The sequence below is a fragment of the Canis lupus genome, chromosome 27, assembly GCF_003254725.2.
Source record: "Canis lupus dingo isolate Sandy chromosome 27, ASM325472v2, whole genome shotgun sequence".
NCBI classification, from domain to species: Eukaryota; Metazoa; Chordata; class Mammalia; order Carnivora; family Canidae; genus Canis; species Canis lupus.
This window is the reverse complement of record NC_064269.1, coordinates 35972689-36044777: the sequence shown is the minus strand read 5'-3', so window position 1 is coordinate 36044777 and position 72089 is coordinate 35972689. Positions and strand designations below refer to the sequence as shown.

Genomic DNA, 72089 nt, shown 5'->3' with positions numbered 1-72089 from the left:
AGGGTTTCTATTGTTTTTTTGAGTTCCCTTTCTGACTCCTGGGAAGTTTTTTCTGCCTGCTGCTGTGCTAAGATTTGTCCCTCCAGTATAATTTCCTGGTGAGTAAGGTTTGCTTGTTGTTGCTTTAGGAGATTAGACACCTGTGATACTAAATCATAGCTGAAATAAGAACTCCATTACCAATCCCGAACAAAAATCCCTCCACTGGATTTTGAGGAAATTGAAGAATTAAATCAAGTAAGCTCTTTTGACAACAGATAAACTACTGGAACATGACCCACATTTACTCAGAAATTATGCATTTAAAAGTTATTTGATATTCCTGCAGTATTTTTTTAAATGTCAGAAACTGTCACACTTTTGATTAAAAATAAAACAAAACAGGATTTTACTTGTTATTGATAATTACAGACAAGTTTAAGAGCAATCATAAGATAAGTAGTATATCAATGGCATCACTGATGTCAGCCAGACTCAGTGAGTATTAATAGGAGTTGTCTTTAATGATTTACTCTATTTCTCTCTTTATTCCTCTGCTCTCTATCCTTCCAGACTTCCTATTTTTATTTAAAAACTGTGACACCCCTTTTGTGAGACACCTCCCACAGAATTATTTTAAGTTGCTATGTCACAACAATTTCAAGCATTTTTTTTTAGGTGGTTTTTTTTTTTTTTTTTTTTTTTTGGTTTGGTTTTGTTTTGTTTTGTTTTTCCCCACAGCACATTTTAGGAAAGGTGGAGATGAAATAAAGTTTGTGAAATCCAACAGGCAACTAAAGTTAAAGGTCAAATGTCTCAGTTCTAGAAGCTTGATGATTCAGTACAAAACAGTCCCCTCGGCTTGAAGGCCAGATCTGAGCCAGTTGTAAAGTGATTCTTCTCACAGGAAGACTCATCCAGTCATTGAGTCAAGGGTACTTCTCCTAGTCATTAGGGAAGACCCTAAGTGTTGACAGATTGAGAAAATAAGTGGTTGTTGATCTTAACCAATAACTGAGAAACCAATAGCACTTCAAAGGCCTTAACCATCTAGATTCTAGATAGACAACATAACTCAAATCTACAACCTAAATACATGGGCAGATTAGATGGATGATCAATACTATTTTCATTCTTTCTTGGCCACTTACATCCTTCTTATCACTTCTTTTTCTCTTAACATTCTTTTCTAAATGGCTATATTATAAATTTGAATTACAGTTACTTTAAATGTTCTATTTATTAAGATGCTGTTTTTGATTCTCAACTCTAAATTGGTATTTAATCATCTCTATTAAAACTCGATGTGAACTATATAACGTTTCTTTTCCTTTTGGGTTTCTCAGGGGACCTTGTGGCTTAGTAGCTTCAAATTATTTTCTTTCTCATCATTCTAGGATTTCAACAGACTTTTCCATGAAGTTATAACAACAAAACAAAACAAAAACTCATCATTACTAAATTTAATTCCATGTCCCAGTCAACTTGAGGGACAAACACAATATACTTATTCATCTTCTCACTCATTCCAAAAAGTTTGCCTAAAATGCATCTAAATCAAGGTTGTTGGTAGTTGTTATTAAACCAATTAATAAGCCATGTTTGTAAGTTCTCACTTTTTCCTTCATCATGTCCCTGTTCCAGTACTTACATTGCATTGCCAGTAATATAAGAGTCACCAGTAATCCCAAGCAAAGGATCCCTAGTGTCACAGCAGCAGGGCACCACCACCGAGAAGAAAGAAAATGAAGACCTAGAGTGACAGAGAATGGAATCAGAAAGACATAAAAGATGTAAGCAGGTCATCAAACAATTCTTTAGAAACTTGTACTTTGCATTTCTTACCTCTAGTCCTGCTAAGGGCTCTGTAAATAATTCATTGTCCGTATTTATAGATGAAAAATACAAAGAAGTTAAATAATTTACCCATGGCCATACGACTGACATGATTTAAGAGCCAGGATTCACTCCCAGATATGTGATGTTAAGTTTCTGATTTTAAAGCTTATACTTTATCTACTCTCCCCATAATGACTCTCCAAGAAACTCTCAGTCCAGCTTGGTTGGACCAACTTCATCCACAGAGGACAGAGCCTGATACTTTTAATATAGCCTATGTGTATGCATGTATATATATATATACACACACACACACACACACACACACAGTCTCACACAGTGTGTTTTATAAGTATCATACCATAAAAGAATGTTGGCCACCAAGCAAATAAGCTTTAATCAGTTAATTAACAGATTGCCTCAAAGAATTATAATTTTGTGCTTTTAATTTTAATTCCGCTAAAATTATATATCTTGGAACTGAAATTATTACCAAAGAAAAATAGGGATGAAACTTCAATATTCATTGGTCTCATATTAATGTCATGTCCTATACTCATACCAGCTGTGGCCATTGTTGTTACAGGAGTAAAATTCACCATTATTATAGAAACAAATAAGTCATGTAGCTCACAGCTTTCCCACTACAAAAGCACAGATATTTTGGTTCAATAGGAAAATATCTCTATAATCTATGTGGACTCCTCACCCTGTACAATAAACAAATAAGGCACTGGTAGTATTATCCTCCATATGCAGATAAAGAAACCCAAAGTCTCAGTGAATAGTATAAGATCACATAGATGTTAAGATCCAAACATAGGTCTTTAACCCAACTGTCAGTAACTGCATGGCTTGGAGCATTATATCACAAAATTTCCAGTGAAAATGTGTAATGATCCAAATCAATCAACAGTCAAATATATTCACAGAGTTCTCATTATGTCAAAAGAACTTCTGTTAGTCTCTAAAGATCGACAGAATAGAAATTTTAACAGGAAGAAATACAGCTCATTCACAAATTCAAAAGTTATTAAGCTCCTAGAGTGTATGTGGCAAGTTGACAGAGAAGTAGAAGATAGTTGTGTCTCTTGCAAATAATTGCCTAATCCTAGCTCGGGGGTAGATACCTGTGTAAGTCTGTCAACAAGTATTTTCTTCCATTCTATACCATGAATGTATATCTGCCGCTCTTGAGTGAAGAAATTCCTGATTTTTTAGAAGAAAAAACACAGTATCTGCACTTATGAAAGAAAGGCATATGCTCCCATTTTCTATAGGACACCTTTGGTCCCATTTCTTTGGTAGGTAGAGACCATTAATCCAACCTCTGCTCCCATTAGTGATTTTCTGATCAGTAAGCAATTGAATTGGATTGGCTGGGTGGCTCAGTTGGTTGAGTGTCTGCTTTTGGCTCAGGTCAGGATATCAGAATCAAGCCCTTTGTCAGGCTCCCTACTCAATGGGGAGCTTGCTTCTCCCTCTCTTTCCCATTCCTGCTCTCTACTGATCTTTGTCACTGTCTTGGTCTCTCTCTCTCTCTCTCTCTCTCTCAAATAAATAAGAAATTTAAAAATACATATATATAATTATTTTTAAAACAGCAGTTGGATTCTTTGCAGTAGTAGACTGATCTAATCAGATTCTGAGAGATTTAGCTTCATAATTGCAGTAAAATTCAGGCACTCAATATTTACAACATGAATAAGGCATGAATGAATGAATGAATGAATGAACAAAAACTACTATGAATTTGGATGTCTATCTATAGATGGCAGTACTGTTTCATACCAAGTTCAGTTTAACAGCTCAAATGTTAAATTATTCCATGTTCACACTTATTTTCCCTACCAAGAGAAATTCTATCTTGTTTATGGAAATATGACCTGGGATTTTTTTCTTTTAAGTCTTATTTAGTTAAGTAATCTCTACACCCCACGTTGGGCTTGAACTCATGATCCTGAAATGCAAGAGTCACATGCTCCTCTGACTGAGCAGGTCGAGCACCCCTGACCTGTAATTTCTTTATTCACATTCCTGAGAATACTTGTTTGACTTTCGCTATTTATATTTTGTTCCTTTCTCTCAGAATGAATATAAGATAAAGGACAATTTATTTAGACTGTCTGCAGAATTGGGATTATGAATTAATTTATATTTAATTAGTTTAACTTACTGCATATATCAAACAAACATAATAGATTTTAAAATGCTATTAAATGAACAACATTTAGTCTGCTTGGGATAATTCACAAAATATATCCAGTTTTTGCGATGCCTAAGAACACTATTATAAAAATTAGCATCGTATATACTGGGTGAATTCAACATTTCTTTAACCTTCTGATGGATTGGATTTTTAATAAATGGGAGGTTGTGATACAATTCTAGCTCTCCTACTCACTAGCTGCATAGAAATTAATGGTTTTGTTAATTCTCCTGATCCCCCAATTAGTCTCTATAAAAGGGAGATTATAATAGTCCTAATCTCAAGGTGTAAAGATTCAGAGAAATAATGCATATAAAGTGAATAGCATAGAATGTAGCCTATGATAAATGCTCAATAAAAGTTATCCGAATCTACTATGTCATCATTCATACCAAGTTAGTTCAATCAGGGCATCATCATCATCACATCACCATTATATCTGAATTGTTTTTTTTTTTAAAGTAAATGTTATTAATTCTACAATATTTTTCCATCCCCTGGTGTTTCAGCTTTCTAATCCTATATTCAGTTAATTTACATTTTTTAGCTAATCCTAGAAATCTGTCCCTGTGCACGTTCACCCCCTCCTAGTACCTTTAGCTTTCTTTCCATTTGGCTTCTGATCAGGTTTATCCTTCATAGTCTTGCTCTTGAAGTCATCAAAAGTCATTTCCAAATTCATTCCAAGAATGAGAAAGTGAAGCAGTCAAGCACTTCTCCAAAGTAAAATTTTGTGAGCTCCTACTGGAGTGTTTAAATAGCTACACTTATCTAATAGAAGAATGACTCAATCAGTAGGAGGAAGAAGAGGCTTTGCTTCATACTGGAAAGTTGTCTGACGCAAATTCTTGGGTTATGTCTATTGTAGGTGGGGAAAGTGGTGATTCTGCTAGTATTTCAGAATGTTTCACTAGATACTTTATGAAAGGGAAAACTATTTTCTGTGAGCATTAGAGGAGAGGCTTTGTAGCCTCTCTTCAGATAAGGAAACAAACTCAAAAGAATAAGTCACACTAAATTTATACAAGACTATGCATTTTTAAACCATATTACTTAATTCCAGTGTCCATATTTCTTTATTTCATTCGCTGTAGCAGACTGTCTCTATACTGTGGCTTTCATAAATCTCATATTTTCCTTTTAATTTTGACTGTTTAAATTGACAATAGATTAGAAATTTTGGAGTTAGTCTTATATGACTCATCTCCAGCCATTGTGACATGGGTAATTTTAGAACTTAATTAGTACTTTTTCACACAGTGTCAGTATAACATAGCAGGAAAGAGAAATTTGGAGCCAGGTGGAGCTAGTTTCAAATCTTTCCTTTGCTAGTACACTTAGTCTATAATCTTGGGGAATACTTAATATGCTGCACCTACTTCTTTGTCTATAAATTGGGACATTGGAATGTCCACTGGATACTGTTGATAACATTGCTATAGGGATTCATTTGAAATATTGAGTGAAAATGCTCAGTGTTCTACTTCAAACATAAGAACTAAATAAATGATGGTTATTAATATTAGTAGTAGTAATATTCAGCACAATTGTATTACCCATCAAAGGATACATTTTACACATAATTGACTGGAGTCTCAAAGAGTCTTTGGGGAGCTCCTCATAAGGATGCCTATATGAATTCATTGATAGACTTCTCACCTATTCCCACCCCCCCACACACACACACACAGCCTCCTAACCAGAGAAGAAATATCTCATTGCAGTTATATATGCTCTTTTAAAAAATTCTTATCTATTAGAGATATTTTCTGAAGTATTTATGGGGAAATGATATATCTGAAATTTGCCTTCAAATACACCAGGAAAAATAAATAAATAAAAGAGGGGATACATAAAAGAACATTGAAGAAAAATATATAAATAAAATTTCTAGGAAACTATTAAAGAAGAACACTGATATTGGAAACCTAATTTCATTTCCCTCCTTCTTCCTGGATTATTTGTATTACCTTTTTCTTTGCAGAGTGTCTGAGACCAAATTGAAAATCGTTCATCTGTCATTTAAAATTTTACTCTATGGGGCACCTGGGTAGCTCAGCTGGTTAAGTGTGGGACTCTTGATTTTGGTTCAGGTTATGATCTTAGGGTCATAATCTCAGGGTCGTGAGATGCAGCACTCTGTTGGGCTCTGCACGGAGTGTGTGGAACCTGCTTAAAGATTTTCTCTTTTCTTCTCCCCCTGCCCTTCCCCGCTCACTCACTCTCTCTCAATAAATAAGTAAGTAAATAAATAAATAAATAAATTTTAAAAATAAAATAAAGTTTTACTGCATGACACAGTTCACACAAAAAAGCTAAGTCTGTAGCAAATATATCCTAGCCAGGGACACCTGTGTGGCTCAGTGGTTGAGCATCTGTCTTTGGGTCAGGGCATGATCCTGGAGTCCCAGGGTCGAGTCCTGCATTGGGCTCCTTGCATGGAGCCTGCTTCTCCTCCCTCTGCCTCTGGTTCTGCCTCTCTCTGTGTCTCTCATAAATAAATAAATAAATAAAATCTTTAAGATATATATATCTTATATATATATAATACTCATTATATATATATATATATATATATATCTTCCTAGTCAAATCAACTTGTAATATTGCTACTTACCTTTATCACTCAAGCCCCACCCCATCTCCCTTGACTGTGAGTGCCAGGAAGCAAGATTGCTTCCTGCATTCAGCATGTTGAGTTCCACATAAATAGAATCTCAGGAAATGGGTTTTAATAATGAATTAATAAATACTGAAATTATGTCACAATGAAGAGGACACTTTATCATTCCCCATAGTGACTCAATTATTATTATCCTCTGTACTTAACTTCTACAGGTAGGACTGCCATTATCAGTACCCCCCCCCCATTTTATATATTCAAATAGTACACTCTTTTGATTTTAAATTCCATTAAAGTTATTTCATCTCTCCAAACAAATTACAAGCTCTTGGGATTTTTTTTATGATAGACACAGAGAGAGAGAGAGAGAAAGAGAGAGAGAGGCAGAGACACAGGCAGAGGGATAAGCAGGCTCCCCATAGGGAGCCCGATGCAGGACTCGATCCCGGGACTCCAGGATCGTGTCCCAGGCCAAAGGCAAGGTGCCAAACTGCTAAGCCACCCAGGGATCCCCACAAGCTCTTTAAAAGTATGGATAGACTAATTCTTTCCTATCACCCTGGCTTACCATATACATTGCAATATTCTGTAAACAGTAAGCAGTTAACACTTGAGATTCTTAACTATTAAGACATCATCAGGGCAGCCCTGGGTGGCTCAGTGGTTTAGCACCGCCTCCAGCCCGGGGTATGATCCTGGAGTCCCGGGATCGAGTCCCATATTGGGCTCCCTGCATGGAGCCTGCTTCTGTCTCTGCCGCCCTCTCTCTCTCTGTCTCATGAATAAATAAACAACAACAAAAAAGACATCATCAGAATAAGCTGTGTTTTAAAGATACAAAGAAATTTAGTTTTTTTTTTTTTAATTTTGAGAGGGTGAAGCTAAAGCTCAAAAAATATAAATGATTTACTAAACATCTCTTCTCTATCTGATGCCAGATAAAGAAATCAGCTCACTATTCTTCTTCTCCAACTAAAACTTTGTACTCATTAAACAATAACTCCTAAGATGGTTAGTTTTATGTGTCAACTTGTCTGGGTCATGAGGTGCCCAGATATTTGATCAAATATTTTTCTGAGTCTCTGAGTATGTTTTTGGATGAGATTAACATTTGAATCAGTGAAGTGATGATCTCCCTCCATAATGAAAGTGGGTCTCATTTAATCAGTTGAAGGCCTGAAAAGAAACCAAACAGTAATCTTCCTCCAAATAAGAAAATATTCTCCAGCAGAGAGTCTGTGGGCCGGAACTTCATCATTGTTTCTCTTGGGTCTCAAGTTTACTGGTACACATTACAGATTTGGACTTGCCAGTCTCTATAATTGCATAAGTTAGTTCCTTATAATAAATCTTTCTCTATAAATATGCACATCCTATTGGTTCTATTTTTTTCGGCAACCATGACTAATACAGCTCTCCATTCTTTCCTTCTCCCATTTACTGGAAACTATCATTCTATTTTCTATTTCTATTTCTATGAATTCTATGAATTTCTACTCTAGGTACCTCATATAAGTGAAACATACAATACTTGTCCTTTTATGTCTGGATAATTTCACTTAGCATACTGTCTTCAAGGTTTATCCATGCTGTAACATTATCTTTATTTTTAAGGCTAAAAAAATATTCCATTGTATGTATATACCACATTTTGTTTATCTATTCATCCATCGATGGATATTTGTGTTTCTTCTGTGTTGAAAGATCCATAGGATAATTTCTACAATCCTGATGTAGCAGATGGCTGGGCAAACTTCACAGACTAAGTGGTTCTCATTATCCCTGCCTCCTGATGTTCATGCCCTTGTATAATCTTCTTCACTTGAGTTTAGGTTTTATCTGTGGTTTGGAATGTGGCAAAGGTAATGGAATGTATATGACCATGTATATGTGATTACATAAGGTTTACTGCCTATCTTGCTGAAGTTTCTTTCCCTCCTTTCCCCCTCTCTGGTCAGATTTAAAGAAGCAAGCTTACATGAATCCTATAGCCACAGAGAAATTAATTCTTGCCTGAGACAGCTTGGAAGTACATCCTTCTCCAGTTGAGCCTTCTGATGAGAACAAAATCCAGTAGACATCTTGACTGCAGCCCATGAGATGATAAACAACGGACCCAATCCAACTGTGTTCACACTCCCAATCCCCATGAGATAGAAAAATATATATATATGTGTTGTTTTACATTGTCACTCATATAATTTGTAGTAATGTGTCAGCTGTCATATAAAACTAATAATTCCATGATAAACTTAATCCTTATGTTTTGTTAAATTTCCTCAAATCTAATCCTGACTGTCAATACCTCTGAGGTTGTCATCCAATACCTACTGCAATCTTGATTCATAAGATAGAGGCACTTTCTAGTGGAGTAGAGTAGTTGCAAGATGGAACTGATCTCTTCTGCTTTATTATCTATTTTTGAAGCCATGAGTATGGCCCAACTCATTGCTCAACTTTATAACTCATGCTTGATGAATCACAGTAAGGGTAGTCCTGACCTCTATTTCACTGAGGCAGAAAAAGGAAAGGAATTCATGCTTGGCCACCTGATGTAGGCAAGGTCAAAAGGAGAATAATCAAAGGGGCCAGAAATAGGTAATTTTTTAGCTTCACTTGTTACAGCTTTTGTATAACAATTTCGTGAGGCATAGGTGAAAGGCCTATGTACATGTACACTCCATTGGTTCCACTCCAAATCCTTAACAACCTGGGTATAAGCTAATAATTCACAAACTTAATGGAAGTACAACAAGATTGTGTAGGATTGCAATGAGGTCATTCCCCTCTACCTCAGCTACCTGCCCTTCCAGTAGTTACCCTCTTCAGTCATCCCACATGGATCTTCTTTCCTCTGTCATCATTCCTGACATAAAGGCTTCGATAGGGGCTGAACTCAGCATTAAAATTGCCACAATGCATAATTATTTCCATTAGGATAAACAAGAAGTTCTACTTCTTCAAGGAATAATCCAGTGAGGGAAAAAAAATGGCCATAGTAATTTTAAGTAAGAAAAGTAGCAAGGAGGTCATTAACAGAATCTCATTTTGTTCAAACCTGTTGGGAAGCTGGAGGGCAAAACAATGATGGCAATCACATGCAGGAAAGGGCAATGGGGTAAAAATCATGTTAACTGGCAAACCTGTTCATGCAGGTTTGGCTGGTATGATCGTGAGAAGAGATGGCCAGAATAGCAAGGGGAAATACTCAAGAATTGGAATACCAGGAAAGCTAAAACATGGTCATGGTAATAGTACACCATCAGTTATTCTGATAACTGAGAAGACATTGGTTATTCAGCATATTGAAGGTGAAGGTCATTGGCAAAACTGAATGGAAATCAAAATGATCAACATGATCCTAGTCAAATTTCCTTGTCCTATGAAATACCTTCCACCAGTTTTCTGCTGAAATTTGTGAAATACTCTTCATCTTGCCTATATCTTTTTCATATTAAAAAATAATGTAGTGCTCACTTAGTTTTGGAACATAAAGATGCCCAATCGCCAGTATCATAGCAGGCTTTTCTATCACTATTTGATTTCCTTAGCCAAGAGAAAAGAAAAAAGTTATATTCTCCATGCTGATATCACATTTTAATGTTGTGTGAGGACTCTGAATCAATCCCACCCAACAGTTGCCCTCAACAATCACTCAGTAAAATTAGACTTTTAGGATTAGATATGATCTGAAAAGTGGTTTCATTCAATTCTTATGAGATATATATTGCTGCATAAACTGATGTCTAATTTTCCTATGACATACTTTGTATTTTAAATTTTTTGGGAAATACTTTGTATTAAGTAAAAACTTACTGACTTAAGTATAAATCATTTATATAGCATTCATTTGTTCCTGTAGAGACATTCCTTTACAAACATTCTCTTTCCATGTGTGCTTATTTTTACTCTGACCTTAGATTTTACTTACGGGGGGCAGGGGGTATCTGGGTGGCTCAGTGGTTGAGCATCTCAACCAGGTTGTGATCCTGGGGGCCTGGGATTGAGTCCTGTGTTGGGCTCCCAGCAGGGAGCTTGCTTCTCCCTCTGCCAATGTCTCTGTCTCTCTCTGTCTCTCATGAATAAATAAATAAAATCTTTTAAAAAAAAAGAGAAAAAGAGAGAGGGAAACCTAGAGACCTATAGATCTTGGAACCCAGTTTATTTTTTATTTTTTGGAGCCCAATTAAAAAAAAATATGTGTGTCTGACTTATCTGTTTCAATGAGAACTGAAGTCAGGGTGGAGGGGACCTATTTTCCTCAAAGATGAGAGCACTTTCCAGTCCATTTATCAACCTTTTAGTCCTACAGCAATGGTTATGAGTAAATGACCCAGAACCAGGAGAGTTGATTATCAACACAGTGAAAGGGAGGGTTTCAAAAAGCAAGAGAGGAGGGCTAATCACATGGAGAGGGAAGTGAATGGAGATTGGTAGTTATTCAACGGTCCCCCTGAAGTGCTGCAGTGAAGGACCATGAGTATTATTCCTTTTTTGATGGAGACAAGAGAAGTTGTTCCGTCACTCACAATATGCCTTTGAATCTCCTCAAATCAAGTTTCTCGCCACTGCCTAGAAAAATAGCTAATTCTGAGGACTGATGTGTCCTCCCTGAATGTTTGGGGGCAGTGGGAGAAAGTTAAAGACTTATAGAAAGGATTGCTAGGAGAAAGGAAGGAAAGAAGGCAGAGGAAGCAAATGTGGAGACCATAAAAACAGAATAGAAATAGAGAAAGAAGCCAGGATGAAAAGGGAGAGAAAAACTACAGAAAATAAATGCCCAAAGGAGTAAGAGGAGGGGGAGAGGGAGAGCAAAAGATTTATTGCTGAGAAAAGTTTGTCTCCTTAAGTCCCTCCAGGTCAAGGAGCCAGACCTAGCACAGAGCATGGAAAGGAGGCAACCAACCCTGTGTACCTGATCCTGGAGAAGCAGTTCAGCCCCATGGGGATGCGAGGCCAGGCCGTGACAGCCTCTGCTCTGGTGTATTGTATTCAGGTGAGTTGGGAAAATTCAGAAACAAAACTTTTGTTTGTTCATTTCACAGATAAATGAACTCTCAGAAGAACCACGGGGGGAATGAATGAGGAGAAAGACATATATTGAATCAAAGAGGTAGTGGGGAAAAGAATAACAAGAATGTTTCCTTAATGTTATGGGGTTATACAATCCATGTGTGGCTGGTGGCATCAGTGAAATGGGGAGACAGAAATTGGGGTAATCATAGATAAATGCAGAATAGCTATGTTAATTTAGAAGTGCCGCTTATCTGTATTTCTCTTTTAGCATCTTATCACCCATCCCTCAAAATCCCAAATAAATAATCAAAACAAATTACATAATTCCCCTAAATGGAGTTTCCAAATCAGCCCCAATACAATTCTAGTATTTTAGGTGCCCTCCAGATCAGAAATAAACTAAAAGAGGGAAAACTCTAAAAATACCTCACAACTCTTGTTTCTTTCCACCAAAAATCAGAAGCCCCTGAGTAACTCAGCTAACGAGCTGAAAAAAGGGTCGTTAGACTGATGATTCTGGACAACTGTCAAGCAGAAGTTTATATAGTTACGAACTCTAGTAGAGAGAAAAAGCAATGGTGTCTGGGTGGCTCTGTTGGTTAAGAGTCCAACTCTTTATTTCAGCTTAGGTCTTGATCTCAGGGTTGTGAGTACAAGCCCCACACTGGGCTCCACAATGGGTGTGGAGCATACTTTAAAAGAAAAAAAGAGAGAGAGAAAGAAAGCAAATGACTCAACTGGCTAGTATCAGACTCCTGTACATCTCCCAGCAGCAAATGGACTGCCTGTTTTGCATTCTATATCCCATTCTATATCCCATTAAATTAATGTCTGTAAATTCATTTCTTCTTCTTGTATTTTCCTTTTGCTTCCTCTTCTTTTCCTTGCCTTTCCCTTTCCTTCTTTTTCCTTACTTTGCTTTTCTTTTTGGCAATAGTCCCCAAAAGAAGTATTTTATCTATTATCTATTTAGCACTTTAAGCTTTTCTTATCTTTCAGTCAGAAAAGAGAAACAAAGAACCAGGGCTGGATTGAGGAAATAACACATTTTGTCATCTTTAGTGACCTACCATTTTAAATTAAAAAAAAAAAAAAAAGTTTCTCAAATGTTGTCTACAGAGGACAGCTCTAGTGCTTTTACAAATTCTTTTCACCTGATGTGTCATGAGTTTGTGTGTTCTCTCTTCTTCCCATAAACTTTCAATGAGTATAAATCCCTGTCCCAGGTGGGAGACCTTTGTGGATGTTGTTGATTTCCAGAGAATATTAAGTCATTCAAGTTACTGAAAGAGAGATGCAGTTTCTAAACAGAAGTTTCTCCATTTGAGGGAGAACATCAACTGAAATAAAAAGAAAAGAAGGAGTAAAGGTTTTTAATATTAGTAGCAGAAGAGATTTGATAGCAATATCAAGGAGTTGTTCAGGCAGATTTAGCCCTTTTTCTATTATTTCATTGAACATATATTTGTTAAAGTTTGATCTGAATTCTGGCTAAATGGATAGGAACATACAGTTAATCATGTTAACCTAAACCCCTTTGCCTCTGTCACTTAACCTTTCAAAATAAGGTTAAATATACCTGCCTACATAATTAGTGTGATGAAATGTTATGACATATTGAAAATTCTTAGCAGCCTGACTAGCATATAGTAGCTATTCAATAAATAAAATTTTTACCCTCCTTTTCCTCCATCTTTTTTATAGGGTGTATTATTGGATATGCTCAGGGAATAAAAAAGGGGAGCGGAGTAGAATCCAGTTTGTAACTGGGAAAGAATCAAGAAGGCAATAACAATATCCTGAGGGACAGATCAGGAAATTTCTAGGACAAATTGATTTAAATGCCACCTCTGCCTCTCATTCACACACACACAAAAAACAAAACAAATTAAAAAAAACAAACAAAATCCTTCCCACAGATTAGATATTTGCTCTCTTAGTTTCTCCTACTTTAAATATAATAATCAACAGGCATGGGAACAATGAAAACAAACAGTCCTAAACATGGCTGACCTTATGACCTTGTCCTCATATTTTCCCGGATCTCACCAAGTAATCTAACAGCAGAGTCATGAGGAGCGGTTGAGACTACTGAGCAGAGCAGATGAGATATTTCCCTGTCTGAGACTATTTCCCTTCCTACAGCTTCCTCAGGCAAGATGTGAGGAGAACTGCATGAATCCTGAACAGTAAGTATCTGAGACCAAACTAGGAGGAAGGAAAAACACACAAAAAAATTAGTGCACAGGGTCAAGAGGTGATTAGATATCTGTGACTTCCCTTTATTTTTACTTAAGTGGGCATCAACCTACTAATTTCACAGATGAGTTATGCAAAAATAAAGACATGCCCTCATGTCATCCTAAGTACTTAAAATAACATCACTGACAGCATTTTTTCCAAAGTGAGTCTTCTTATTAAAACAGTGGGATTGATCTCAATTTGTATAGTCACAGAGATCTGCAAAAGGCTTTCTTTCCCATGCTTCTCAGTGACTCATCAGACAGACTGGATTTAAAAATCTCATCGGGAGCAGATATATTTGGATAATTCCAAAGTAGCATCACCACCTGAAATATGACAAGCATATCCCATATTTTAGGGCATGGCAATATTTATTGCAGACTTCATTCAGCTATCACTTTGAGGTCGTTACCACTTAATTTAAACCTATCACAATTAGGTCTTACACAGACACCAAAGACATAAAAGGAGAAGAGATTCATTCCACTTGGAGGTAAATTATTGAAACACAGGGCCAATTGGAACAAAACACTTGCTCAGCCTGAAGGAAAACACATATTTAGCCATGGGGAAGGGTTTCTCAATAGCCAAGTCTGTTAAACCCACGGGAAATGGTGGTGGCCTCTGTTGCTTGTCACAGTGTTTGAGGTTTTAGACACCCACCACTCAGGGAAGAGTCTCTTTTAACAGAATCCAAATCATAACATTGTAGAACTTAAAGAGATTTTAAATAAGTGGGGAATGTGAGAAAACCTACAGGAGACACTGGTCTATTGAAAAAGCAAACAGTATGTTCTACAACTATGCAACCAAAGAGAATGTAGAAGTGAATTTCAATGGGTTTCAATAGCTCGATATATCAGAAAGTATGATTAAATTTGCTCATCTTCAAAAATAAATATTTTCCTCCTCTCCCCTCCCGGCTTCTGAGCTTACACCACACTCCTTCTTCCATGCAACCTATATTTTTGAAAATTTATAATTGCTATAGTTAATCCAGTTAATTTAATTAACTTTCAACATGGTGAAGTTGATTTCTACATTTTTCCTCCTTGTTTGGCTTCAGTTGCATATCAGTTTTGATTTTGGAAGTGAAAGTTTAGGGTATTTTTTTATGGTGAGAATTTTTATGGCTTAATGGTGGCCCTTTTTGCAACAAGTTGCAAAACATAGGGATCCCTGGGTGGCGCAGCGGTTTGGCGCCTGCCTTTGGCCCAGGGCGCGATCCTGGAGACCCAGAATCGAATCCCATGTCGGGCTTCCGGTGCATGGAGCCTGCTTCTCCCTCTGCCTGTGTCTCTGCCTCTCTCTATGTGTGTGACTATCATGAATAAATAAAAAAATTAAAAAAAAAAGTTGCAAAACATAAATTACAGACTTCATTGTATTACTTTCATGCTTATAGCTGAAATTTTCTTTATGCTTAAATTTATTGACCTCAAATATGTATACAAACCTTAATTTTTATATGTTTTCAAAATTTCATACATTTATTTACATTCTTTCTTGGTAATTGTTATCATAACTGTTTACAGTGGTCGTGGTTACATTTTCTATTAACACTCTTCTTTTTCATAATAAATTTATTTTTTATTGGTGTTCAATTTGCCAACATACAGAATAAACACCCAGTGCTCATCCCGTCAAGTGCCCCCCTCAGTGCCCATCACCCATTCACCCCCACCCCCGCCCTCCTCCCCTTCCACCACCCCTAGTTCGTTTCCCAGAGTTAGGAGTCTTCATATTCTGTCTCCCTTTCTGATATTTCCCACACATTTCTTCTCCCTTCTCTTCCATTCGCCTTCACTATTAACACTCTTTTCATAAACACTACTGTGGTCTGTCGTGTGATTCACAAATTATTTACACAGCGCCACCTGTAGTATAAAACACGTTAAGGCATCTCATTTCACAATAGATTCCGCTGGTTATATTGAAGTCAGTATAACTTGTAGTATGCTAATGAACTGGAATCAAAATGCAAACATAAAAAATATATAAGTTGTGATGTTTTTATTATAACAAGGTAGCAAATTATATTGTAACTCATATTCCTGATTCTGCAACTACAACAGGCACTGACTGTATTTTCATTGCAAAAAACCTTTATTCTTTCTCCATAGTTGCCTGACCACAGATTGGGTACATCTCTGGTATATATGGTAAGTTCCAGCTATCATACCCAGAAAGATATTTTAAAGAAATTTATATTTTTCAGGGGCATTTATTTATAGTATTTTAGTTTTTAACTATTTTGACAGCAGGAAAAAAAAATGTATGAGACCGCCATCCTACTTACCTCAGCATCTCCTGGCATAAAGTTTATTTACCTCATCATCAATAACTATGTGACAATATGCAAGGGTTTCCTACTTCCATACCATCTCCTCAATTATTTTGTATTTTTTCAGGGTCAGTTCGAGAACTTTGTACAGAGAGGAGAATATAAAGTAGAAAGCACACTCTCCAAACCACGTTAACTCTGATGAACTGAATTGATGAACTGATTTAGTCTTGCTGACAAAATAAGTATAAATGTTAAGTGAGGGACGCTTGGGTGGCTCAGTCGTTGAGCGCCTACCTTCGTCTCAGGTGGTGATCCCAGAGTCCCGAGGATCAAGTCCCACATCAGGCTCCCTGCGAGGAGCCTGCTTCTCCCTCTGCCTATGTCTCTGCCGCTCTCTCAATCTGTGTCTCTCATGAACAAATAAATAAATCTTTTAAAAAATGTGAAGTGAAAATGTTTAAATTAAAATCTTATGAACATTCTATAAAATATTCACACAAAGTCAAAACGCAGACACTGAAGACCACTTATTGCCAGGGTTGAGAAAAAAACCAAAGCACAGAGCTCTTACTGGTGGGTGGTCTTGCAGGTTGCTGGTGGTAATTGGTGCACTGCTGCTCCTGTGTGGCCTGACTTCTGTGTGCTTCCGCTGCTGTCTGAGTCGCCAGCAAAATGGGGAAGATCAAGGCCGGCCTCCCTATGAAGTGACTGTCATTGCTTTCGATCATGACAGCACTCTCCAGAGCACTATCAGTTGTGAGTACTCTGACATTATAACCTGAGACAGGGTTAAAGATGATCAGGGGGCACCTGGGTGGCTCAGAGGTTGAGCATCTGCCTTTGGCTCAAGGGTGATCCCAGGGTCCTGGTATCCAGTCCCACATCAGGCTCTCAGCAGGCAGCCTACTTCTCCTTCTGCCTGTGTCTCTGCCTCTCTCTTTGCATCTCTCATGAATAAGTAAATAAAATCTTTTCTTTAAAATAAAATCTTTTCAAAAAATAAGACAAAAGAATCATTAGGATGATGAAATAATGTAGAAACATGGATTGAAAAGTATCAAAGATTCTAGAACTCAGGGTTTTAATTTCCAGAAGCCTGATGGTGTCGTGACCTGGGCTCTCACAGTTACTGTATTCTCAAAGATTGACTTGACTAATGATAGGGTGAAGAAGGAAGTAGACCATTGGAGAAAATATTGGAAATATTTTATAGGAAGAATTTTATGAAGTTATTTTGATAAAACTATTTTAAGCTCTGAATATATCTCTTTTGAAACATGTCTTGGATTTTGTAAGAACCTCTATTTTTTATTACCTATACATTATTTTATATCTTTGGAGAAATTAGTCATGTGTACTTTCAATTCTTTGTTCTATTTGTACCTATTGATACAGTTAAATGTTAGCCTAACACCCCTTCGATGATTAGAAAACACTTTCTTTTATGTGTTCTCTTCTCTTCTTTATATTATATTCTTTCCTGAAATGAGAGGAGAAAAACTATTTTGAAACAGTAGGTGGCACCATATTGTGATGTTTCTTTTGAAAAGAGAAGACATTGGGGTGCCTACATGGCTCAATGGTTGAGCGTCTGCCTTTGCCTCAGATTGTGATCCTGCGGTCCTGGGATCAAGTCCCGCATCAGGCTGCCTCTCTGCTTCTCACTCTGCTTTTGTCTCTGCCTCTCCCTTTGTATCTCTCATGAGTAAATAAATAAAATATTTAAAAAAGAGAGAGAAGACATTGCTGTTCACTTTTCGTGCTTCACTTACTGTCCTTTGAGGGAAGATAAATAAGACAGCAATAAATATTTCTAAGGAGTCTGCATTATCAGCAGGTTGGCATAAAGGGCCCTAAGTCCATAAAAGGGAAGGACAGGGTTGTGAGACATGGGGACACAATTAGATTAGCTGAGGACCCCAGAGAATACAGGATCTTCCAGCAGAGTGAAGTTGGTTTCTAAACAATCTTCACAGGATTTTCATAACATTTGTGGCCAAGAATGACAATGATCGAGACACTTGCTAAAAATGAAGGGAAGGGAAATGTGTTGTAAGCCCCTCATTTCTGAGGATGTCACGTTTACTTTGGCTCTTTTTTTTCTTTCCCCACCAGCCCTGCAGTCAATCTTTGGCCCTGCAGCTCGAAGAATCCTGGCTGTGGCTCACTCTCACAGCCCCCTGGCCCAGTTGCCCTCCTCTTTGGACACCCTCCCAGGGTATGAAGAAGCTCTTCACATGAGTCGCTTCACTGTTGCAAGGTGTGGACAGAAAGCTCCTGATCTACCCCCAGTGCCAGAAGAGAAGCAGCCACCGCCAGTGGATGAGTCTCCTAGAGCAGGAGGCTCTTCGAACTGATGGGAACTCTGGTTTTATAAATGGGGTGGGGGTTTCCCCAGAGTTGCTACAGGTAGACAAACAAAATTTTTTTTTTCTAATTTTTGGAAGGTTTAGGATGACAAACAGTAGTCAGTGGAAAGGATGAGTTCCAATTCTTCCTTTCCAGCCATATGTATTTTCTAAGATGGAATTGCTCTAATTGGGATCTCTAATTCTTTATCCAGTGACCAAAATTTGCAGTTATTCTTAGCAATGCTTATTACTACTAAACCCAGAAAGCATCAAAAGTATCTTGAACTCCTCTAGCTATTGAGTTTCTTTACCCATAGAATACTGCAAGTGGTTTTTCTTTCTGCCAGCTATAATACAAGAATAAATAGTAATACACTTGTGGAGAAAAACAAAGAGTATAGGCACAGCCACAGACATTAATGCACCAAAATCATGAATTCTTCTTCTTGAGAGAATGTTCACTTTTATACTGAATGACAATGATACTCTTGGACACCATGTAATACCTTAGTGAGCATCCAGGATGCAAGAGTAAGATTGTAGTTATGGGCTAAGAGAACACGGTATAGTACTGAGGTGTCAAATACCAAGGTCTTTCCTTCACCCTGGCCCTATCCATGCATAGAGTCCAGTAACAGTTTCTATTGATTTTTCAGTTGTTCTGCCTTCCAAACACACGTGCACGGCACACACACATGCACGCGTGCACGCATACACATACATATGCAGTATTTTCTAAGTCTAAAAGAATAGCACTGTTTTGCTGCTTTTGTCTTTCTAGCTTTGGCCACTTAAAGCCAGGTTCTATAGTGACACACACTAGTGGGGCGGCCTTCACTGCCACCTAGTGGAGCGATGGTAGAAAATGTATTCTGTTTGAACCTATCTGCACCCCTCTTCTGTTCCTGGAGCAAGTAACTGAACTCAGTTCTTGAGCGATCCTTCCAGTCACACCATCCTGCCCTGTAGTGCTAAGCTGTCCACCTGACATACCGCTGGACAATTAGGAAGTGAAGTGTGTCGGGGAAAAAATGACTTGCCAATGTCCTTAGATAAATCATTGAAAATCTTTAAAGCAATTTTCCCACTTGTAAAATAGGGTGTAACAACACCTCCAAGGATTGTTGTGAGGATCAAATAAAGTAAATATACATGACAAGATTTATAAAGTATTTTGCACACGTATTTGATACTCTTACTATTGATATCTAATTTTCACCTGTCAAGATTCTACTGAGAATTGTGTTCTCACTTGTCCTTTTGCCAATCACCCAGTCACTTCATTTCATCAATAAATATTTGTTGATTGAAGTTAACAACTGAAAATATGTGATTCTTTTTAAAATGATCTGTGTTTGGGGCGCCTGGGTGGCTCAGGGGTTGAGCATCTGCCTTTGGCTCAGGTCATGATCCTGGGGTCCTGGGATGGAGTCCCGCATCAGGCTTCCTACAGGGAACCTGCTTCTCCCTCTGCCTGTGTCTCTGTCTTTCTCTGTGTGTCTCTCATGAAAAAATAAATAAAATTAAAAATAAATAAAATGGTCTATGTAGAGGTAAGGAATATTTTAGAAAACTCGTTTATTCAGCAGTTAGCTTCAGCACTTATAGAAACATATACCCAGGTAATGGCTGATTAGTATAGCACCTGGTTAAATACATTCTTGGAATGCTTACTCAGCCCAAGGCGGAAAATGTTCTAATCGAGTATAACCTGCTGGTAATCTGAATTTATCCTGTGTCATTTATCAAATTGCCTCTGGAAATTGTTAAAATGTATGAATCGTTAATAGACCCTGTGGTGGCCTTGTTTTGCAACTGCCAAATGAATCACTTCATTATCACACATTCCATAAAATATTCTAGGCTCATTCATCCTTCAAGGTACCACAGTCTTGAGGAAGTTAAAACATCACCCTGTAGAAAAAAGAGCTTGCAAAAAAAAAAAAAAAATCCTCCTATAAGTATCTTATTCTAAAGAGATCTTTCAACCCCACTTCTCCCTTCTGCCTCCCTGCTCTCTTCAGATACAGGGAATCTTGCATTCCTGTACCCACCCCCTCCCCATTTTGTCAGAATATTAGCACTCATTTGGCTTCATCTCTTTCTCTACTCAATCTAAGATGTCTGTTAATCAGTACAATCACTTTCACAACTGTTCTTGATTTTTTTAAAATGCCTTTTTACTTTCCTCATACCTGTCCTTAAAACTTTAAACATTGGTTCAGTGAAGCTAATTGATTTCTCCCCAAAGCCTACACTGCTGAGTGGTGTTGCAGAAAACTCTCAATTCTAGTAAGAGGGATCATGACTAGCTCATGGTCTCCAACACCATCTGAACCATTTGCCATTTTTTCTAGAGTTTCTTTCATAAGTCTCCCACTCCTTTTAGTAGTTATTCAAATTTCACTGGCTCCTGAGGCACAGGGTGGCTCAGTCCATTAAGTGATCAGCTCTTGATTTTGGCTCAGATTATGATCTCAGAGTGGTGAGATCCAGCCCTGCCTTGGGCTTTGGGCTCTGGGCTCCATGCAGAGTCTTCTTATCCCTCTCACTCCCTCTTACATTCTCTCTCTCTCTCTCTCTCAATTAAATAGGTAAATAGAATCTTAAAAATTTTTTTTCAGTAGTTCCCTTCTAATCCTACACCCCCTCAATCCACATATTAATTCTAGGCAGGCGACCTATCCTCATTCAGAGAGGAAATCACCCCTTCAAGAAACTTCATAGCCCAAAGCTATACACCTCTGCAGACCAGCTCTTTCCTCTTTCTTTCCAGTAGCATTGAAATAGATGTCCTTCCCCAGTATAATACTTCTAATTGGGTTTTGTTTTACATTGATTCAACTGTTTCTGTGCTCAAAGGGTATTATTTAAGAAATTATCTGCCAGGAAGCACTGGGTGTTATATGCAACTGAAAAATCCTTGCACACTCCATCTGAAACTAAGTATGTACTTTACACTGGCTAATTGAATTTAAATTAGAAAAAAAATGACCCAACAATAACAAAAAAGAAATTATCTCCTAGGAATAGTGCAGAGGCAGCTGGGGATAAGAGAGTGGGCAAGACAGTCAAGGACTCTGACTCCTGGTCCTCATAGAGCTTAAGAAAAAGTCAAAATTAAAATGACAGCAATCATGAATAGTGCAGAGAATCCTTGGAAAAGGCAGAGTGATGGAAGAACCTTTTCAAAGATAAGGGAAGACTTGATAAGTTTGAGGACTGAACAAAGAGTAGCTGATTCTAGTAAGCTCAAGAGAGAACTGCAACAAATGGAGCTAGAGAGGAAAGGAGTCTGCACTGTATTGAGAAGCCATCAGAAAATTGACAATAAGTCACTTGATACAATTTGAATTTTATGACAATGACTCTTGATGCTACAGAAAAATGGACTGGAGTAGGACAAGTTTGAAGGAACAAAGACTAGATGGAAAGTGTTGAGGAAGAGTCGACAAGAGGTGATTGTGGCTAGGAATTGTGATTGTGGATAGTCCATGACTGTGGACTAACATGGTGATGTTAGAAGTGGGAAGAGAGATAAATATAGGGATTTGAGAGATATGTTGTGGATAGGATTATCCCCATTTGCTGATGGATTGAGTAGGAAAATGTGGTAAGGGAAAAGAGTGAAAAATGACTCCTTGATCATTGACCTGAGCCAACACATGGAAGGTGCAGCTGTTGATTAGAATGGGGAAGATTGGGCAAAAACAGATTTAGGGAAAAATTCAAGATAGTGACTTCTATAATGGAGAAGAGGCATTTCATGGCAGTATATATACCAAGTAATTTTAAGGTAATGCCTGCTGAACTGAAGCAGCAAAAAAGTTCAGATGTGCCAAAGGGAAAAAATCAAAGTTTTTCTTGAGATTGAATGAGGAAAATCTCAATTTGTAAAAAATAAAAGGAAAAGAAATTCCATAGCAGGCTTCATAATTTATAATATTTATAAAATAATCCCACTGGAAATGGCAGAGATTACTGGATATGTCTATCTGGGATGGTAGGGTCTGGATAGGAAGATGGAAGTTTAGAAGCCATCAAATAAAAAATTCTATTTATATTGCAGAAATAATTCCAAGTGGAATTGGAAAGTCCTGAAAGAGGAGCTCTCAAGCATGTACTCCTCAATATAGTCTACATAACCAGCAGGAAGAAGGAAGATAAGAATTATTTTAACAAGGGTGGACATTATATCTCCTGATTTTTAGAAAAAGGAGGAAGATCCCTCCCGCCCCAGCAACAACACACTTACCATTGCTTGTAGACAATGAGAAACCACTACAACCTCAAACGCTTATGCTTTCTATAAACTTTTATTCAAACCACCATTCCAGTTTCTTCCTAAAACCTAATAAAAACTGACCTTCCCTTTGTCTCTTTGGACTTACCTATGGTTCACCATAGATTCCTGTCCTGAATTGTAATTTCTCTTCTGTTCCCAAATAAACTTTTTTTTTTTTAACTTAAAATTCTGTTTGCTGTGTTTAAACTTAGCAATATACAGTAGACTTTTCAACACCAGTTGGAATTGTGTGGATCCACTTATACATGATTTTTTTATACAGTATAATACTATACATATATTTTCATTTCCTTCTGATTTTCTTTTCTTTTTTTGAAGATTTTATTTATTTATTCATGAGAGACACACAGAGAGGCAGAGACACAGGCAGAGGGAGTGGCAGGCTTCCTGTGAGGACCCTGAAAAGGGATTTGATCCCAGGACCCCAGGATGATGACCTGAGCCAAAGGCAGACACTCAACCACTGAGCCACCTAGGCATTCTTCCTTCTGATTTTCTTAATAACATTTTTTTCTCTAGCTTACTTTATTATAAGAATATACCATATAATATATATATAATATATAATTATATATAATTATATATTATATATATAATATATACACATATATATAATGTATATATATACATATATATTAGGAAATATATGTTAATCGACTGTTTATGTTATTGATAAGGCTTCCAGTCAATGGTAGGCTATTAGTAATTAAGTTTTGGGGGACTCAAAAATTATATCACATTTTGATGCATGGAGGTCAGCACCCCTAATCCCTCCCCCTCGTTGTTCAAGGGTCAATGTATATGGGTATAAATGAGATAATTATCTCCCCATCCTTACCATCCCCTTCGTCTTCCTCTTTCTTATTCTTTAACTGTTCACTTTCTACTGGCTTCCTTCCTTCATTATATAGTAGTTTAGTATGAATTACATATTGTAAAATGGGAGGGAGGAGTTAAAGAAAAAAGTCACATGTTTCAGCTTAATTTAAGTAATTCAGATACTGAACTTGAAGAGTGAAGACTACTTAATGTTTTATTAACAGAAGAGTTTTATAATGTGATCAATATTTAGAAGGATACTCCAGTGATAGTTTGAGGTCTTAGATGAAGTATAAGAAAGTCAGGTCTTCATTTCAGCTAAGAACATATTGTACAAATCCTAGTTAAAGGTAGTGAGAGTCTGAAAAGGAACATGGGGGTGGTGATGAAAGGGACTACAGTTATTTTTTCTTGTCAGCAGAATTCTAGGTTCTTTGAGTCTTTAGGTCTTCCCTCTGATTTTATTTTTTAAAATATTTTATTCTTTTATTTATTTGAGAGAGGAGCATGAGCACAGGGGAAGGAGAAGAGAGAGAGGGACAAGTAGACCCTGCACTGAGCACAGAGCCCAACACAGGGCTTAATCTTACAACTTGAGATCATGACCTGATCCAAGATCAAGAGTCAGATGCTTAGCTAACGGAGACACCCAGGCTCCTTCTCCTCTGATCTTAAGCAGTAGAGCTTCTCTTCTACTTCTTCATATGACACAAATATGTATTAAACCTTCTTCAGCCTGGTGGTTGAAGCTGCACTATCCACCCTCTACATCTTACTTGGGATTTCTTGGGGTGTTTACATGGGACAAAACGCCCCACACTTCCCATAACTTTTTATTTGCCCAAACTAAAACTCTTATAAGGAGTAGTGTCTGGTAAGATATCACTATCTGGAAGGAGGTGTCTGTACCTACATAGTGTGGGGAGTTGACTCTGATAGCACAAAACTTCTAATCTAAAAGGAAGAACTGAAAGATGGACATATATTGATTTACACAAGAACAATACAGGGTCTCTTTCCTGGGGAGGGAGGGGGTCTGAGAAATGATTGATTGGGTTATGATGACTAGTTTTATCTGAGATTTGGAGGCAAATAGAATACTACAGGGTCCCTTACAGTGGCTTATGTAGAGGAGGACAAATTATTTTCCCTCTACCTTTCTAAGTTCTTAGCTGAGACACCCCAGAAAAAAAAATTAACAAGAGAAAAACAGAAATTTAATAACCTGCATAGTTCCTGTATATGTGAGAGAGACCCAAGAAAATTGATGAGGAACTCCCTGAAATGACCCAAGCCACTACCATGAATATCATCTCCAGCTAAAAACAAAAGAGGTTTGGGTCGGGTAGGGGTGGTATGAGAGGTTACCAGAAAAAGCACAGTAAACAAAAGTATGGTTTTTTGCAGACTTAAGTCACTGTCTTCTTCTCCATTGTTGAGAGTTTCTAGAGATATAGTCATCCTCTTCTTGGTAAAGAGGAGACACCCTAACAAATGGAGATTTCCCTTATAAACATAAACTTTAAAAAAAATAATAAACATAAACTTTTACTCAGTTTTCAGAGCTTCTCCTGTCTGCTGTTTCTTTTTCATTTTTTTTTAAGATTTTATTCATTTATTCTTGAGAGATAGAGATGAGAGAGAGAGAGAGAGAGAGGCAGAAACAGAGGCAGAGGGAGAAGCAGGCTCCATGCCCCACGTGGGACTCAATCCTGGGTCTCCAGGATCACACCCTGGGCCAAAGGCGGCACTAAACCGCTGAGCCAGCAGGGCTGCCCCCTGTCTGCTGTTTCTTAAAAATAACTTGGCCACAGCAACTTCTTGCAAGATACATCTATGAAGGCAAGGGAAACAAAAGCAAATGAATTATTGGAACTTAATCGAGATAAAAAGCTTCTGCACAGCAAAAGAAAGAGTCAACAAAACTAAAAGACAACCTACAGAATGGGAGAAGATATTTGTAAATGACGTATCAGATAAAGGGCTAGTATCCAAGATCTATAAAGAACTTATTAAACTCAACAGCAAAGAAACAAACAATCCAATCATGAAATGGGCAAAAGATATGAACAGAAATCTCACAGAGGAAGACATAGACATGGCCAACATGCACATGAGAAAATGCCCCGCATCCCTTCCCATCAGGGAAATACAAATCAAAACCACAATGAGATACCACTTCACACCAGTGAGAATGGGGAAAATTAACAAGACAGGAAACCACAAATGTTGGAGAGGATGTGGAGAAAGGGGAACCCTCTTGCACTGTTGGTGGGAATGTGAACTGGTGCAGCCACTCTGGAAAACTGTGTGGAGGTTCCTCAGAGAGTTAAAAATAGATCTGCCCTACGACCCAGCAATTGCACTACTGAGGATTTACCCCCAAAGATACAGATGCAGTGAAATGCTGGGACACCAGCACCCCAATGTTTATAGCAGCAATGTCCACAAGAGCCAAACTGTGGAAGAAGCCTCGGTGTCCAATGAAAGATGAATGGATAAAGGGGATCCCTGAGTGGCTCAGCGGTTTAACGCCTGCCTTTGGCCCAGGGCACGATCCTGGAGTCCCGGGATCGAGTCCCACGTTGGGCTCCCGGCATGAAGCCTGCTTCTCCCTCCTCCTGTGTCTCTGCCTCTCTCTCTCTCTCTACGTCTATCATAAATAAATAAATATTAAAAAAAAAAAAGATGAATGGATAAAGAAGCTGTGGTCTATGTATACAATGGAATATTACTCAGCCACTAGAAACGACAAATACCCACCATTTGCTTCGACCTGGATGGAACTGGAGGGTATTATGCTGAGTGAAATAAGTCAATCGGAGAAGTACAAACATTATATGGTCTCATTCATTTGGGGAATATAAAAAATAGTGAAAGGGATAATAGGGGAAAGGAAAGAAAATGAGTGAAAATATCAGAGAGGGAGACAGAACTTGAGAGATTCCTAACTCTGGGAAACGAACAAGGGGTAGTGGAAGGGGAGGTGGGTGTGGGGTTGGGGTGACTGGGTGATGGGCACTGAGGAGGGCACTTGATGGGATGAGCACTGAGTGATATGCTATATGTTGGGAAATTGAACTCCCAATTTAAAAAAAAATAATTAAAAAAATAACCAGGTTAAGATAATCCTTATGTCAAAGAGACATATCTTGAGATGGCAATTCTGCTACCCTTTGTCTGTTTCTGGCCCAGGTCTTGGTCAGGAACTATAGTATTGAATCTTATTGAATTAGCCTTATAAGGGTAGTCTATAAGACCATTATTAGCAGGTCTGTTAGTTTATATATTAAGAGTTTACTTATATGGAAATAAAGCAAAGATGGGATTTATGTAACAAATTTAAGAGGCTGAGGAGAAAAATTGCAAAGTCTGAAAACAGCAAGTTTTGTTTTCTTTTCCTTGGGTAAGCAGATTGTCTGGAAGGCAATAAAGAGACTAGCATGGGAAGTTTGCCCTTGAGCTGGCAGACTGACTGAGAAAACAATTACAGTGATTTATGGTTTGTCCAAGATACACTGAGAGTTCAATTGTGGGAAATATTTTACATGCTGCCTCTGAATAATGTTGGCCAGTGTCTCTCCTGGCACTTTCACCTTAGTTAACCCATAATTGCACTATTTCCCACTTAGAATTCCTCACAACAATAAGAGTTTGGAAAGTGTATCGTGAACATGGTAATACTGGAGTTGAACCCTACAGGGTGATAAAATTTTAAACGTTATATATACAGCATAAGAGCATGTGTTTTTTTGTTTTTGTTTTTGTCTGTGAGTAAAGAGGGAAAATGAGAATGTGAATCATAGAGAATGTTAAAAATTCCAAGAGTGATAATATAATGGAAATGAATCTGGAAAGACAGGTTAGCATCTTTGCATGGAAGGCATTCCATGGGAGCTCAAGCACTTTGATTTTTATCATGCATTCTATGAAAGCCATTGTAAAGTCTGAAGAAAGAGAAGAGATCATGTAACTTGTAAGATGCTTTGGCTGTCACTAGAGGATGAGTAAGAGGTGAGATCTGGAAGACAAGGAAACAATTATGGTCCTGAACTACCCCAAAGACAATATTTCTTCCTTGTGTTTCATAAAAGTCTAGTTATAAGCAAAATTATGAAATAAGACCAACTAAATATAATGTCTCTTCTCTACATTTCTGCTTCTCAGTACTATTTTTTGGCCCCAGTACTTATTATTTGTTTCTGTTGCCCTTTGGTTATTGCTGGCCTTGTTTGACAAAAGGTATCAGTGTTCCTCTCTTGAGTCCCCGTTTGTCTGTCAAACTTGCCTGTATGGGTCATCTCCTGTACTCCCTTTTTTCTTTTAATATTTTATTTATTTATTCACGAGAGACACACAGAGAGAGGCAGAGACACAGACAGAGGGAGAAACAAGATCCCTGCAGGGGAACCCGATGGGGGACTCAATCCCAGGACCCTGGGATCATGACCTAAGCCAAAGGCAGATGCTCAACCACTGAGCCACCCAGGCACCGTCCTATACTCCCTTCTTATATTAAACTTAGAACCTCATTTCCCCCATGGTGCTAATCCTAATTACTATAGGTAGTAAAGTTGAGAATTGCCAGCTCCTCCTAAAGGGTCATAAATCCAACTCAATATATAACAAAGTAGATAATGGAAATTCAGTCCAAAGGGACAAAAGTCCATCAGGAGTCAAACAGTTGGTAAGTAATCATAACTATTTGAATGCCTCTAGTGCAGCATTTAATTCATTAATTGTCAGCTTTGGAGGCTGGATGGCAGAGAAGAGGTATAACCTACAGAGAGTTGAGTTGACTGAGCTGGTTTTTACTCAAGTTTCTAAGACCTCAAACTCCAAACTGAAAAATCTGCTGCTCTTATTTCTTAAATTTAATCTTTATTTCTTTTAATCAAATGTAGACTTTCATACAGATTAAAAAGTCAAATAGCTCTTCAAAGCTTAGGAAGAAAAATGGAACCTCCTCACCACGTACATATTCTCAACTCTCTACTTTGTAGTTGATTTTTTAAAATCTGCATTTCTCCAAATACTATGCATATGTTGCTGTTCTTGATTTTTATTTTCAGGTTGGAGTATCATGCATTGACTTGCCATTAAGGAAAATGAAAGTTGAGCTCTTTTTTATCACCATCATCTCTACCTTGGCTATCAGGACACATTAGAACATTTCTTGTGCCCTCCCCCATCTTTTAAATTTAGTTCTATCATAATTTTGCTTAAATGAGTATATTGGCAAGCAGGGAAAAGACTATTAATGGTTAAGAGCCTGAAATCAGACTCTATGGGTTAGAATTCTGGCTCTGCTTATAATTGCTTAATCATTCTATGCTTCAATTTCTTCACTTATAAAAGGATGAAAAATGACTGCATATATATACATCATATTATATTATGAGAGTTATGGGACTTAATACACATGTACATACTATATATAAAACATGTTATACATTAATACATATTAACTTTTACTATCTTGTAGATTATCTCTCATGGCAAATTCAGTTTTCTACATCCCATGTCTTTCCTTTCTTGGTTTAGTTTCTCATTTTGGGAATGCTTTCTGAAAACAGATACATAAGACACACGTTTTTGGAGAGCTTCCACATCTAAGTTTTGTCTTGTGCTACCCTCATAATTAAATAATAGTTTGGCATAAAATTCTAGGAAGAAAACAATTTCCCTTAGAATTTTAAAGATTTCTTTTTTTTTTTTTTTTTAAAGAATGAGAGAGAGGAAGAGCATAAGCAGGGGGAGAGGCAGAGGTAGAGGAAGAAGCAGGCTTCAGGCTGAGTAGGGAGCTGGGCCAGGGGAGAGACGTGGGACTGGATCTCAGCATCCTGGAATTATGACCTGAGCCAAAGGCAAAAGTTTAATTGATTGAGCCACCCAGGCACTCTGTCCTTAGGATTTTAAGGGCATAACTAGATTTAAATAAAATCTGACCCCCTTCCCACATTTGCTGTGTTCTATGAGACTCCTAGTATTTGAAAGTTCGACCTCTAATTTACATACCCTGGGCTCCTTCATCACCTTTTTGTGTTATTTTACTTTTCAAAAATTTTCAACTGTCTTCTAATACTTTTATTAAATTTTGCCTTCCTCATTCTCCACCCCGCCCCATATATAATCTGAATATTCTTTAGCTGTTTTTGTTTCAAGAATGCAATATTTTCTCTTGTTTCTTCGAGGATATTAATGATAATATTTTTGAGGCTGTATTCTCGCTACGTAGTCTTTTTTTATTCTCTTGAGACTGTTGTTCACTGTTTGCTTCATACCAGATCATTCCTTCAAATCCTGACTCCTTACGGTCTGCTCATATTTACGAACAGGGCACTACAAAGCTCATTTGAAATTCTGTATGTATGCAAACCCAGCTAGGCTGACGAAATTCTGGGCACAGACTAGGAAGAAGGTGGGGGATTCATGTGTGTATATTCTCAGTCTCCTCCTCTTCAGTGTGCCATCTTGGATTAAGTCTGCTTTTCCCATCTGCCACAGTTCATAGACTTTGTTTACCCTGTACAAGGTTTAAATCAGGCAATGAAGAGAGACAATCACATGGTTGTATGGGGCAAGAGAGGTGGGGGGGGGGGGAATACCTGAGACTTTCTCTCTCTGTTCTTTAATGAATAATGGGCTATTTTTTAAAATTTTTATTTATTTATGATAGTCATACAGAGAGAGAGAGAGGCAGAGACATAGGCAGAGGGAGAAGCAGGCTCCATGCATCGAGAGCCCGACGTGGGATTCGATCCCAGGTCTCCAGGATTGCGCCCTGGGCCAAGGCAGGAGCCAAACCGCTGCACCACCCAGGGGTCCCAATAATGGGCTATTTTAATGAATATTCCCTACTCTCAGTTTAGGATTTCCTTTTTCAAGTCTGTTCTGTCAGCAATTTGTCATTTGTCACTCTTTTTAGACTCTAAAACAGTTTTCTATCATCTCTTCTTTTTTTGGACTTTGTGAGTTTTTGATTTCCTTTTTTACAGTCTGTAAAATCCTACAGGCTGTAGGATTCTGAATCCAATCCCCACGTGTGGGTTTTTAACCCATACCAAATATTTCTTTGACACCAACTCGGTGTCCTGAAATTCAACTCAATTCTGACACTATAGTCATCTGAGAAGATAGGAAAAAAAAAAAAAAGATAGCCAAAACTGGAGCCTCGGGATTGCAATTTGAGGAGCACAGACTAAGGTAGAAACCCAAATAGTGTCCCACCTACGGGGTGAAATTGTTACCAGCTAGATCCCAAGACCATGCTTTCACTACCCACCTGCTTGTACTCACTCACCTTTGTCTTATATTTTTCCTTAAGCTCTTTCCAGTTTATTTCTTAACTCAGGCAAGTGAAACCTGAAACCATCCCTCAGGTGATGTTTCCTGCCCTGACAAGACCTCCCACAGTCCAGATCTCTCAGACCTTTTGAGCTAAACCCCTGACTTGTGCACAGATGGAGGGTGAAGTAACCCCTGGAATGACCGACAATTACCTTTACCTCATTGTGATACTAAAAAAAATAATAAAATAAAAAATGAAAAAAAAAATAACATCTCCACACAAGGAGAAGCCTCAGCCTCATTTATATAACATACAACATATGTATAGGCATGTTTTCTTAAGGCGCATGCATGACCTAATGCCTGCCTCTACAGATGGTAAAAGGCTTCTCTATCTAAATATTCATTTGAACCTTAAATAAAAGGGATCCCTTCACCCTTGTGAGAGAGTCACAGTCTTTGGAAATTATTCCTTGTGATCTTATTTGCTGCAAATACAGTTTACTTTATGGGACAACTCTACCTGGTGTATCCCACTCACCAAAGAGCAAACTTACGTTGGTCCAGTTATAAAAGCAAGGGGTTTTTAAGAGAAAGAGGAAAGGGGGCAATTATATGATCTGGATAAAAAGAAGAAAAAGAAAATATCAATTGGTACTAACAGGCTGAGCTGTTTTTGGTTACACATTGACCGACTATTTTCTTGGCATTAAATGAAACTATTCCTGGTATGCATTAGCTAGCTATCCTCTCTTCCGAAAGTCTGCAATAAAGTCTTATGATCAAGACACCTCTCGTCCTGTTGACTTTTAAGAACAATAGCTTGCAAAAGAATTGTTTCTGGCTCAGTTCAAGAATCTTTTTGCCTAATTCAGTAGTTCATCAGCCATTTGTTTTAGAAAGAAGAATGGAACTTTTCTCAAAATGGAGTCTCTAAAGATGTTCCCAAGTTTCTTTTTTTTTAAATTTTTTTTTTAATTTATTATTTATGATAGTCACAGAGAGAGAGAGGCAGAGACATAGGCAGAGGGAGAAGCAGGCTCCATGCACCAGGAGCCCGACGTGGGATTCCATCCCCGGTCTCCAGGATCGTGCCCTGGGCCAAAGGCAGGCGCCAAACCGCTGCGCCACACAGGGATCCCTGTTCCCAAGTTTCAAGCAGTTTTATTCTACTTGGAGATGCTGTCAGATTCCACACGTTAAGGGCTCAGTCCTACAAGACTGTTCCCTTCACCTCTCACTTCAGATGTCACTTGCAAATCCAAATTGTCACCTGAGCTTCTAGAGTTCACAGGTTCTGAAGACCTCTTCCTTGGGTGATTAATTCACTCCTGTGGGTCCTACAAACCAGAGAAACATTTTACTTCTGGGGCTGATGCATAGGTCAAGGTGTGTGGGAAGAGGTGCAGAGCTTCCATGCCCTTTCCAAGCATGCCACTCATCCAGCATCTCCATGAGCTCCAGCAATGCAGAGGCTCTGAGCACCTCATGCTTTAGGGTTTTTATGGAGTTTTCATTACATAAACATGGCTGGTTAAGTCATTGGTCATTGGTGACTAACTCAGTTTCCAGCTAGCCCCTTTCCTCTCCTTGGAAGTAGTGGGTAGGAGGGGACTGAACGTTTCAATTTTTTAATCCATTGGTTGGTGCCTCTTGTGACCAATCCCTATTAGGTGGCCTGGGTGCATTCCATAAGTCACTAACACAACAGAATACACCTTTATTGCTTTCATCACTTAATAAATTCCAAGGGTTTTTAAGAGCTCTGATGGGAACTAATTAAAAGACAATATATTATTTATTATTATAAATCACAAAATCACAGACTTCCATTACTAAAAACCACAAACTGGATGGTTTAAACAACAGAAATGTGTTGTCTCTCAGTTCTGGAGGCCAGACATCTAGAATTAGGGTATCAGTACAGTTGATTCCTTTAGAAGGCTGTGAGAAAAACTATTTCATGCCTCTCTCCTACCTTCTGGTAGCCTCCTGCATTTTTGCTTGCAGATGGCATTATTCCTGTGATTTCATATACTTTTTCCTTTATGCATGTCTGTCCCTATATTCAATTTTTTTTCTTTAAGAAGGACCAGTCATATTGAATTAAGGCCTTCCCTAATGACCTCATCTTAATTTGGTCGTCATCTACAAAGATCCTATTCCCAAAGTTGCATTCATGGACCCTGGGGGTTAGAAATTTAACATCTTTGGGGGGGATACAATTCAATCCCTGACACTGTCATTTTAGAAGAGTTTCAAAAGACAGCAAAAGCAAATGTATCATTTTTAATTCACCATCTTAAATTTAAAAATCTACCCTTTGTTCTTTTGACTATGACATACTCTACATTTTTTGTCCTTAGCACTTAGGATATAAACAGTAGTAATGTTAGAGGAGGCACCGAGCCTGTTGGTTCAGTTCTAACAGGACCTCTGGAAGCCAGCATAGTGAAAACCATGGCCAGCAATTGGGGAAACTCAGAGGCCTATCCTGGAAGCACTCCACAAGAAGCCAGATCAAACTAGACCGGTCCAAGACAGCAGGTGACAGGAAACCCTCAACCAAATAGGAAAGAAAAGGTACAAAACCCTTCTTCTAAGAAATCCTTGCCCCAGGTAATGAGTATTCCACTCCATTATTAACAACTGCCGATAAAAGATAGAAATCCCAAACACTGGGATGCACAGTTTTCTCTCTCTCTCTCTTGAACTTACCTATTCTCATGTCTCAAGAGTGTACTTTTACTCTAATAAATTTTATTACTGTGTGTTCACAGTGTGTTCACAGTGCTGTGTCTGTCCTTGAATTCTTTCTTGTGACATGACCAAGAACCTTCTGTAACATCTTGGGCTGGATGGGGTCATGGCTCCAGGGCCTGGGATCTCCCTAGTTCACCTGGCAACAGTAATAATGCATCAAATAGCACAGAGTCTACTGGGAAAGACTCCTGAAGCTAAGGATTAAACAACATTAGGATTTCTTCTGTGTTTCTATCTCTCTATATTCCTACTTATATATCTTGTTTCTCTGAATGCCACTTTCTTTGTCTTATCACTGACTGGTGCATTTGGACTACATGAAACTAAAATGATGGCTACTGTAAACCTCTGATCTTATATTATCCAACTTCATCACCAAAGATGAAGCATACTTTGTTAAAAAGAGAGAGAGAGAGAGAAAGAGAGAGAGAGACAAGTTCAGGGTCACCTGGGTGGCTCAGTGGTTGAGCATCTACCTTTGGCTCATGGTGTGGTCCCAGAGTCCCGGGATCAAGTTCCACATCGGGCTCCCTGCAAGGAGCCTGCTTCTCCTTCTGCTTATGTCTCTGCCTCTTCCTGTATGTCTCTAATGAATAAATAAATAAATCTTAAGAAGAGAGAGAGAGAGAAGTTCCAAATGGAGTCACTTGTACTAAGCTCACATTACCAGAGTCTTAATATCCTAACCTAACTGCAGTTTCAGCCTCTTGCAGAAATATGATCTTTAACCAGTTAGTCTAGAACTAGCTGGTCAACACCAGTGGGGTAATCTGCCAGATAGACCCACCACTTCTCCCAAAGAAAGGTGACCTTGCCTAAACATCCCCTCTTTGCAAGAAACTTTCTTTTTCTGTCTCCTTCTGCCTAGAAAAACCTTCTATCTGGTACAGCTCCTTGGAGCTCCTTTCTATCTGCTAAAATGGGATGGGATACTGCCTGATTGATAAATCATCAAATAGAGCCAATTAGATGTTCAAATTTACTCACTTGAATTTTGTTTTTTTCAACACCTCCCTTAGTTCATATGTGAGAAATTTTAAGAAAAGATGCTGATTGGTTTTGTGTCAGTCACAGGACTTTTAAATAGTCAAGGCTGCATAGGTTAGTAGGCCCCTCTAGAGGAATCATGTGATATCAAGGTGGGAGGAGGAGTTCCCCGAAATACTGCATATGCCCCCCAAAAGCAATGAAAAGTAATGGACATTGTATTAGGTAATATACATCATTGTAAGTACTAAGACATAAATAAGAGCACAGTCCTTTGGAAGTGCATTGAAGAGGTACAGAATCCAGGCAAGTAAGATGAAAAATATTTCCTGGAGAAGATGATGCCTGAGCTAAACCTTGAATAATTTATAGGAATTAAACAGAAAAAAAAATAGGAAGAAACTTTTTTTTGAATTTTTATTTATTTTTTTTATTTATGATAGTCACACACAGAGAGAGAGAGAGAGAGAGAGAGAGAGGCAGAGACACAGGCAGAGGGAGAAGCAGGCTCCATGCACCGGGAGCCCGAGGTGGGATTCGATCCTGGGTCCCCAGGACCGCGCCCTGGGCCAAAGGCAGGCACTAAACCGCTGCGCAACCCAGGGATCCCAAAATAGGAAGAAACTTTGAGAATATCCAATGTCTGGAAACAAGGGCAGTATAGGAAAGAAATAATTAAGTAACTTCATATGCCTGGAACATAGAGTGCAAAATAGGAAATAGGCAAATGTGAGGCCAGAAAGATAAACAGCAGCCAGATCATAAATGCTTGATTTTTCTAAGGAATTTCAGCTTTTTCCAAAGACTGTGGAGAATCTGAATGATAACTATGGACCACTGAATGATAATAAGAGAGAACTGACATAATGAAATATGGCTTTATTATATTTATTCTGGCATCAGTAAGATCTCTCGGTTTCTCTGTCTCTCTCTCCCTTTCTCAAGGACATTATTAAAGACTAATTAAGAATGGGTTTAAGTAACATTGGTGCTCAAAAACACGTCCATAAATTTGTTAACACTTCCATCTAAGGAGGGTACTATGGTCCTCTTCCTCTGACCCTGGGCAGGAAATTGTGACTGCCTTGAGGAATAGAATGAGCCAGATAGCACTTCAGAGTTTAAAAGATGAGGTTACAAAGGCCATGTTCTTTCTGCTGATTTCTTTTGGGAAATTTGCTCAGAAAGCCTGCCATGAAAGAAACGTGCCTAACTAGCAGCCACTAAATGAAAGATCTGTGGTGAATCTCCAGGAAGAAAAAAGTTCTTGGGCAACCAGGTGATGAGAATATCTCCGCAATCCCACCTCCCTAAAACCTGTTTCTATAGCCCTAAGGGCTAGGGAGTACGTGCTGGGAAGCCATCGTGTCAGAAAAGGCTTGAGAATAATGCATCTCCAAAGCAGATCAAGGATGTTATGCCCCAAGGGTGTACTTTAGAGTGTGGGTAAACAAAAAGAGAAAAAAGGGGGCGGGCTCAAGAAGGCTTTGAGTCACAGAGCATCTTCATGGCAGATTGGTCCAAGATAGATTTAGTCTGGTTCATACACATATCCTAAAGGAAAGTGATCCTGCCACAAACAATCCACCTTGGCTAGTAACTTTTTTTGTCCCATTCTCTTCTGCCTATAAAAGTCTTTTGTTTTGAGGGTGCTTGGGTGGTGCTTGGGTGAATCTTGGTTTCGACCCAGGTCATGATCAGGGTTCTGAGATCCAGTCTCTTGTCAGGCTCCCAGGTCATTACAGAGCCGGCGTCAGATTTTCACTCTTCTTCTGCCCTTCTAACTTCTGCTACCTCTCTCTAAAATAAAAAAAGTAAATTTTTTTTTTTTTTTTTTTTTTTTAGTCTTTCATTTTGTACAGCTCTTCAGAGCTCCTATCTGTTAGATGGGATGCTGACCAATTCATGGATCATTTAATATAGCCAATAAGATATTTAAGATGTATTCAGTTGAGGTTTTTTTTTTTTTTTTTTTTTTAAGATTTTATTTATTCATGAGATACACACAGAGAGAGATAGGGAGAGGCAGAGACACAGGCAGAGGGAGAAGCAGGCTCCATGCAGGGAACCCGCTGCGGGACTCGATTCTGGGTCTCCAGGATCATGCTCTGGGCTGAAGGCGGCGCTAAACCGCTGAGCCACCCAGGCTGCTCGAGTTTTGTTTTTTAATAAAACTAAACTAAAATAGTGACAGAGCAAAGTGGGCACATTCAAATTATTAAGAAGGAAGATCCACATGTGCACAGTCCTGAAGCAAGAAAGATTCCTGGTCTTGGGGTCAAGCAGTCTCATCCTGATGGTAGTTGGCACTGCTTTGCAGATGGCAGCTTATCTAAAAATTCAAATTGATTAACTTCTTTGTTTAAATTCCAAGCTTATCAATTAAATTTGGCAAATGGTTATGAGTTGCTGAACCTCATTATTGTATTTCTCACCGGGGATCAATACATTGAAATTCTGGTTTTACACATTAGTTTATTTTTATTAGTTTACAATTTTTAATTTAAGTATTGTTGACATACAACAGTATATTAGTTTCAGGTGTACAACATAGTGATTTGACAATTCTATGCATTACACTATGCTCATCAAAATAAGTATAGTTACCACTTGTCACAATACATTATTGCAATATTATTATTATTACTATTACTATTACTATTATTATTATTATTATTATTATTATTTAGTGGGGGAAGCAGAGAGAGAAGGAGAGAGAAAATCTTAAGCAGGTTCCACACCAAGCATGGAGCCTGTCACAGGGCTTGATCTCACAACCCTGGGATCATGACCTGAGTAGAAATCAAGAGTCAGATGCTTAACAGAATGAGCCATCCAGGCAACCCACAATAATCATTATTATAATATTATTGACTATATTCCCTATGTTGTACTTCTCATCTTTGTGGCTTATTTATTTTATAACTGGAAGTTTGTATCTCTTAATCCCTTTTACCTATTTCCTCCATCCCCTCTGGCAACCACTAGTTTGTTCTCTGTATAATTCTGTTTCTGTTCTCGTTTGCTTGCATGTTTGTTTGTTTTCTAGATCCCATATATAAGCGAAATCATATAATATTTGTCTTTCTGGGGATCCCTGGGTGGCTCAGTGGTTTGGCGCCTGCCTTTGGCCCAGGGCGCGGTCCTGGAGTCCCAGGATCGAGTCCCAAGTCGGGCTCCTGGCAGGGAGCCTGCTTGCTTCTCCCTCCTCCTGTGTCTCTGCTTCTATCTCTCTTTGTCTATCATGAATAAATAAATAAATAAATAAATAAATAAATAAATAAATAAATCTTAAAAAAATATTTGTCTTTCTGTCTGACTTACCCTTTTTAGCATAATACATAATGCTTTTAGCATGGTCTATCCATGTTGTCACAAATGGCAAGATCTCATGATTTTTTATAGCTGAGTAATATTTCATTGTACGTATATATACCCCCTCTTCTTTATCCATTTATCTATCCATAGATACAAGTTGCTTTTGTTTAACTTGGCTATTGAAAATAATTCTGGAATAAATATAGGGGTGCATATCATATATCTTTTCAAATTAGTGTTTTCATTTTCTTGGGATAAATAGCCTAGTGGAAATATTGGATCATATGGTATTTTATTTTTAATTTTTTGAGAAAACTCAATATTTTTTCTACAGTGGCTGCACCAATTGACATTCCCACCAATGATGCATGACAGTTTCTTTTCTCCACATTCTCACCAACACTTGTTATTTCTCATCTCTTTGATACTACCTCTTCTGACATGTGTAAGGTGGCATCTCGCTGGGATTTGGATTTGCATTTCCCTGATGATTAATGATATTGAGCATCTTTTCATGTGTTTATTGGTACATATTAGTTTAAATGTGATAATATAAAAATATCAGAATAAAAAAGAAATCAGACCTATCTTTATGATCAATTCCAGCTATTTTCATAATCTAATGATTGAGGGAAAAATATAAAAAGTGTTTTAAGAACAATTGTGAAAATATGAATATAAACTCTTTAATAATGTTGGAAAATATTGACATTTTTAAAAGTGTCATAATATCATGATTATGTAGGAACATTTCTTATTCTTTTTTTTTTTAATTTTTATTTATTTTATGATAGTCACACAGAGGCTCCATGCACCGGGAGCCTGACGTGGGATTCGATCCCGGGTCTCCAGGACCCGGGCCAAAGGCAGGCGCCTTTGGGCCACCCTGGGCCAAAGGCAGGCGCCAAACCGCTGTGCCACCCAGGGATCCCAGTACTTCTTACTCTTGTCAGGACTATATTGAGTATTTAGGGTGAAGTGTCATGAAGTTTGTATTTACTTTCAAATGAAAAAAATCAGGGTGGTGGTGTGTAGGTGTTCATCAAACTATTTTTTTGAATTTTTTTTTACCTATTTGAAACTGTTCATAAAAGATAAAAAAAATTAACCCTTGAGAACATAAAAAACTAGAAGATTACAAGAAAAAATTCGAATTTATTTTTGAGAAAATGTGAGTTGTTTTTTAAGACTTTACTATTTTTGGAGCAGTTTTAGGTTCACAGCAAAATTAGGAGTAAGGTAGAAAGATATCCCATATACCTACCGCCCTCCACACATGCATTGCCTCCCCCATTATTAATATTCCCCATTAGAGTGATATAGTTGTTACAACTGAGGAACTTACATCAACACATCATAATCATCCAAAATTCATAGTTTTCATTAGAGTTCAGTTGTGGTATCATACATTGGTTTGGACAAATGTTTAATGACATGTATCCATCATTATCATACAGAGAATTTTCACTGTCCTCTATGTAATCATCTCACCGACCACCAACCCCTGGCAACCACTGAACTTTTTACTATCTCCATAGTTTTGCCTTTTTCAGAATGTCATATACAGTTGGAATGATACAGTATTTTGGCTTTTAGATTGGCTTCTTTAACTCAATAATATGCATTTAAGGTTTTGGCTTATCATGGCTTGATAGATCATTTCCTTTTGGCATTGATAATATTCCATTGTTCTGATCAACCATAGTTTATCCATTCACCCACCGAAAAATATCTTGATTGCTTCCAAGTTTTGACAATTTTGAATAAAGCTGCTATAAACAGCTGTGTACAGGTTTTATGTGGACAGAGTTTTAAGTTTTGGGGGGTAAATACCAAGGGGAATGATTGATTGCTAGATCATATTGTAAGAGAATGTTTAGTTTTCTAAGAAACCACCAAATTGTCTTCCAAAGTGGCTATGCCATTTCCCATTCCTCTGAGTAATGAATGAGAATTCCTGAAATGTGAGCTTTTTAATATAGTATTTTGTCTCTGGTTAAAAAATGAATGTTGGATATTTTATCTGCTTAAATGTGTTAATGTATAAAATCACCTTTTGCATGTTTTAAACATCATGCTGATAATATAGAGAGCAAACTTTGGAAGATGACAGATTGTGTATTCCAAGATGAAGTATTAGCATTTACAAAAGGTTTGAGGTAGAAATATTAATGAAATTTTATCTTCAAATTATTTTTCACATATAAATTGCCATTGTGCTTAGGTATTCTTAAAATAAAAGTTAAAATAAGCATTTTAACTAGCTATGATTTGATCAGAGAAACAAACCTTTTTTTTTTTTTTAAGATTTTATTTATTTATTCATGAGAGACACAGAGAGGCAGAGACATAGGCAGAGGGAGAAGCAGGCTCCCTGTGAGGAGCTGATGTGGGACTCCATCTCAGGACCCCAGGATCCCAACCTGAGCCAAAGGCAGATGCTCAACCAAGGAGTCACCCAGGTGTCCCAAGAACCACACCCTTAAAATATTCATCTCCATCACAATTATCTTTCTCAGCTGGTTGTAAAGTACTTCCTTTCAGAGATTTTAGCTATAGTGGGTCAAAACTAAAATGAGCTAACATTTGGTTGAAAATAAGGATTAAAAATTATAAACATATAATGTGATAGACTCGTTCCTGGGTTTTTATACAAAAAGAGGACTGAAAGACATCATGGAGGAGAAATAATTAACGTCAAGAGGTAAGGCTATTGATCTTCATTTTCCTTTTTTCAATAATGAAACTTAGTTTCTTTTATTTTGTGGGTTTGTTTTTTAAACCAGAGACATGGGGACTGCTGTTGTATATTTATTTCAGAGCTCCCTGGACTTGATCAAAGCAAAGCGGTCCTTCCTCTCTCTTCTATACCTTTTACAATTTTCTCTGCCTTCCTCCTGCTGATCTACAATCCCTGGAATCACTGCCATTGGCAGTGGTTGGAAAGGCCTTAATTCTTCCATTCTTAGTGGGGCCAGGGGACGGCCAGAGGCAAGCGACAACGGCAGGTGGCCCACCAGTCTTCCACCAGCCCTTCGGGTGGCACTTTATTTCACCTTAGGGACACTTAACAAGTAGTACTATCCTCTGGTGAATTTTTGCAGAATAAAAACAGAAATGGGGGATCCCTGGGTGGCGCAGCGGTTTGGCGCCTGCCTTTGGCCCAGGGCGCGATCCTGGAGCCCCGGGATCGAATCCCACGTCGGGCTCCCGGTGCATGGAGCCTGCTTCTCCCTCTGCCTGTGTCTCTGCCTCTCTCTCTCTCTCTCTCTCTCTCTGTGACTATCATAAATAAATAAAAATTAAAAAAAAAAAACAACAGAAATGTTTAAGAGGTACTTTGTGAACCACCTGAATTGCTTGGTTATTTTCTTTTCCAGAAGACAGGCCCACCCTCTGAGTTCGTAGGAGAAAGTGAATCATTTCTATATCGGAGCGTGAGCGACGCCCTCGGCAGCGATGACTGACATCACTTCTCAGGACCTTGACGACAAGCTTGCCCTTCAGCTTCTACATCTCAAATTCCTGAGTCATGCTCTGTTGTTGCTGCCGCTCTAGGAGCGAATTGCGGCAAGGACCCAAACAAAATGACGTGCGCGCGCGTGGTGAAGGAGGGTCACGGTCGGAGCGCGCCAGCCCAGCGCCCAGGAGCGGGGTGCAGACGAGGAGCAAAGGGCACAGTGCAGGCACCGGGCACTTCCGTACCGGCCAAAGCCACCCGACGACCCCCATTCTTTCTTCTCCTAGATTCCAGATCCCAATAAGCTGGAAAGAGCTGGATTTTCGCCCCCTGTGTTTGTTTTTGGATCCAACCAAGAAACAGCGAGCAAGAGGGAATAAGATATCTTTAGAACGTATTTTTTTTTTTTTTTTTGCATCCAAACCACTTTTAATGTCACAGCCACACAACGAAATTCGAAGTAAAAAAGTTATATGTTCGCAATACTCCCGACGCAGGAGAGTTCGGACAGAGGGAGAGGGGAGCGCGCCGAACCGGACCGACTTTCGCCCTCCCCCCCCGCCCCCCGCTGCCGTCCGAAGGCTGGGGGCGGGGCGGGGAGGCGGGACGTCATGACGTCATAATACCAACGCGCCGCCGTGTTGTTTTTGTGCTCGAGGCTCCGGGGAAAATCCGCCGGGATTTCTCCACCTGAGCGACTCCGTCCTGCGTCCGAGGGGACCCGACGTCCCTTCTGCAAGCTCTGCCAAGGCGCGTGGCGACGGGAGCTGACGTTTCTCAGGCGGTTCTGACACCTACATCGAAATTCGGCAGGGGGAGGCGAGGCGGGAGAGACGCAGCCACCCGCGAGGAAGGCAGGCCCCGGCCGGGGAATCTTAGAAACCCTGCGGTCCATCATGAAGTTCCAGTACAAGGAGGACCATCCCTTTGAATATCGGAAAAAGGAAGGAGAAAAAATCCGGAAGAAATATCCGGACAGGGTCCCTGTGAGTGTAATGGGGGGCAGGGAAGAGGAGGGGGGAAGGGGCTGAGCGCGCTTGGGGGAACCCGGGAGTCGTGGTGGCTGCCCTGAGGCACAGAAGAGGGGTGGTCTCTAGGGTTGCTGAGCCCCTGGAGAGCCGTGGAGCGCACGTCCTGATTGCGGACCCTGCACGGCCCGTCCCCCCGGGGCCGCTCTCCCCGTCATCTTTAGAGCGGAGCCTCCGTTTGAGTGACTCAGCAGTATTCAGAGGATGTGCAGGGTGAGAAGTGACCAGAATGTGGCCCTTTAGTGAGAGCAGGATCGAGATGGGACCATACATTCGCGTCCTTCAGAATCCCAGGGAAATTGTTCTGGAAATAACTTGGTGCAGTGAGGTTTGCGGCCATGGATTTCTGCCTTCGATGCGTCTCCCTGAAGTTGACTTTGGCTCTCAGAACATTGGGTTTGGGAGGGATAGATTCAGAAATCAGTGGATCCTTTCTTTTATTCCATAAGAATGAGAAAAGTGTCTTTGTTGGGGGGGGGGAGGGGAGGGCACGAGACAGGCCTGGCCCAGAAAACAAGGTCACGTTCTCTGCGCCACAGCCCGATTGCCTCATCATTCTTGGCTCCAGGGGCTTGTGAGGGTGCAGCCAGCCTCCCTCCTGTACTTATTCTATCAGATTGTACCTGGACACAACCATGAAGGACTGAGGCCTTTTGCTTCCGTCTCGGAAGCTGGTTTCTGTGGTTAAAATTAGTGCCGGCAGTGGGGAGAACAGAGAAACATTAAGGTAGCTTTCTGCATCCGGGCGCTTTTTTCGTCGCCCCATCCCCCGCCGCTTGCCTGTTTTTTTTTTTTTTTTTTTTTTGTAATGTAGGCTGCGCAGCCAGATTGGAAGGCAGAAGACTTTTGAGTGTGGTGGTAGAGGGAACAACCACCGTTGGGTTTTGGAGATGGAGGAGCAGAGGCTGTCAGATTGTACTCTCTATCTTCAGGCAGGGACATTGGGATAAAGATGACGTATTATGTACAGGCAAAGTAATTGTGATTATGTGTTGTCAGTTCTTGACCTGCAGGTACTCTTTGGGACTCTTCTCCAATCCTTACCTAATTTTCATCGTGTTACAGCTACTGGAAGCAACTTGGGCCTTAATGCCTGCAGTAAAACTCCCCTGCAGTCCTTTATAAGGAAGCGAGACTTTAGGTCTGTTCCATTCCCCACGAATTGTACACAAGGGTTTTCAGCTAAAAAGGAGATCTAGCTCTATTACCCACCCAGTAAATGATCCTTCACAAATTACTTGTTTGGTATCTGGACTTTGGGTGACAGCTTCAAAAGTTTGCCCCAATTGTGGTGGTAGCAAGCCTCCTTTCGTCTAATAGTTAAAAATGACAACTAACTTTCATTGGTTGATTGTTTGCTCTATACTGACAGTATTGCATGTCCTCTGACCTTACTCAATCTTCACACCGTTATAATCCCATTCTACAGATGAAGGATCTGAAGCACAGAGAAATGACGGATTCCTAAAGGTTTCCTGTGGCTGGTGTGTGGCAGAGCTGAGATTCCAACTCTGGTTGTTGGACCTTCCATGCCATATCGTTTCTCAATTTCTAATACAATTCTCTTAATTAAGAATTAAGGAAAATTAATCTCAGAATTAATTAAGGAGGCACTGTGTGACTCACACTGTTAGGTATTGGAAATTAAGAAAAAACATTGCAGCCCTAGAAAGGTCAGAGAAGTATGATGCCAGAAAGGTAACCCACTGAGCAAAATGACTACCATTTATTCAGAACAGTATGAGGCTCTGTTCCAGTAGCTCTGCCTAAGCCACAAACTCTGAAAGGTACCTGTTCCTAAATCTAGTTAAAATTCCCATGTATTTCTTCAAAACCGAGCCCTTGCCATTTCAGTCTCTTACATGCATTCACCCAGAGTATTTCAGCTAATCTTCCCTATTCTTTTCCTGCTCATTGTTTGGTGTTAAAAATGTTTGGCCTGTGTGATTACTTGTCAGCTCTTAGAATCATCACTCAGGTCTCATGGTTCCTTCAGTTGGGTTTTAACCAGTTTATAAGCGTTCCAGCTGCTCCTTAGGTGCTCAGCCTGTGACCTTCTTTGTGGTCGTGATGCAGGAAGAAGAGCTCTGCTCTCTGAGTTGTGAGATTTAGTTTTGGGCCAGATCCTTAATCTTGCTGTACTAAAGTGTACAGAAAAGAGGGTTAGTGTAAGTGATTTCTAAAACCCCTTCCAGCTGGGCCATTGGTATTTACCAAAGCAATCAGGTTCCCTGACTGCTCACATAACTCAGTTTTAGTTAGGCCCCTCCTTATCTCTTAGCTACCATCCAAAAGAATGGATGTGCTCCTGCCTTGAGAGGAAAGGTTTTCTTTGGATCTTAAAGTATCTGCATAGCTACAGTGTATTGAAAACCTTCAACACTGCAGGAAACTGTTAGGGACATATTGTCTATTCTTTAAAATTTGTAAAAGCCCTTGTGGAATATTGGCCGTATTGCACAGAAGAAAAAAACACGTCGAGAACCAAAGAGGAAAAGCATCTAGTCCAGGGCCTATGAGTAGAGTTGGGGTTGTTGGAAACCTAAGATATTTTCTGGTAAGCCAAGGCCTTAATGATTACCCATCCCCCTCCTGTTCATCTCCAAATCCCAACCTCCTGTCTGGATATCTTATTTGCAGTATATTTTATTGCCTCTTTTTCTGCTCTCTTTTTGTGGTTTCTGTCACTTCTTACTGATGGGAGCGGGAGGTCTCAGGGTTCCTTTGGGAAACAGTGTTAGGCTCCCTCTCTTTCCCTTTGCTTTTTTATTAACCTGATGCCTCCTGTCCATCCTCATTGTTGGGCCTTCACTGGTCTATCCCTGAACTTCTTCCTACTTTTTCTTTTAAATTTCTGATTCACGTATTTTTTTTTCTGGTTTTCACTTCTAAATTTTTAGAGGGATCATGTCCCTTCAGTCTTCCTGGTTCAGGATTCTTTTTCTCCAGAAACACAAAATAATGTTTTTTACTCCTTTTATGTGTTCCCTTTCATTTAAAAGCTTCAAGCCTCCAAGTCTCTCCTCTTAAATCGTTCCTTTTATTAAGATAATTCTTCATAATTTACAAAACATTTTCACATAAAATTTTATGGATTACTCAAAGTTACTGTAGGAGTACCATGACTGTAGAAGATATATTGGAAAGTTTCATCTTCCTATTACTCACCGGAATGCTGTAGTTCAAAGAAGTTAAATGACCTGTTGAAGATCACAAAGTTCCCTGGGATACTTGTCTAGTGTTACTTCTACTTCTGTAACTCTTCTAGATTTTCTGTGTGTTTGATCAAGAATGATTGTATTTTTTTTTTTTTTTAAGATTTTATTTATTCCTGAGAGGGGCAGAGACATAGGCAGAGGGAGAAACAGGCTTCCCACAGGGAGCCTGATGCAGGCCTTGATCCCAGGACCCTGGGATCATGAACCAAAGGTAGATGCTCAACCACTGGGTCACCCTGGTGCCCTACAAAAGATTTTAAATATTTATAATTTCAGTTAAGTTACATAAATTATAAATACTAAGTATATTTTTATAATTATTTCTTAAAGATATGTTGTTTAAATTAATATTTGAAACTTTATGCATAAAGTCTTTAATTTTTATATATCTTCTTTTTTTCTTTTTTCTTTTCATTAGAGAAATATATGATCCTTATAAAATTTGATCATAGAGGGGATCCCTGGGTGGCGCAGCGGTTTGGCGCCTGCCTTTGGCCCAGGGCGCGATCCTGGAGACCCGGGATCGAATCCCACGTCGGGCTCCCGGTGCATGGAGCCTGCTTCCCCCTCTGCCTGTGTCTCTGCCTCTGTCTCTTATTCTCTCTCTGTGTCTTCCATGAATAAATAAATAAAAATCTTTAAAAAAAAATTTGATCATAGACATATTTAATGTAGACATTGAAAATCCTTATAACACCAACCAATATTGATAAATAGGTTATCATAAGTGACTTCACGTTACAGGATCTCATACTCTAAGTACTATTCAGTACTTTCTTTGACTTAATAAGACAGTGCCTTGAACATTTTTTTGCAGTCACTCTAGAGAAGTTCGACAAAGTACAAAATGTAAATCCCATTTTATCCATAACTTTAATTAATGCCATTCATTAGAAAGAATAAAACCAGTAGGTACGTAGGAGCATCTGAAGAAATGCACAGTCCTTTTGATGCTCTCAGTAAATACCAGGAAGTATAGATCCTATACCTGGGAGGTAACTTGTAATTATTTAAATCAAGGTTCTCTTTACTTTTCATCTCATGCCCTCCATTTTCTTCTTATTGCAGTAATAGAACTACAGCCTTACTGATGAAGATCATGTACCCTTTGGTTTTGTAAGATAAAAGGAAATGAGAAATGGGAACATTTTATTGGGTCTAGACAAACATACTTCAAATATGGCAGTTGTAGGATGTGGAAGGAAAAATACTAGATTAGATTCTGTATTTTTCATTCTCATTCTCCTCCCGCCCAGGTGATTGTGGAGAAGGCTCCTAAAGCCAGGGTGCCCGATCTGGACAAGAGGAAGTACTTGGTGCCCTCTGACCTCACTGGTAATGCTCTTTCCCTCTCTAAATCCTCCCTCTATGGCAGAGCCTCGTTGGTCCCTCCTGTGTGCATGAGCTTGGGGGATTGAGACGAAGTAGAGTTGATGTGGGTAGGATTCTTCAGAGACTTGGGGGACTCAAACATAGCCAGATGATCTTCCCAATTGCCAGTTCCCTTACACATTTTCCATCACAATATCTTGTGTGGTTTAGACACGGTAGAATCCACATCGTTGCAAAGCAATGACCAGATGCCCACATTTTTAAACCACTTAGAATCTGCTTTGTTATTGTGATACCAGTTTATTCCAAAAGGAAAGTCAGAGGGAGGATCACATTTTAGATTTTCAGCTGAATACTTTGTCCTCTCAAGCTATGGTTTTTGATAATATGTCTTGTAGATACTGTTTGCGATTACAGATAATATATTAATTCTTCACCTTAGTGATCTTTAATGGAATAACCAGTGGTTATACAAATCACTGGAAAGGTTTTGTAGATGTGTTTGCCTTAGAGTTGTTAGATTTGAATGTCAGCCTTCTAGAACTTCTCAGTATGCTTGGTAGAAGGTACAGCATTGAACCCCACTCATTGCCTGGACTTTGGGATGGGCGACCATGCTGAGATTACTGGAGTCCAGTAGACCTCTCCACATCACTGGTTTGTCATAAGGTGGGAATGAGGATGGAAGTGCATTTCAGATCCCCTTGGGAGAATGATAAGAAGAGTATTTTGGTCTCGATGTACATAGGATTCCCTCAAAGTCATCAGATTTTGAGTGGATAAGCTAACATTAAGTTTAAAACTGAGTAAAGAGGGAAAGGATTGGAGAATAAGCTTCTTAGTGGCCTGTCTGGGAATATGGAGGCTTATTAGAGTTGCATTTTCTATTTCTACAGCTATAGGACTGTATTTGGTTCTGCTGAGATTTTCTCTAAAGCTGGCACTTTAAGCGGTGGAGCAGGTGCAGCAGATTTTTTTTTCTTTTCTGGGCCTTCCCCTTCTCATAATCCCTTGTCTTCCCTAATTGCCTTCCTTTTCTAAAACCTTCTTCCTTTATCCAGTTGGCCAGTTCTACTTCTTAATCCGGAAGAGGATCCACCTGAGGCCTGAGGATGCCTTATTCTTCTTTGTCAACAACACCATCCCTCCCACTAGTGCTACCATGGGCCAGCTGTATGAGGTAAGTGTTCTGGTCACGACAATACTGTGTAGTCTCGTGTTCTCTAGCCTTTGTTCTGGAGTCTGTTGATAACACACCTGGGAAGTGGGGCAGGAGGTGTTACTTCCCTGTATCCACTTACACACAGCAGTGTAAGGCTCTGAGAGATTAAATGTCACTTGTCCTTTAGGGATTGAGCTGACTACTAGATTCATTCTCTTTGAGCTTTCAGTTTTGCCTTATTCTAGGGTTCTAATCTTGGATCATCTTTATTGAAACAGTAAGAAATTGTTTCTGATTGCAAATTCCAAATAAAATGAAATTTAAAATTATAAGGCAAAGCCTTTAAATTGATTCATTTGTCTTAACAGATAAACTCAGTTGGAGAGAATAATTTGCTGATTTCATTTGGTTTAATTGGTAAGCTGTCAGAATCTAATGAGAAGACTATTGGAAAGGACTCGGTCATGCTCTGTCACCCAGTTTTGTGGCTATATTCTTCCTTAAAGGATTTTACATTGTACTGCCTTCTTATTGTGCCCTGTGAGTTAGTGAATTGTGTAAACTTTCTAACAATCTCTCAATCTTATTTTTATTCCATAGCATATATTTCCTGTTAGTGTATATTCTGATATATATATATATAGTATATATATAGTATCTGTGTTCCCTTTTGCTAGAATGAGCTTTTTAAAGGGTCATGTTGTTATCCCTGATGTTTGTACGTATCGATACTCTTCTTGAAGATTTTTTGTGAACTCAGAAGTTGAATTCCAGTCACTTCTGTGTATTCTTATTTTTTGGTCAGTGGAGGCTAATGATGCCTTGCAAAACCTGCTTACCTTGTGTGAGGCTCAGAATCCTGAAGGTAATGAGTATGATGTTTCCTCTTGTTTCCTCCCTCAGGACAACCATGAGGAAGACTATTTTCTGTATGTGGCCTACAGTGACGAGAGTGTCTATGGGAAGTGAGTGGTGGAAGCCCAGCAGATGGGAGCACCTGGACTCGGGGGTAGGGGGAGGGGTGTGTGTGGGACTTGGGGAAAGAGAGGGAGGGCTCCCACCGTGGAGGAGACAGAAGGGGAAGACATCTGGAAACACTACACCGCACACACCGTCATCATATTTTCACATGCTCAATTGATAATTTTTGCTGCTTCCTCGGCCCAGGGAGAAAGCATGTCAGGACAGAGGTGTTGGATTGGCTTTGATAGAGGAATGAAGATGATTTAATGTCACAGCATTTCTGTGAATTAATTTCTGTGTGACTTCACAGAAGAGGCAGGAAGGAGGTGGGCAAGATGGGGCCAGAGATGATTGCAGACCACCAGTAACTTCCTGCTCTCCTTCCTCTTCGGGCAGAGATTCTATTTTTGACATTTGCAGAAGACAGGTAGGGAAAGGGATGAGGATGTCTTAGGACCACGAGTAGTAGATCATTCCTAGGGACCAAAAGAGACCCATTGTAATTAAAGCGTTGTGACCTTGACCTAGCTCCACACCTCCCCATCCCTGTCATAATTCCACTTACAGACACCACAGCACCACCTAGTGGTCCGGATAGCCATTAGGCAGATATTTAGATGGAGCGTTCTCACCACTGGAATACAGGGGCCAGGCATGAAGGATAGTTTGGCTATTAAGATCGTTTTGGTAGCATTAAACTGGAATTGACTATGTTGAGCATCTCTGTCTAACCTGCTCTCTCTCTGGTGCCCCTTATCCCACACCTCAGTGAGGACAACCATTTCCCATTATGGGCTAAAACCTCCTTCAGCATTTCCCAAACTTTGCTCCATGTGTAGGGACAGAGATGTCCTATGTATGGAAGGGGGGCAGGTATGAGGTAAGACAGCTTGTCTATGCCTCTGCCTCAGCCAGGATTCTTGTTCCCTTGTTCCCGCCTCTTCAGTCCCAGGCACACAGATCTGCTAAGTGATGGCCAGCTGCCTCCTGACTTAGGTTTCCATGTAGTGCAGCTGCTAGTTAGACAAGTGTGAGGGAATGACTTAATACTAAATGGGGATTCTATGGATTCTGATTATTTTCACTTTTGGGGTTATGTGGGTGGGGGCGGGGAGCAGGAATCGCACTCAGACGTGACATTTCAGTTCATCTCTGCTAATGAAAAGGGTCCTTCCTGTGGGAGAAATCTGTGTCCGTTTTGTCAGCTGCAGATTCTTGTGTAATGAAGTTTATGCTGTCAGGCCAAGGAAATAAAATAATTGCATACCTTGAAAACCAACCATGAGTTCAGAAATGTTGCTTTTATTGACTGTACTGTAGAATAGGTGGTGTGTGGACTCTGAGCAGAAAACTGAGTGAGGGTGGCTGTTAGAAATGGATGCTCACGTATGTCAGATGTATAGAGGTTTAAGTAAACCTCTTTACTTACCACGAGTTGTTATTCAAAGGTGAGCGTGGTGGGGTAGCATGCCTGGTGTGTTGGTGATACGTGTGTGATTTTCTGCTCCACAGATAAATGCTTTGTCATTGGTTTGTGTGTTTCTCAAAGCTGAAGATGGAACACTGCCTGGGTGAGACTATAAGGGGTAAGGCGGGGGTGTAGTTATTAAAAATGCAGATGTCTGGGTTTCATCCTACATTTAGCTGAGTCATTCTCAGCGTAGGTGTCTGTGGTGTTAACCAGCTCCTCCTGATTCTGCTGCATGCCGAAGGTGGAGAGGCATTGCTCTCAATACCTGGTTTTGTTTTGAGTGCCAACCAAACCTATTCTGTCTGCCACATTGTGGTTGGTGTGAGGCCACCATCTCCCAGAGCAGCAACTGGCACATACGTAAGGCTCCTGAGGTCAGAACAAGCTTGGTGTCTTCTGACCATATGAGAGTTTTTCATTCATTCATTTGGAAGCAAAATGTGGATGGGCAGTGGGGGTACAGGTTATAAGATGATAAAAAACCAAAGTAGTGGAAACTCCTTTTTTGACCTTAAAAGTCATGTCTAATTCTCTTTAATCTCTTGCAGCTGTGTGTCCAAGTGGAATCTACCTTTGTAGACTTTTATGGACTATATGACAGTCACCAGACAGACAGAAACAGGTAGTTACAAAAGATGGCAAGATTTCACCCACCACCAAACCATGTCCAGTGTGTACTGGTTGAGAAAGTTAAGTCAGGATTCAGAGGAAAGGAAGAAGTCCAAGCCCGGCAAACACAACATGCAGAGAATTATGGGAGACTCTAAGGAATTTGGATTTTGACAAAAAAGACTTAAAAATGGACACCTGTCACTACTGACAGAAAAACATTGGGGCATTGTCTCTGCCAAAATCAAATGGAAGCTAATATTTGAATTAAGATACAAACTATATTATGAAACTAAAAGACTTAACCCACTAGCGAGGAATGAGATTCAGTGAATGTTTAAAAGCAAACAAATACATGGCAGATCCCAGATCTCTATACAAATTGGAAACCGTCCCTGTAGTGAGTGCAGGAGACCCGGGCCATTGCTAAATCAAAGTAGTAGTTAGTTTGGAGGTTCTCCCTGAGGCAGCCTTTTATGCCAGTCCTCCTTATCTCTGGATATTCCTGGTAGGAAAAATTGCTCCTTGCGTGGGACATTTCATGCCATTTTAGACCAGCCCTTTTCTAATTTTATAGGTCCATAAAGCTGAATAACAGCTAAGTGCAGAGCCAGACCAGATACTTGAGTGCTGTGTCTGATGCTCTTTTGTGAACCATATCTCTCAAGTGTGTCTTCTGGTTTCCTGCTAGGGAAGCTTTAAAGCTGCTCTGTGTCATCAGGCAGTTGTGTCAGTCTTGAACTCTATAAACACTTTTGGAAACGCCTTTTCATTAACCTTGGCCTCATGTCCCAGGTAAGATCGACTTACCTGATACTTTCTTCTGGAGACCAAGGTTGAATGATGTGTCAAAAAGCCCATTCCCTTGGAGTCCAGTATGCCTCAGTAGCAGAGATGAGTGAGTCCTTTGCTATATTTTGGTAGAAAGATCTCAAATACTAGCATGTCATATGAGCCTAGATCTGTTTCCCTAGGATAGCCTTGAATCATTCCTATTGTCCTGATTGATACATTAATGGTTTCTTATTTCACTGTCACAAGTTTCCCAGTGGACAAAACATATGGTGCTACTCCTTATACTAAGTAAAAAAAAAAGAAAAAAAAAAGAAAGAAAAAAAAGAAAGAAAGAAAAAGAAAGAAAGAAAGAAAAAAAGAAAGAAAAAAAGTCTCTTTCCACTCTATCAAGAAAAAGAACGCCTGTGCCATCCAGACACATCACGCCCCAGTACAGCTCTTCTTACTCTGTGCGGGTGATGACTAGAAAAAAAAATGCCACTTCGGAATGGCAGATTGTACTGCCTTATTTTGTTTTTCTTTTGTTTCCTTCCTCAGTGCAGAATTGTTTTCTTCCTTTAAAGCACTGTGCACTTAAAAGCACAGTGGTAACTAGGCAAGCAGGTGCGCTGCCTGGCGCCACTCCAGGGTGTGCTGCTATGGCTCAGTGTGAACAGTGCTCCCCAAAGAGGGTGGCACAGCTCTCTGGCCGTTTCAGTGACCTTCGAACACAGTATTAAGGATTGCTAGTTGCTATGGAAATGTTACATTCATTAAGCAGTTTTACATTGTGGTTTTATCATTAAGCAAATGGAGGTATGGTATGATTTTGTCGTTTTACATCTGGGCCTGGGGCATACATGTACACTTGCCCATGGATACAGTGCCAAGTCAGTTGGAAAGAACAAATTCAGTCACTTGTGGAAAATAAACAGGTTGATAAATTGATTCCATCCAGTATTTACAGAACTTAATCAACTATTCATTGCTGTGTTTTCTTTTGAATCTTTTTTACTCAGATTTGAACAAGCTCCAAACATTCATCATTGTTTTTTTTTCCCTCCTGCATGAAACCACCAATTATTTACAGAAACTGGCCCATTTTGGCCTGGGGTGGCTCTATTCAGTACAACCCTGAGTAACCAAGTATTTCTTTCCTATTCCTTGCCTGCCACGCACCTCTGCACCCGCCCCTCTGTTTACCTGGGTATTACTGTGTTAACGTGTTAGGTTTCATCAGCTTTAGCCTTTGGCACACTGTCCTGTGGATGACTCGGGGCTGTGGAGTAGCTTTTTCTCAGCTACTTTGGTACATGCTTAAAAAAAAACAAGAACAACAGAAACCTAGAAACACAAACATAGCACTAGTACTTTCTCAAAGACTGAGCGGCTGTCATGATGCCAGCCTGATTGCCCTGTTTTGACACGGCATTTTGTCCCACTTTCCATTATTATAGTTATGGGCACTTCGGTACTTTCTAAATACATATTTAAAGTAGCAGGAAGTGATCACCCGGAGAAGTCATCAGATGACTATTCAATGTGCCATTGTTTCAACACGGACTAACAAAAGACCTAAGTTATTCTGGCATGTGTCCAACAGCATGTTGAGCCATTTATTTTGACAGTTTTGTTCTCAACCTGGCAAGATGTTTCTCTAAGATCTTTATGACTTTAGTTGAGAGATACTTAAGCACCTAAAACTTTAATAAAGTGACCTTGAGATGGGTACAGGGTTGAAGTGCATTTTCTATCTTTGCACTTCTATGTAGGTTTGAAGTTACCACTGATTATTCAGTGAGAGGTGCTTGGGGGACTCAGTTCAAGTATTTGGCTTTGGCTCAGGTCATGATCCTGGAATCCTGGGATTGAGCCCTATGTTGGATAAAAAGTCATTCAGTGAAAGCATGCTGATTACCTCTTGCTTGGTGTTCAGAGGCTAAAAGTAACAGCTGTATTTTAGGGGTTGGCGTTAGCTAAGTACCTCCCCGTCTTTGCTGTCATCTCAGGACCACTGTAAGCACCCTCTTAAGTATTTCAATAACCTGTATCCACTCCCTGCTCTCCCACTCATTCCTACCATGCTTGTCTTCTTCACTTAGCACAGATCACCTTTTTTGTTTCTCTTAGGATTTATTTATTTGAGAGAGAGCGAGTGAAGGGGCAGAGGGTGAGGGAGAAACTCCAAGCAGACTCTGCACTCACCGTGGAACCCATGTAGAGCTTGATCTCACGATCCTGAGTTCGTGATTTGAGCCCAAACCAGGAGGCTGAGGCTTAACTGACTGAACCACCCAGGTGCCCCAGCACAGATGACCTTCTAACCATGCTTTTTTTTTTTTTTTTTTTAAATCTCACTGGGTAGTAACTTCCACAGAGGCAGAAATTTTGTTTGCTGATTTACATAAAGTGGTCCAAACTGTGCCTGACCTATATAGTTCATGATCAAAAATAAAGAATAATAGCTTCTGATAGGACAGGAGGTTTTGGTTCCAGGACTAGGTAATTTTGTTAAGAATCAAATTATAAAAAAAAAAAAAAAAAAAACCACCTAATTATCCTTAAAAGCACAACTTAGAAAAAGGCCACTCAAGGGGCCCTTGGAGTTTACCAGAGGCAGGAAGTAGGGCTCGAATCTCAGTGCTGCCACTCCACTAGCTCTGTGACAGGCCAGTTTGTCTTCTCTGAAAATGAAATTCTGATTTCTCTCAGATACCGTCATAATTACATCTTAGGTTGTGAATATTAAATAGATCCTTTGCAAACCACTAAATAGTAGCGTTGCCTATTCAGAGTACATTTTATTTACAACGACGACAGGCTAGCTGCGGAACAATCTAGGTTGTCATTGTTTTATTGGCATTCACTGACAATTGCAGGATGTGGCATGAGTCAGGGAAAAATGAAGCGGCCTGTATCCGGCTGGATGCCTGCTGAAAAGACAGCTCTGAGACCTGGGAAATGCAGCAGAGAGGGTTTTCTGCCTGCTTCCGTTAAAGCCTCCCGGAGGTCTGACTTTCTCCTCCATTTATCCTCAGAACCGTTGGTAAAACGCAGATAGAGTAGCTAGATCAATTTTTCAAGCTTGGAATCTATACCATGAATCTTTACGCTTTTTAAAAAATTATTATTATTATTATTATTACTACTATTATTATTTTTTTTTTTGCAAAATAATCATGAACTATCCAGACAAACATTCAAGATGGCATACACGAATTAACACTAACTCCCATTCATCAGTTTTCCTGCCACCCAACGCGGACCGTAAAACGCGGCCTTCCAAGGAGGATGCCCCTGGCACTGGTGTTCTGCAGCTGGAAGTGCTGTGTCGGGCACCAGAAGCGCTTCCTCCTTCCCGAGTGCAGCCCGAAGCTCTAAAACACAGTTCCGGGATGGCAAGTTAGATGTCTTTTCTCTTTGTCTTCTTTTGTCTCTTTAGTCTTTGGAATCCCCAAATGGCAAATCCCTCTAGAACCCACACTTCTTAAAATGAGTGGGCAAGAAGGAGCGTTAAAGGTCAGAAGGAGGGGAAGATCAAACGTGGCCACCCAAAATAAAGACTAGCTTTTCCAGCCCTACTTGCAATTCTGCATGAATATGCCAGTGACTTTTAACGTCTCTGAATTTCAATTTCCTTATCAGCAAATTAAAAATTATGATGCCTGCCTCTCAGAATGAGTTTTGTACATGGCTCTATACTGTTCCTAAAGTGCTGTCTCTCTTACCTTTAGTTGTTTCTCTCCTGAAGACCTGGGTTATGTTTAGTACGTCTTTGTTATCTCAGTGTTTGGCTCTAACATTTTTGTTGAATTTGGAATAACTGCAGTATAAGACAGCTATAAAGACTAAAGCAGATTGGGCATTTTTCATATATTTTTAAAATATTTTATGTATTCATGAGAAACTGAGAGACACAGAGGGGCAGAGACACAGGCAGAGGGAGAAGCAGGCTCCATGCAGGGAGCCCGATGTGGGACTCCAGGATCAGGCCCTGAGCTGAAGGCAGATATTCAACCAGTGAGCCATCCAGGGGTCCCATTTTTCATGTCTTAAATATTAAATACAAACCTTAGAATTCTCTAGCTAGCAGGTGAGGCATCCTTGGAAGAAAATTAAACCTTCAAAGCCAAATAGAACAAAGTATAACTTGGTAAGTTCGTTTCCTACTGGCTTCTCTCTCCAGCCTCAGCTAGAGTTACTCTGCCCCTTCTGATCTATGCTGTAGCTTCTTCAGTGGCTCACTTAGTTCCTCAAAATCACCATCATCCTCATAACCTCAAGACCTTCTAAGGATTTATCTGGAATATTTATCTCTTTATATTAGATTTCTCTGGAGAAACAGAATAGGACTATATAGAGAAATATAATTATTTCTTTATAAGATCTTTAAGTACTTGATCCTACTTGTCTTCATAATTCATCCCTCAAACAAACATGAATGGTCAAAATATTAGCCATGGTTTTAGCATCTGGTTTTACTTCTATTTGAAGCATAAAATTAGAAATTCACTTATTTGGCAAGAGAAATATATTGGGAAAACCCAATATGAGGCGGGGGGGAGAGTAGCATTTGCAATAGTACAGACAGAAGTTTGTCTTGATCTGCATTTCCTCTAAGAACTCTGGAGAAGGTGCTTGGCTTTTTCTGGTGAGACGCATCTACAAGCATTTTTCCCAGGGATCCAATCCCCTCAACTACAGCCCTGAAGGACACTTGTGTGTCCTGCAGGCAGTGCTGACCTAACACTAATCTGCTTTGGACCACAGCATGACATTCAGCAGAGAGAGCAGCAGGAAGAGATTTTCTTTTTTTTCTTTTTCTTTTTTTTAAGCTCCTGAAAATAGCTGCAAGATTCTCGTCAGCAAGGCTCATCTAGGCCCTTAGCGGCAAAAGACAGAAATGGTGCCCAGGCCTCTGGGCAGGGCCTCTGCCCTCACCTTTTGACCAGCAGAGCTGCACCTGTTCCACTCCAGGTTGCCTGGGATGCCTGCATCACAGGAGAATAATGGGTAATCAAATTAGCAAATCACCTGGATGGAGCCTTTGGCTTCACCTTTTCTCTTATTGGCTGTTGATTTTTCTCAGCTGAAGATTTGAGCATGCTGAGTCCACCCAACCCACTACACCACTAAGATAATAAATACAAACATAATCTTTACCTTTTACAAATCTTTTAAAATTCCAATTCCTTATTAATCCTTAAGACAAACTCATGGAGTCATCATCCACATTTTACAGATAAAGGAACACTGTCAAAGGATTTATGACCAATGAGTCTGGGTTAGGAAAGCATGTTCACCTTCCTGAGTCTTCTATGTCTCTGTTTACTCATCTATTAATTACAAGTAATGCCACTTGCAGCTGTGGGTGGTGATCAAGAGAGGTAAAACTTCAAAGTTCTTGACTCTACTGGATAGATATTCTCTTCCTTTCTAATGTTTAATGAGGAAATTGTTCAGAGAGTAAAATGTTTATGCATGGTTTTATTCCTAGTAATTGACTAGAGTTGGAATTCCCATCCAGGTCTTGTAATTTCAAATACCATGCATTTTCCCACATATTGATATACAGGGATGGGGCATACTTCCTTCCTACAGATGTGTTAGGATGAGAGAAAAATTCTAAGAACAAGAAGAAGATACACCAAAAAGCCATCAAGGACAGTGGGTTGTTTTGACTAGTATTTCTAGATTTTAAGAGTATATCATAATCACATAGAAGGCTGGTTAAAATCCCTTTTTGGGGCCTCACCATGAGTTTCTGATTACATAAATCTAGAGTGGGGCTAGAATTTGCATTTCTATAAGAACTTTCAGGTGATGCTGATGCTACTGGTCCAAGGACCACACTTTGGAAACCATTGTAGTAGAAATCAAATATAAAAACGTCCCTTACCTAAAGCACACTTCCAAGCCCTCGGTGAATTAGCAAATTGCAATATGGCTAAGCAATGCTTCTCTGAGATGCATAAAACTACCTGCATTGGATTTGTCTGGATTGCTTGTTAAATACGGAAGATTTCTACTCATTACTCCAATTTCTGAGGAGTAAATACAGAAAACTGCATTTTTTTAAAAAAGATCTTATTTATTTATTAATGAGAGATACAGAGAGAGAGAGAGGCAGAAACACAGGCAGAGAGAGGCAGAGAGAGAGAAGCAGTCTCCATGCAGGAAACCTGACGTGGGACTGGATCCTGGGTCTCCAGGATCACACCTTGGGCTGAAGGCAGGCACCAAACTGCTGAGCCACCCAGGCATCCCAGAAAACTGCATTTTAAACAATGTTTTATGTATACAGATGGAATCTCAGGAACCATTAGGTAAAGTGTCACACTTGCCAGAGAAAGAGAAATTCACAATTAGTGTAGTAATGTCCAAATACAATGTATCTAGGCCCCAAAAGAAATGAAGACCAAGAGACTCATTTGGGATACTTTATTTATAGAACAGATTTATTGGAGTCTATCCAAGGGAGTTTTAAAAAATTATATTTTGGGTTCCTTTTCATCTTTCAATAATTTTTAAAAACTTAGGTGATATTATGTGTTACAATCTGCAGGAATGTAGGAGGTTTTGTTTGTATATGGTTGAACAAAATTACCTGGGGCTTTATAACCACGTTGAATTGAAATCACCATCCATCCTACTGAATGGGGTTAAGAGACACGGTGGTGTTTCCATTTCTGGCTACAAATTAGCATAAGTGGCAAGCTTTTAAAAACCACTGATAACAGGGCCCCACTTCAGCATCACTGCTGGGAAGGACAGGGTGAGGGTCAAAGCATCTTTTTACAGACCCCTAGGGTTGTGAATTCATTTGGCTGCTCTTGTTGAACAACACATCAGTATCAGTTCTGGAACTAGGAACTTCTCTCCTGAATTTGCTTAGTTTTTCTTCTATGCAACAGATAGAATAATTTTTGTCAGATCCATTTTTCCTTTTTTAACTCTCGCAGTGCTGCAAACCCTAAGACAATTTTAGTTATTGAATTTGTTTTATGCTACAGACGAATTGAGATAACATGAGGATTCATGCACATCTTTAAGAAAATAAGCCACCTGTCTTCAGTCAGCAGTTGTTTTGATGCTATTTTGATCTGACTGAAAGATTTTGAGGAACTAACTTGCAAGGTATCCTGATCCCCCAATTCTTACCACAGCTAGGCAGTCTCGTTTCTGAAACAATCATGTTCATCACACTTATGGCCACAAGGTGGCAGGCCAGACCCACTTAGTAACTCAATTGCCAAAGATTGAGACTATCATTTTCCCATTTGTCACTAATAAAAATAGTGTGACACATTTCTGTAATCAAAAGCCACATTAAAAAAAAAAGCCACATAATCTTAGGACTAGATGAAAATATGAGAAATCATATTGTTCATTTATTTTCAGTTTTTTTTTTCTTAATCTTGTCCCAGAGGAAGGAGTTGCTTTACACATTTTTTGTTATTCTAACTTTGGTGTCTTTTTCAGAATCTAGATAGATACTAACACCTTATCAAACACATAGAAATGTTTTTGCTGAAAAAATTAACAGTAGTATATATCTAAGAACTCAATTGCTGAAGGAACTAGAGGCCTAGTTAAAAGGAAATTATGTAACATAAATCTATTCTCTCATTTATTTGAGCTACATAAGGGGCAGAAATAAGGGGAAGATCAAATACTTATAAGCAGGAAAAAGCAATATAGTGCTTTGCTACTTCTCTGATTTTTACACCTCTGAAAGTATTTGCCTCTGTAAAACATGAAGTTTTATTTGTAGACTATTGTGGTAATTCAAAAAGCAAGTGCTAATGATAAGTTCTTTTAAATGTCTCAAATTGATTTTGCTCTCATTTCCTCCACTTATAGAGGCTTAGAAGTTAATGAGGAACTTCCTCATGCTAAGGTGGCTAGTAGAGGGTGAAGAAGGATAAGTAGGAAAAGGAAAAAGAAATAAAACACCATTAGTCTCTTTTTTCCGAATGTGCTCTACTCGTTTGTTTGGAGATTAAGCTTTCATATAAGGATAAAAAGACCAGAGCCACATTTCGGTATTGCTTTAAAATAGAAAAAAAGGTGAATGACATAAAAATTAAAAAGCAAAAAGACTTCTGTAGCTACAAAATATAAATCTAAGTAATGTTGTTTATAAATCTAAAGAGATTGCAAGTATACAGCCCTCTGCTTATCTGTCCAACAGCAACAGCATGCGTCATATGTCAATTGCCCTCACTAGTTAATCTTAAACCACACTGGTCTCACACCTGTTTCTGGAACTATACTAAGCAATTTCCTGACTCAGGGCTCTGCATATGCTAAGTATGTTTTGCTAAGTTGCTTCTCCCTTAGCTCTCTGTAAGGCCACTCACCTTACACTTTGTCTTAACTTAAATATTATAGTCTCTGATCACCCAATTAATGATTCTTCCCTCCACTATTGCTCTGAATCTCAAACCCCTTTTTGTTAATTTATAACATTTATTGGAACTTGTATTTTTTTCTTTGTCTTTTGCTTAGATTTTGTAATTACTTTAGAAAAAGAGAGTGAGGAGGGGGAGGATCGGTGTGTGTGGGGGGACACAAGCAGTCTCCTGTCTGAGCAGGGAGTCCGACTCAGGGCTTGATCCCAGGACCCTGAGATCATGACCTGAGCTGAAGAATTGGATGCTTAACTGATTGAACCACCCAGGCACTCCTGTAATTTCTTTCATAAGGAATAATATAATCTTACTGAAGACAGAGACCATGTCTGTTTTTCATTTTTACATTTTGTCACTTGAATATTTCATTTGTGCTTACTATGTGTCAGGTACTTTGCCATTAAACAAGCAGTAAATATTAAATAAGTAACTGTCTCTTTAGAAGGAATGCCCCCTTTTAAAATTTTCTGTATTGGGATGGAGAAGCAAATAGTAAGAGTTTACACTCTTGAATTTAACCTAAGCAGATAATTTCACTTGAATCTCAATGAGAAATTTGATAGATATGTCTCTTAAATAAAATGCATATATAAAAAAAGGGAACAATTAATTGACCTAATGACTTATTTATGTGAAACACATACCACAGAGCCAGATACATCTCAACCTAAAACCAAAATAATCTAGCATACAACACTAGTTTAACCAATATAATGATGAGTTGAAATTTGGTGAAAAGAGACAGAGTCAGTCCATTTGGGATCAAAATCAGGGTGATTTTCCAAACTTGATGTATGATTATAGTGATCTGTCCTTTCATTACAGTTGTAAGAATCTCATCTGACAAAGGATAACAATTAGTGGTTTGAAAATCACATTTGTGGTCTCCAGGCCTGAGATCTTTCCAGTTCATCCACCTGCTCAGGCCTTCGAAACTTTGAAAGTGAGTCTCGGGCACTCAAATATTGCTAAGTTGTTCAAGAAGCCCAAGAATTTCAGAATGCCTGAGTAGACAGACTAGCCTTTGCCAGAGTTTTTCCTTTTATCGTATTCCTGTTGTTTTTGCTGTAGTTTGTCATGTTTAGCATAATTTAGCAAAATCCAAAAGTATGTATTTATTAGCATGCACTTAAAGTCAGCTGCTTGTGGGCCAATGGCCAAGGAATACAGAACAGCTAAAATATCAAAGAATGTCTCTTATATAGCAGGCAAGCTTGGTACTAAAAAGAGGCACCTATGTAACTGATCTCTAGGCATATGAATTCAAGAACCCCAGATACTATGAAGATAACTGCAGAATAGTTTTCTCTGTCTAGGCAAAAGAGTCTAAAAGTATGACCTGCTCTCTGGGGGTGATAACAGTTCAGCTCCACCACTTCTTGTCTATTTGGTAGTGGATCATGGGTTCTGTTGTTGATACTCTCTATCCTTCTAGTATTTTACTGTAATACAATATGTGTAATAAAGATTTTATTTTAATTTTGTCAATTCTAAGTGAATTAATTTGCTTCCACTAAAATTGTGAGATCACATAGTCAGGTAAGCAATATACTGTGGGTGTTCTTGTTCATCATTTATCCATCTTGGAAAGTGACCATGGAGGCTCTGTGAGTTAACATCAAGTATGGGCGTGCAATTAGACACCCTGATCCAAGGCTCTAGAGTAGTAATTATACAATCAGAGAGAAGTATTTAGGTGCTGAGGGGTCTGCCAGCTGAGCCCAGCCTCTTCTGCGGTGACCACGACTGGTATACTTGAGCTTTACTTACACAAGTTCCAAAGCCAGACAGCTTGTGTTCAAATCCCAGCTCCTCCAATTACTACTTGTAAAACTTTGGGGAAAATATACACGATCTTTGAATTTAGGTGTTCCAACTGACCAATGAGGATAATTAGAGCTTCTACTTCATAGAGTGATTATGCAGGTTAAATATTTTACTAAATGAAAAGTGTTTGTCACTTGGAAAAAAGCCACAGTAAATATCACTTTTTATATATTCCACTTTTAACTGAGTCTTTTTGCTGTATCTTCTCTTTCTTAAAACATTCTGCCTGCTGCTGAATTTTTTGCTTTGCTTCAACATTGTAATTTGCTTTGGAAGCAAATTACCAAGGATGAAGCTTCAAGGTATTCTGGGATGCTCATTTCTACTTTCTGAGTGTCTTTTTCTCCTTATGATTATTTCTCAGATTCATGTCATAATCCTGTTGTGTACTATGACTTGCTTAGTAAAGCAGTCTTTCAAATGTGTTCTCTGTACCCAGTGACCAATGGAGAAAATTGTATTTTTGTTTCTTTAACTTTCTCTTGTGGAAAAAACATATATATATATATTTTTTTTTTTTTAGAGAGAGAGCATGGGGGCGCTCTAAGGAGTGGGGAGAGGCAGAGGCCTATAGTCTGAAAGGGTGACCATCTTGCAACCTTTAGTCAAATGGAAGCAATGAGAAAATGGAAGAAAAGTGATGATTTTAATTCCTTGTTCAACTCTCCATTTTGATATGTCCTCTAAAGTATTGATGATCATATTTGCAGTTGCATTTGAAGTGTCAATGCTGTGCGATCTTCTTATTCTACTAGTGTAGAATAAGTTTATAATTTTATGTTTTATGGTGATGTTAACAAAATTATCCATAAATATTAATTAAAACACATGACACAAAGTCATTTTCACTACCCCCAAGTGAAAATGGACATAAAGAAGAAAATACTTTCAATCTCTCCTCTCACAAACCAACCATAACTATCCACTCCACTATCTAGTGGATAATGAATCATTTACTCACAATCACATGAAGGATATGGAACATTGTGTGAGATCTGGGTGCTATTATCTTCTTTATCAGTGCTTGACACTATCTAGTAACAATGTTAGGGAATGAGACATCTCCCTAGGAGAAGAGATGTGCCCATATAGATGCTATGATGTGGAACACTGGTCTGATTAGGAATTCCCATTGGAAGAGATTTTATAAACCAGACTTGAGAACATGATTTCAAAATACAATGTTTCTGTGTTTATTTTGATAAACATTTGAGTCACTAATAAATGTCTGTAAGCATGTGGGGCTAAAATAAGTTGTTAATACCTCATGCAAGAGCTTCAAAGAGCTCTCCTACTGCTGTGGCTCCCTGCAGCATGCAGTAGAAAACCACTGCTCTGGGTGAGATGTTGGTGGGCTTCAGTTTTCTCACACTGAAAGAGCCAAAGAATAGTGGCAAATAAGTCACTTCTTGGTGGCCAAAAGCTCAGGCAGTTTACTAAGGATCAGGGAAATGGTTCTGATAAGGGAAAATTTCTGAGTCATAAAATTTTGTAGTCTATGATTTTGCTGTTAAAACTTGAGCATAAAAGAAAAAAAAAAGACATGCAAATGCCTGAAAAAAAGATCAGGGAACAACTTCAGGACTGAAAACTAGAAATTAATTATTCAATTAGTAATTACCCATCAGGCTCAAGAACTAAGAAATCAGCATTTGTAACAAATCCACCCATGTACTATCACTGAGTTTATGAAGTTTCGAGCCCCAGAAACCAGAGACAAAGCCAGAAATAAAGATGATGCAAAAGGACTGATTACCAAGAAACTCAATTGAAGGAACCCATGCTCTTTCAATGAAGTTTTAATCTCATCGATTTAATTGAAATATAACCTCTAGTGATAGTTAATATTGATTTATGTTCACTGTATGCCTGGCTTTGTACTAAGCATTTACAAGCATTAGTTCCTATAATCTTTGTTATGATGCAGTGAGGTAGATCACATTGTTCTCTACATTTTACATATGAAGTTATCCTCAAAAATTAGCATGCTCAGGCTCAGAAGCTAGTAAATTGCAAAAGTTCATTGTCTAACAAAGGTTTGCTGCACTCCAAGTTGAGTAGCATACAAAAAGGCCCTATGCATCATTATATTAAAATCCAATTTCTTTTCACCTCAGTTATCCCTGAAATTTTGTAGCTCTCTGGTTGAATTTAGCTATATAAACAAGCATGTGCATATTACATGTATAGTGATTATTTAATCATTAGTTGCTGTATGTATACTTGTCTATATACTATCTACCTGTTCTTAATGAGCCAGAATACAAATTTTGGCATATAATGAAATTTGGCTATAACCGAAGTAGTTTTAGGAGTGTTGACATGCTTTCATTATGTGCCTTAGTTCCTAGTTTCTTCCCATGTGTTCTGTCCTTTAAGGAGTGTATACTTACTTTAAAAATAATCAACTCTCCCTTTCTCTATATTAGACTTTTGTGATACTTTTTTACATAATACCTTTCACCTTATTATTATATTGCCATCGAGTGGGCCAGATGTGAATTCCTTATTTTTCCTTCGAATTCCCTAGAAGTTCCTTGAACTTTTTTTTTCCTGAATTGTATGTTGCTTTCTTTTTCAGCTCTCTCTCTCTCTCTCTGCGTGTGTGTGTGTGTGTGTGTGTGTGTGTGTGTATGAGCATGTGAGGAAGAAACTCTGACTGGAAAGATGCAAGTGCAAACTTGTCACTATAGTCTGAATGAAGAAATGGTAAGGGATTTTCCATTCAATAGATAGGTGCTTTATATTTATGATGTTCCAGTAAACATAAAAATTACCAAGAAGGTAAAGTTATGGAAACATATGGTATCCGTTTTTTTGGAGTGCAATCTGGTGGTAAAACCAATAAACACACATCATAATGCATTGTAGTAAAATGATGTAGATGAGGTATGCACGATATAAGAGTCATTAGAGTGTTCAAATCATCCCTCTTGCCTCCCCTTGCCTGATTCATCCAGCCTGTATTAAAATTCTTTAGTGTAGTTTTGCAGTTCAGTTATTGTATTCTTTAGCTTGGTGACTTCTGTTTGGTACTTTTTTTTTTAAATTATTTATTTATGATAGTCACACAGAGAGAGAGAGAGAGGCAGAGACATAGGCAGAGGGAGAAGCAGGCTCCATGCACCAGGAGCCCGATGTGGGATTCGATCCTGGGTCTCCAGGATCGCGCCCTGGGCCAAAGGCAGGGGCTAAACCGCTGCGCCACCCAGGGATCCCTGTTTGGTACTTTCTTATATTTATATCTCTTTGTAGAAGTTCTCCTGTGTTCATCCATTCTTTTCCAAGTTTGTTGAGCATCTTTATGACCATAACCTTGAAGTCTATATCACTTTGATTACTTATCTCTGTTCCATGAAGGTAGTTTCTGAAGTTTGCTCTCATTCTTTTAGTTGGGACATATTCCTATTTCCTCATTTGGTGTGATTCTGTGTTTGTTCCCAAATATTAGGTGAAACAACTACCTCTCCCAGTCTTGAAAGAGTAGTCTTGTGTAGGAGATGAATCTTATTGTTCAACCCTGCCCTAGCTCTTGATTGTCTCTCAAACCTTGTGATTGTCTAAGCAACTTGATTTATTCTTGATGGGTCCCTGGTGTTGAGGATGTGCCAAGAGCTGTCAGTGTTCCAAGGGGAGGGATCTTATTTAGCACCTAATTTCAGGTAGATTGGAAGACAGACCATTACCTAATTTTCAGTTCTTTTTCAGAAAAAATTATTCCTTATGTACCTGTAGATTTGGTATGTCCATGGGAGGAGGTGAGTTCGGGATCTTCCTATGCCACCATCTTTTTTTTTTATTCATAAATTTATTTTTTATTGGTGTTCAATTTGCCAACATATAGAATAACACCCAGTGCTCATCCTGTCAAGTGCCCCCCTCAGTGCCTGTCACCCAGTCACCCCCACCCTCTGCCCACCTCCCCTTCCACCACCCCTAGTTCGTTTCCCAGAGTTAGGAATCTCTCATGTTCTGTCTCCCTTTCTGATATTTCCCACTCATTTTTTCTCCTTTCCCCTTTATTCCCTTTCACTATTATTTATATTCCCCAAATGAATGAGACCATATAATGTTTGTCCTCCTCCGATTGACTTACTTCGCTCAGCATAATACCCTCCAGTTCCATCCACTTTGAAGCAAATGGTGGGTATTTGTCGTTTCTAATGGCTGAGGAATATTCCATTATATACATAATCCACATCTTCTCTATCCATTCATCTTTCGATGGACACCGAGGCTCCTTCCACAGCTTGGCTATTGTGGACATTGCTGCTAGAAACATCAGGGTGCAGGTGTCCCGGCATTTCATTGCATCTGTATCTTTGGGTAAATCCCCAGCAGTGCAATTGCTGGGTCGTAGGGCAGATCTATTTTTAACTCTCTGAGGAACCTCCACACAGTTTTCCAGAGTGGCTGTACCAGTTCACATTCCCACCAACAGTGCAAGAGGGTTCCCCTTTCTCCGCATCCTCTCCAACATTTCTGGTTTCCTGCTTTGTTAATTTTCCCCATTCTCACTGGTGTGAGGTGGTATCTCATTGTGGTTTTGATTTGTATTTCCCTGATGGCAAGTGTTGTGGAGCATTTTCTCATGTGCTTGTTGCCTATGCCACCATCTTAAGCTCTTCCTTGACTGCTTCAAAAATAGTGTAGGAAGCAATCTGTGGCCTGGTGAGAAAAACCTTTCATACTATCTCTGAAGTTGAATTTGTCCTATAGGCTTTGGATGTCCAAAAAGTATATTTGGTGGTGTTTAATAAAGATTACAGTTTGTGAGTTTAAAATGAATATATTCTCATTATAGTACAAGTAAAAGTACAGAAAAACAGAAAAGAAAAATTAGAAATGATCTATAATCTGTATACTCTATCCTTGGCCCTTTAAATATAGTTAATTCACTCACTGAAGCAAACTTTGGGTATTATGTAAACAGTCATCCAGGTTGATTACTAGATCAGTTACCCCTGCTATTATTTCTTTAATGTTCAGATTTCATTCAGTGTTCACAATACTAAGTTCTCTCTGTATTTTGAGAATTCATTGGGCCTTCCTTGTGTACTCTTCCTGCAAGTATGGAAGGAGTCCTATTAAAATACTTATCAACTGATCTAGAAATGTGTATTGGCATGCCATACATTCAGTAGACAAATTAAAAATTTATATTTCCTTTTATTCTGCTATTGTATATTATAAATAGAATGCAGAAAGAACATTTCATTTATCAAATCATTCATAGATTTTTCACATTTTATCACCTCCAAAATCAGGATAACTCTTAAAATATATGGAGTCTTATAATCACTGTGGGTCAGAAGACATATACACTCTGTCTTTGTAATTGTGTGCATATACCTGACCTTCATCATTGCTGGTGATAATGTCCCTACTTCAAATAAGTTATGTGCCTTGTTTGTCCTACATATTTTGGTCAACAGACTGCTTAAGAACCACTTAAGAATGGAATATATGACCTCTTTATTTTTTCTATAAAATGTTTACAGATAGCTTTGACAAAATATTCACATATCAAGTAATTATTAACATAAAGCCTGAATAGTGAGCATCAGAAGTCAGGAAGAAAAACTTTTAGACACTTTTAGACAGTAGAGGGCATTCTTTTAAGAAGTACTGCAAGACTCTTGCTCTTAGTAGTGCAGAGGACGATATTGTGTTGAGAACAATTCTGATGACAATAAATACATTTCACTTACTTTACTGACTCAAATCAACTATTTTAAGATTTTATTTTACATATGTTTTATAGTATGAAACAAATTATGATATTTAAATATATTTTCTTATTAGAGACATACATTTCTTTTATTTGAAACATAAGATTTAATAGAACATCATTATTTTTCTATTACAACAGGAGACTTTTTAACACTTTCATACTTGAAAATACTAATTCTGAGATCCATTTGCATACTAATTTTCAGGTATAAATTCATAAATAGTAAGGCATATGTGACTAAAAATGTATACTGTATTATCCTAGCCATAAAGCATATCTTCAAGTTTGGGGCCATCAGCATCAGCAAACCAGTGGGGAAAGTTCTAAATAGGGCTTAAAGGAAGAGAAATGGGAGTTGCTAACATCTCTGACATTGGACAATCGAGGCAGTTCTTTTTCTTTTTTAAAGACTTTATTTATTTATTCACGAGAGACACACAGAGAGAGGCAGAGACATAGGAAGAGGGAGAAGCAGGCTCCTTCCAGGAAGCCTGATGCAAGACCCCATCCCAGGATCCTGGGATCATGACCTGAGCCAAAGGCAGATGCTCAACCACTGAGACACCCACGTGCCCCTTGAGGCAGTTCTTGATGCTGTCAAATCCTGAGGTCTTTACAATATAAAATATTTCCAGAAAGAAAAAAAAAAGGGGGAGTTAAACTATGAGAGAAAAAGGCATTAAATTGTACAAAGGACAATAACAATAGTTCATGCTTTCTCATTTAATGTTTAGAAGAACCCTTTGATAAAGATACTCTTTTTCTCCTCTTTTTACAAATATGGAAATATTGAATTAGTGAGGTCAACTGGACCAAGATTATACAGGTATCAAATGCACAAATGGAATTAATATTTTGCCTTATCTGATACCAAAGCTGTGCTCTTAATCACAATATCAAGACACTACCAAGAAAGTGAAAGAGAGAGCTTGGAACCAGTGTAGAAAATCTCAGAAAAATTAAATTTCTTTCATTTATTGAGAAACAGCCTTGAAAAAACTTGAGAAGAAAATGTATGAAATAGTTTCACACTTGATTTTCCATGGAGAATAAACAGTGAGTCTGCTCCCACATGTATCACACTTATGAGGTGGAAGATGTCTTGAGGGCTGTGGCGGTGCCTCTGACCCAGGAAAGACCATTCACTCTGAACTGTACTGGGCGGAGGGGTGAGGCTATGTCATGGTGACTATAATAAGTTCCTTGATTCAATGACTTTCTTTGTGGTTTCATCTAAGCTCAGAGGAGCTGTCACTACCCTGGTTTCGTGGCTCTCATCTCTTTGGACATGAAGAGAGCGTCAGTTTTTAAGTTTTGTACAAGCCAACTCTTGGGATTTCTTGTTGTATAGACCTTGTCCATTTCACTCAGATTCCCCAGGGCTTAAACTTCTATCCTGAGTTTCAGTCTATTTCTGTGATGGTGAATTAGGCCAACCTAGAAGGAAACAAGTCCATCTCTTCAAGCTGTCTCCAGTCTGTGTCAAATCCTAAGGTTGTGAAAACCTTCTGCTTTCTTTTTTAGATGGTCTTATTCTGGTCCCTCTGAATGGTACTGGAAGCTAAGAAAGGGTGAGAAAAGGCAAAAGCACTGCTGGTTTGTTTTGGCCACAACACTTTAACATATTAAAAATCATCCAAAGCCCTTGTAGTAATCTATGTTTCCTATTGAAGATCCTATCCTCAGTGTGAGTTCTGTTCATAAATGAAAAGAAAATCAGAGGCATTTGCTCCCATTTTGCATTGTCCCAAACCTTCCTACTGAACCTAGATAAAACTTGGCTATTAATTTATCAGTTAACTTTTAAAACGGCACCTTTAGTTCCCATTTGCAACAACCCCTGATTATTCTTCCCTTATATGTTGAAACAGTATGAAGTGGCTTCGAAATCAGATAATACCCTGAGAATGAGTAGTGTTTTAAGGGTAATAATGTAAGGTACCTGGGGTCTGTAAAGGTAGACAAGATCCACACCTGAAGAAAGTCTTAGGCATTTAATAACACGTTAATGATTCTGCACCTAACAATTCCAATGTGTGTGGGGTTTTTTTCTTCCCACACAACCAAACAATTTTCAGACACCAGCTGGTGTTTTCTGTGTTTGGCTCTTTATTCTTCCATCCTCTCTTAGCTGCCATTCTGAATTTAGTGTTGTTTCTTGTGGTCACTCTTAACCAGAGTGATAATACAAACAATGACATTAAAGTGATCATGATCACTCACATCCAGGTTTGTACACCTCAGCTTGTGGTCTCTTCAAGTTTTATCTTCTGTTCCTTGGCCAGGTGCACTACTTTGACTTCTAGTATATTTTTCAGTTGCTTCTTGTTCTTTGAAACAGAAATGTTGTTCCCTTCACCTCATCCTCATAAGACCAATGTATATGTTAAATGTTTCAAGCAGCAATGACTCTGTAGTTGGAAGTATTCTCTACTGTACAGTGTGATTTGTCAGCCACACTTGTTGGACACACCATATTGAACTGAGTATAACGAACTAATGCATAATGCCTGAAGAATGACAAGTTGATTGATCCCAAATGACCATTTAGTAGCATTTCTAAAAATTTCAGCAATGTTTTATATCATAACCCAGACAATTCAGTTAAAGTTTAATCTAAACTAATTATAACTAATCTCCACCCCTGTCTATGACCCCCAACATATATATCTAATATCTAATATATATGATATGTTATATATAACATATATATATTTGTATATGATATTTTTTATCATTTATTAGTTGCTAGGTACTATATTAATACTTTTTATGTTAATAAATTGAATCATCCTTATGACATATTTATAATAACTTATTCAGTTTAATTTTATGTTTCCCAGATGATGGAAATGAATCTTGAGATTAAATATTCCATTCAGGTTTATAGGTCTAATGAATAACAGAATCAGGCATTTGAAACAATTGACTTTTGATACATCACATTCAGCAGGTTGAAAAAGGAAGGGAAAAGAATTATCCACTCAATTAGGACAATGACAAATTAGATTGAGGGGTGCCTGGGTGGCTCAGTTGGTTAAGCATTTGCCCTTAGCTCAGGTCATGATCCCAGGGTCCTTGGATGGAGTCCTAGATTGAGCTTTTTGCTCAGTAGGAACCTGCTTCTCCAGCGCCCCCTGCTTGTGCTCTTTCTGTGTCAAACAAATAAAATCTTTTAAAAAATTAGATTTGTGGGACACCTGAGTGGCTCAGCAGTTGAGCGTCTGCCTTTGGTTCTGGGAGTGATCTTGGGATCCTGGATCGAGTCCCACATCAGGCTCCTTGCAGGGAGCCTGCTGCTCCTTCTGCCTGTGTCTCTGCCTCTCTCTCTTGTTTCTCATGAATAAATAAATAAAATCTTTAAAAAATTATATTTGATTGCTAAATAGTCTGCCTTTGTATTGTCATTCTACTTACTTTTGTGCTGCCAGTTTTCTAGAGACTAATGTGCATTGTTCTCATTAGATTACCCTACTCAATCGATCATCTGGAATGATTAGGAACATCATTGAACAAAGCCACTTAATTCAGTTTTCCTTTCCCATGTAATACTGAGACATTGGTCTTGAACTGACCTTAGCTGATTTTTAAATGTCATTCAAATTCATAATACTACCCCTCCCATGGTTCCATCTATATATTTCACATGCATTCATTTATTGAACATAGAATTCTTATTATTTTTTAAAGTTTGTAATAGTTTAGATGTAGTTCTAGGAGCTTCAGATAGCAAAAGTCAAAAAAGTTAAAATATGTGCTCTGATGTTACTTTTTCTAAAGAGTTGACAGAAATAATGACAAAGTGGACAGTATTTTAGAGTCAGAACTCTAATACTATGCCTGTGAATTTTCCTCTCTTCTCTATGCATTCTCTGCAATACAACTATAGGAACAGAAATTCAGTTCATCACAATATAGGATGTAGTAACTTCTCTTTTTTTGAACTGCTCTGGAAAATTTTATTTTACTTTATATTTTTTATTATGGTAAGAACATATAACATGATATCTATCTTCTTAACAGTTTATTTATGTATTTTGTAAAAAATTTTATTTATTCATGAGAG

The 72089-nt window shown here is 38.8% G+C and overlaps 3 protein-coding genes and 1 long non-coding RNA gene across 5 annotated transcripts in view; 2 read left to right on the top strand and 2 right to left on the bottom strand.

Moving 5' to 3' along the window:
* The window catches only part of OLR1 (oxidized low density lipoprotein receptor 1), an 11841-nt gene extending 7054 nt beyond the window's left edge, over window positions 1-4787 (bottom strand). The window contains exons 1-3 of the mRNA XM_025455054.3: window positions 4622-4787; window positions 1631-1732; window positions 1-148 (exon numbers count right to left, since the gene is read on the bottom strand). The exon at window positions 1-148 is cut by the window's left edge and continues 98 nt beyond it. Of these exons, the coding sequence (XP_025310839.1) occupies window positions 1-148; window positions 1631-1732; window positions 4622-4709 (338 nt within the window). The 5' untranslated portion in view covers window positions 4710-4787. The remainder of the gene's footprint in view (window positions 149-1630; window positions 1733-4621) is intronic.
* Window positions 4788-10971: 6184 nt separating this feature from the next.
* On the top strand, window positions 10972-19874 carry TMEM52B (transmembrane protein 52B). Of its 2 annotated transcripts, none has more exons than XM_025455055.3 (6): window positions 10972-11083; window positions 11501-11646; window positions 13812-13855; window positions 16034-16072; window positions 16787-16953; window positions 18313-19874. In XM_025455055.3, exons 1-6 carry the CDS (start codon window positions 11074-11076, stop codon window positions 18552-18554), a joined length of 648 nt encoding a protein of 215 aa, XP_025310840.3. In that variant the 5' UTR covers window positions 10972-11073; the 3' UTR covers window positions 18555-19874. The 2 variants fall into 2 exon arrangements, with proteins under 2 accessions (XP_025310840.3, XP_025310841.3); XM_025455056.3 differs by having other exon boundaries at window positions 10991-11130.
* On the bottom strand, window positions 15626-17254 carry LOC125753830 (uncharacterized). Its single transcript, XR_007406466.1, has 3 exons — window positions 16769-17254; window positions 16492-16606; window positions 15626-15787 (listed from the first exon to the last, which is right to left on the bottom strand). It is a non-coding gene; the product is annotated as an uncharacterized LOC125753830 (long non-coding RNA).
* Window positions 19875-42093: 22219 nt separating the features above from the next.
* Window positions 42094-50473, top strand: GABARAPL1 (GABA type A receptor associated protein like 1). The gene is made up of 4 exons (XM_025455057.3): window positions 42094-42477; window positions 46994-47072; window positions 48131-48249; window positions 49135-50473. Exons 1-4 carry the CDS (start codon window positions 42388-42390, stop codon window positions 49198-49200), a joined length of 354 nt encoding a protein of 117 aa, XP_025310842.1. The 5' UTR covers window positions 42094-42387; the 3' UTR covers window positions 49201-50473.
* The last annotated feature ends 21616 nt before the right edge of the window (window positions 50474-72089 follow it).

Bases quoted from the DNA above. Each gene is read 5' to 3' on its own strand.
- GABARAPL1 (XM_025455057.3), top strand. From the start codon at position 42,388: ATGAAGTTCCAGTACAAGGAGGACCATCCCTTTGAATATCGGAAAAAG. The intron at 42,478-46,993 runs GTGAGTGTAATG...CCTCCCGCCCAG, and splicing joins AATATCCGGACAGGGTCCCT to GTGATTGTGGAGAAGGCTCC. The intron at 48,250-49,134 runs GTAAGTGTTCTG...TTCCTCCCTCAG, and splicing joins CCATGGGCCAGCTGTATGAG to GACAACCATGAGGAAGACTA.
- TMEM52B (XM_025455055.3), top strand. The intron at 11,647-13,811 runs GTGAGTTGGGAA...CCCTTCCTACAG, and splicing joins CTCTGGTGTATTGTATTCAG to CTTCCTCAGGCAAGATGTGA. The intron at 16,954-18,312 runs GTGAGTACTCTG...TTTCCCCACCAG, and splicing joins TCTCCAGAGCACTATCAGTT to CCCTGCAGTCAATCTTTGGC.